This window comes from Lytechinus variegatus, chromosome 4 (genome assembly GCF_018143015.1).
Source record: "Lytechinus variegatus isolate NC3 chromosome 4, Lvar_3.0, whole genome shotgun sequence".
NCBI lineage: Eukaryota > Metazoa > Echinodermata > Echinoidea > Temnopleuroida > Toxopneustidae > Lytechinus > Lytechinus variegatus.
In genome coordinates, this window is record NC_054743.1 from 35,942,616 (window position 1) to 36,006,131 (window position 63,516).

General features: G+C 38.8%; 3 protein-coding genes across 3 annotated transcripts; 1 reads left to right on the plus strand and 2 right to left on the minus strand.

Moving 5' to 3' along the window:
- The first annotated feature begins 364 nt into the window (after positions 1-364).
- On the plus strand, positions 365-5,544 carry LOC121413941. Its single transcript, XM_041606960.1, has 2 exons — positions 365-672; positions 4,487-5,544. The coding sequence occupies exons 1-2, from the start codon at positions 458-460 to the stop codon at positions 4,878-4,880; spliced, it is 609 nt and encodes a 202-aa protein (XP_041462894.1). The 5' UTR covers positions 365-457; the 3' UTR covers positions 4,881-5,544.
- A 10,244-nt stretch (positions 5,545-15,788) lies between these two features.
- On the minus strand, positions 15,789-23,317 carry LOC121413943. Its single transcript, XM_041606961.1, has 2 exons — positions 23,002-23,317; positions 15,789-17,024 (listed from the first exon to the last, which is right to left on the minus strand). The coding sequence occupies exons 1-2, from the start codon at positions 23,223-23,225 to the stop codon at positions 16,631-16,633; spliced, it is 618 nt and encodes a 205-aa protein (XP_041462895.1). The 5' UTR covers positions 23,226-23,317; the 3' UTR covers positions 15,789-16,630.
- Positions 23,318-33,569: 10,252 nt separating this feature from the next.
- On the minus strand, positions 33,570-59,593 carry LOC121413944. The gene is made up of 5 exons (XM_041606962.1): positions 59,373-59,593; positions 39,314-39,473; positions 38,274-38,449; positions 34,451-37,160; positions 33,570-33,910 (listed from the first exon to the last, which is right to left on the minus strand). Exons 2-5 carry the CDS (start codon positions 39,454-39,456, stop codon positions 33,814-33,816), a joined length of 3,126 nt encoding a protein of 1,041 aa, XP_041462896.1. The 5' UTR covers positions 39,457-39,473; positions 59,373-59,593; the 3' UTR covers positions 33,570-33,813.
- Positions 59,594-63,516: the final 3,923 nt, after the last annotated feature.

Consider the following 63,516-nt stretch of genomic DNA (forward strand, 5'->3'; position numbering starts at 1 on the left):
TAGCACTCAATAAATGAAATGAATTAAAAGGTTTTTTTTTATTGTCTAGAAAATTAAAAGACATATTTCGACGCTAAATGTGGAGCAGAGTTCAAATGCATACGCCCCATTTATATGGGTTTAGAATACAGTTACGACCTTTCGGTAGAGACGAGGGTTACACCTTCACATAATTTTTGACCTTGGGGAGTTGATCTAGTGTGGGCTGACCTATTATTTTAATCAAACGTCTATATACACACAAAAAAAATCTAAAGAAATCGACCGTTCCTCCAAGGCCGGCGTCTGCATGGTCTGGCTAACAAAAGAACAGATGCTATTTAGGTTCAGGTAATTATGTCGAAGCCCTATACCTCTAATATTATATCTAATCATTTCGGACGGATTCCAGATCATTTTGCTTCGGATCAGTCTTGCGATCGACATCTTCATTCATCTCGCTGAGGCAGACAACAACATGACGTGGCAAGTAGCAATCGCTCTCCTGCTGGTGGGAGTTGGTGTCGTCTCTGCATCTCTCGGTGACCAAAACTTCCCTGGGTGTTGGCTGAAATGGACCAGCGATCGCCCCCGACCCGCCTGTGACTGCAGTAAAGCATCGGGTAGAGACTCGTGGGTTTATGGTGCAGATGGCTCCTTGACGTGCTGGGGTAACCCAGGAATGGTGTACAAGTAAGTGTTGTCTTTACACATTTTTGTCAACAAAATTCAACGCTATATGTAGAGTGCGTATCAATAAAAACTTGACGTTTTGGGGGGAAAGATGTCAAAATCATGCTCCTTAACATTAAATATATTTCCTATTTATTCATAATGTCCATTTCTCTGTTTTGTTTCTACTACTGCGTTCAAAATAATATAGGCCTACAATACATGATATCAAATGTGCTTAAATAATTATGTAATATACAAAATATTTATTCATATTGATAAATATTTATATTTATATATTGAATATTTATTTATTAAATAATCCTTTAAATATTTATTTATATTCATATTATTAATATAGTCATAATGAATACAACATATAACGATGTTAGCATAAACTTCACTTACTAATAACAAAAAAGACATATTAATTAAAGGGGAAGTACACCCTAACGAAAAGTGTGTTGTAAAAATAGAAGAAAAATAATATTACAAAAATATTCGTAAAGGTTTGAGGACAATCCAATAAAAGATTAAGGGAGTTATTAAAACTTCATTTTTTGATGTCATAAACGAGCATCTGCCCCATATGTCATAATGCATAGATTTCAGTGTTCAATGGTTCATGATGACCTTATGGATTTTTCTTTTCTTTTTGTGAATCGATTTGTGTATTAATATACTAAATGTATGATAAAAAACATTTTCAATTTTCTTTACCATACAATATGTAGGAAAGCTGCTCGCATTATGACGACACAAATCAAATGATTAAAATTCCAATAACTGTTTTGTTCTTTGATTTTTCCTCAAACCTTCGTCAATATTTGATATAATTTTTACAATAAGTTTTTGTCAGGGTGAGCCTCCTCTTTAATTAACACAGGAGACCATGAAAAACCTAAGAAAACTAATAGGGGGGACACAATATCAAATGCCCCCATGCCCCTACTATTTTGTTCACATCATTCACACTCGAAATAATACGTATACTTTGAACTGAATGACCTTACATGTTGGGTGATAACCTTTCTTTTTTTTTTTTTGCTTGTCCTTTTTATACCCACTATTTAATATAACCCCTGCTATAATGATAATAACAATTAAAACAATTATTGAAGGGCGCTTAATAAGGGTCATTTTAGCGCTCAGCTTTCTGTCTATCTACTATAAATTACAGGAAAAATAAAAATGTAGTCTTATCAAATTCATTTTTTAAAGAAACAAACGGAACAAAACTAAGATGTGCACCCCCGTATACACCAACCCACAACTGATATCTAGAGATAAAAAGAGGGCCTTAGCAAGGTCTTAAAGTAGTTTTGTCTTGTTCTGAGAGTTATCTTGTTTTTGTTTTTTTTTGTTTTTTTTATATATATATATATATATATATATATATATATATATATATATATATTCAGCAAGTCTCCGTAGGCAAATAGCAACCATTGCGTCTTCCCCCCCCCCCCCTCTCTCTCCTTCTTTTCCTTTAGGGAGATTCACATTATACAAGCTATGCTTTTTAGTGAATCTCCCATTTCCACAGATACCCTTTTTTCTATTTAAATTATAAATTATAATTTGTCTACCAAATGCACCATATATTTTTTGTATATATCTTTAAATGTTAATTATCATGGATGTTTTTGAATATGATTATAATGTTAATGATTTGTATCGTAAACATTTGTTATAAAGTATGAAAACAATTTGTATCGATTTCTGTTGGAAATAAATCTAAATCTGAATCTGAATCTGAAGTGATCCAGGGAGTTGGCATTATGGATGTAAGATTGGATTTGATCACCGTAACTATTTTGTTCGGAGTCCGAGAGTGAGCTGCAAGGTTGTTGAAGAACGAAGTGGTCTGAGTGAGCTAGGAGAGCGGAGAGAGTTGAGGTTAGAGAGATATTCAGGAGCTAGGCCACTAATGATTTGATACGTCATGAAAAGAACGTTTTAAATGATGCACTGATGTATTCGAAGCTAATAAAGATATTCCAGAATTGGTGTAATATAGGTGAAGATTTTCTTAAAAGAGTAACAAGACTTGCAGCGGTATTTTGAATGCTTTGTAGTGGGCGTAAATAAGGACTTTTCGCAAATGCCAAGGGAAAACTCCATGCAACGCGTCGATTCCATTGAAAATGTAAGTAAATTACAATGAGGAGCTGAGAGGCTTTTGTCGAAAGTTGGTGGACTGGGACAGCAGATCATCCGAAGATTTGCACCGGACGTACAATTGTAAATGTGTCGTTGCCCAGAGTCAAGAGATTTCGATGCGTTCCTGGTCCACCACTTTGGACAAAAGCCTCTCGCTCTCCATTGTGATTCACTTGCATTTTCAAAGGAATTGGTGCGTTGTAGAGATTGCCCCCAAAGTAAATGCGAAAAGTCCGAAATGTTGGAATGGGATTCCAGGAAGATCAGAATTGCAGTAATCAAGGGGGGGGGGGGTGCAAAAGCATGGCCAAGTTGTGGTAGTATGGTCGAGTAGCCTCCTCATTTTTCTAATCTTGAATGCAGACTTACATCACCCCAAGATCCCTTACCAACTTACTTCAGATCAAAGGCTTGATATTAGTGCTACTTGCTATAACTATAACATTTAAAGGATTTTTTTAGTTTTTTGAGTAAATATAGTAAAATAAAGTTTGTGAAGCTACAGTGTCACAACACTGGAAAGCAGTAGTGTTTTGGACGGACGAAATGTTCAATCTCTAGGTTGAGGTTGAAGTTGGAGTTATTATTATTGTTATTATGTTAAATTGGCTTATTACTAGTAACTTTTAGATTGCTATAACGTCACTACATTATTTTAATTTGAATCGTTTTTAGTTCAAATGGAAACTTGCAATAGACGCAAATCAGGATTTCAGTATTCATACCTGTTTGATGGTTGAGACTTTCATGGTTGTAACGTTTATATAAAATGCTTTTACATGTTTTCCCCCGAAAATCATTATGCGCCGGGCTTAAAAAAACGCACGATTCAGTGACAACCGGTTTTTGAAATAAGCGTCCATTGGGCCAGGACTAGGACCGGGGACTAGGACAAGGAATATTGTAATATTGAAAAGGCACTTATTCCGCAATGCGTTCTGTATCTGCCATTGCGAAACTCTTCATGGGAAAAGGTAGTGAACAATGGCTGCATTACTAACGTTCGTAAGGGGGGGGGGGGATAAGTGCTCCCTGACGGAGAAAAGAGTAAAAGCTGGAAAGAGGAAAATAAATAAGTATAGTACATATAACTATTCTTGCTTCTCTTCGTCCTTTTCTCCCATTCTCCCTTTTATTTCTCCCATTCTCCCTTTTAACTCTTCATGGGGAAAGGTAGTGAACAATGGCTGCATTACTAACGTCCGTAAGGGAGGGGATGAGTGCTCCCTGACGGAGAAAAGAGTAAAAGCTGGAAAGAGGAAAATAAGTATATTCTTGCTTCTCTTCGTCCTTTTCTCCCTTTTAACTCTTCATGGGGAAAGGTAGTGAACAATGGCTGCATTACTAACGTCCGTAAGGGAGGGAATGAGTGCTCCCTGATGGAGAAATGAGTAAAAGCTGGAAAGACCCAACAAAATAGAGTACATATAACTATTCTTGCTTCTCTTCGTCCTTTTCTCCCATTCTCCCTTTTAACTCTTCATGGGGAAAAGGTAGTGAACAATGGCTGCATTACTAACGTCCGTAAGGGAGGGGATGAGTGCTCCCTGGCCGAGAAATGAGTAAAAGCTGGAAAGAGCCAACAAAATATAGTACATTATAACTATTCTTGCTTCTCTCATTCTCCCTTTTATTCTCTCTATTTCTCTCATTTTCGTCACGACGTTTACAGATTCAACCCAGAGTTACAGACACGTTCTGAAGCCTCGAAGGGCTGCAACAACTGGGATGAAGCTGTGTGCGAGGGCGAATACTTGGGTGGAGTAGACCAAGGGCTATGGAGAACCGGTTTGCTGAACATCCAATTTGAAAACGAATTGGAAGGGGGTGTCATACCTGCCCTCGAGAAAGCCTGCATCACTCCAAAAACAAACGGGTACGTGTGGTTCTGGGTCCGCAGGATCGACTACGGCAAAGTGTCCTTCGTTGATGGGTCAAGTACCAAACAAAGCGGCGAATGCTTGGCTATCAGGGTCGGTAACGATGGTAGAATCTACGGCCGGTATTTCAGTTGCAGTGAGAAGCTACCATCCTTCATTAGGATCACACCAGTACAAAGTCACTAGAGGAACCTATCTGAAAATGAAAGGCGATTGCCTTGACCAACCATAGACACTCTTTCTCAATTCGAAGTAAAGTGTTATGCGAATGAATTCTCCAGGTCTTAGTTAGCACAGGGTCTTCCAAAAAGCAATATACAAGATTAACGTATATACATTCACCATGTCGGCCTCTGTTAATGTTACTGTCGTTTATCATGTTAAGGCTAAACTAATTACAGAAAAACTGATAAATGGGCATCACGAGTTCATCCAAAAAATGACGGGCAAACATTCATGACATTGGTCTATACGAAAGTCTGAATAAGAATCGATTTGACCTTTGCTATTTTGTACAGCCTGATTTTTGTGTGGCATCTAATTCCGGGAGTAATATATCATTTAATTAGGGACTGAGATTTAGTTCATTTCAAATACGAACATTGCATTCCCGAATAAAGAGCTGTTGAAAACATGACAAAAAAAATCCCCCCGTGTTATAAAATAGTACACGACACTAGTTTGACCGCCATTCATAACTATAGTAGAAATAAAGATATTTCATGTTATTTTTCATGTTTTCTTGTTGTATTTTGAATGTACAATAATTATAAACAATCAGATTTCACGGTTCATGTAACATACTGTTATGATCAGCCAACGAGAGAAGTAATAAAACGGTTGGACACATATAACTGTATCTTTAAACTTTGTTTCTGTACATGTCTGCTGGGTGTTCTGAATGAGTTTGTTTTGTATCTTAAAGGGGAATAAAACCTTTGGAACATGCAGACCTTTGTGGAAACAGAAAAATCAAAGAATAAGACAAAGAAATTTTGAGAAAAATCGGACAAATGATGAGAAAGTTGAAATTGAAAAGGTTTTATTCAAAATCATTGCACGTAGCAGCCAAAAGGCTGAATTGTGTACATCTTACAGGTATATACATGTATAAATAGATGATTTAAAAACATCAAAGCTTGAAATGATTAAGAGAATATAATGCAACTTAACAAAAGAACAAATAGAAGACTAAAAGGTGGTGGTGGTGGAAGAATGCTTATTGACAAACATCGCCACTCAAATTCAAACAATAAAAACATACATTTAAACATAAAGTTACGAGCATTTGAATATTGCGATCACAAATGCTATGGAGATCCTCCCGTTGTCAATGCGACAAAGATGTGTGATGTCACATGGCACTTTCCCGTTGGTGGACTATAAAATACCCCAACATTACTCTTTTTAGCTCTTTCTTATGGTGATACAAACTCTTTATCCGTAATGAATTTTTTGAAAATTTGTATAACATGCCCTCCTATAGAAATAATACATGATTTACTGTTAGATGTGATAAAAACAGGCAGTTTAAATGAAATATACTACAAAAGTACTGGGATAGTTGTTCACAAGTGACATCACACATCTTTGTCGCATTGCTAGTGGGAGGATATCCATAGCATTAGTGATCACAATATTCAAATGCTCATAAACTTCTCATTATTTGTCAATTTTTCAAGCTTTCGTTGATCTGTTTCTTTGATTTTTTATGTTTTCACACAAGCTTTCTTGTTCCAAAGGTTTTATTTTCCTTAAGGTTTGTTGTAAGGCCTGCTGTGTGAGTCTGCCCTGTTTATGAAGTCATATATGATGACTTGTCGTCAGAGACAATGGTTCACATTTTGACCTTCGAGCTTGGAGATGATTTTAATCACGCGGTTCACACGATTCTTCCTGTGACCAACATGAAAAAAAAAACAACAGACACTTGTGCCCAACGATCCTATTACCATGAAGGTGTTTCCCAAATATTATATGTATTCGTCTAGGGGCAACTCTCGATCATTTTGCTTCGAACAGTCTTCCGATCAAAATCTTTGTTCATCTCGCTGTGGTAGACAATGACATGACGTGGCGAGTAGCAATCGCTCTCCTGCTGGTGGGAGTTGGTGTCGTCTCTGTGCAAGACACTACAATCTATGATCCTGAAATGTACCAGCAATCACCGCCAACCCGCCTGTGACTGGAGTAAAGAATTCGGTAGGCTTTATGGCGAAGATGGCTTCTTGACGTGCAGGGGTAATACGGTCGCGCCCGGGGGGGGGGGCTACTCGAATTATAATGTAACATGATGCTATGTGCCACACATTATCCTATGTTCCATCTCAAGTAGATATGAAAGTGTTGAGACGATAAATTGATTTTTTTTTGTTTAAGGGTGGGGGGGGGGGATTTCGGCAGCGCCCTGAGTGAGATAGGCTCTAACCTCTTAGCACTACTACTATGAAGCTGATAGAGAAAAAAAACTCTTTCATCTCCAATTAGTTTTAAGGCAATTTAAGTGGCTTGCTTTGCAGCGGAAACAGCATTTTGCCTCAATGGGGGCTTCAAATTGGCAGATTTTTCCCTAAATAGGCAAAATATGAAAATGGGTAGGAAACTTTGGCAGGCTCCGGGGGGGGGGGGGGGGTGGCTCCAAACTCCTAGCGCTTCGTTATATGTAGCTGATAAAAAAGACTACTCTTTCATCTCCAAGTAGGGGGGTAGACTTCGATTCCTTTACACTAATTCATATGAAGCTAATAAAAATGGCAGATTTTCCCCAAAAAGGCAAAATACAAAAGAGGGTAGGCTCCAATTCCTATAGCACTTATTTATAGACAAAAAAATAATTGTTTTGTCTAAAAATAGTTATAAGACGATTTAGGTGGCTTGCTTTATTTATAGTGGATATAGGATTTTGCCTCAACGGGGGCACCAACATGTCAGATTTCCCCATAAATAGGCAAATTACTGGAAATGGCTGGGTGACTTAATGTGCTAGCACCTCTTTATATGCAAGACATAGACAAACAAAGGTTATTATTCTTTTGTCTCCAAGTCGTTTCAAATGAATTATAGTGGTTTTTCTTCATAGTAAAAACGTTTTTTGCCTCAATGGGGTATTCAGTATGGCAAATTTCCAAGAACTGAAATAGACAAAATTCGAAAAAGGGATGGGACGACAATTCAAAAAATGAAAAATAAGTGTTTGAAGAAAAAAAAGGAATATGGTTGGAATCATATCGTGTCGCCAGTAAACAAGAAATTGTAATTGATGAATGCAGTGTTGGATCTCAAACTAACGGCACATGATTATGAATAGTAGCCCATGTATTTTATGTTAGTTAAAACATATCTGAAATGTTTAGAAATATTGCCAAAATCTTCATTTTGTTATGAATAACTCCTGTTTAATCCCAGTGTGGTTTTTTGAAGCACCTTAATCTTTAACATCACAAAATCAATTTATCGTCTCATGTTTTCATATCTATCCGAGATGGAAGTCGATATTGGCCATGGGTGTATTACTATTTTGAAGGTTTGATATATATCAAATTCACTTTAATGGTACTGTAACGCTACAGCTATCACCCAGGTATATTTCGATACATCAACGGCGTATTTATGATATATTCAAGCAGAAAAATGGCAACTTACTTACTTTTCACCCTACCCTTAAAGGTTACTGATTTTCAGATGTTTTGCTATTTTATATCGTTCTTTAAAGTCGTCTGTAGAAAAAAAGTGATACCGTAATTTGAGACTACTACCTACCTAGCAGTGATCTAGAGGCAGGGGCGGATCCATGATTTTTGCGAGGGGGCACATTTTCCTGAGGAAGGGAGCACTTTTTTCCCAAAGAAAAAATTGACAAGCCTAAAAAAGTTTTTAACCCTTAAAATGAGGATATATTTCGTCCACGAAAAAATTTGACAAGCAAAAAAAAAGGTCTTCATTTTCAAAAGGGAGCACACTTAAGTTTTAAGGGCATATTTGACATTGCAATTTGATTGTGCACGCCTGATGGGGCAGGCCTGTCTGAGTGCAAGGGGATACTAACTACCTATGGTGTTCAATTTTTCTGTGGTGTGGGTTGTGCGAACTCCTTAAAAAGAGCCCCTATAATATTTTGCTCCCGGTCTGTAGAGGCTTTGACCATTCCATTTTTAGTTATATTTGGGATGGAGGAAGCACACGGGCGTGGAAGTATTGTTTTTGTTGAAAGAAAATTGTCCATGTAAGCGGGGGTTTGTATGCTATAACAGTTACCTAATCATATCAAATGTAAGCAAAGTCAAACTTTCTTTAAGCTTTTATATATGTATATATACTTACTTTTTTGTTGAGTTTATATATATATATACATATATATTAAAGGAAGAGGGCCCTTTGCACAACGTGTAGTGCAGCGCGTCATGTTCTACGTATAGGCGTAAATAATTCAAGCATTGACGCTAGACGCAGAGCTTCCAAGTATCTCTTTTATTGCTAGCTTTCGGCCAGTAGGGCCTTTATCAGGCCTATAATGCATTGAAACAAACAAATTAGAACAAAACCATGCAAATAAAATCGTAATAACAACAAAGTAAATAAAGGGTAACAAAGGGTACATAACAGAAGGATTACACTAAGATAACAAAAAATAACAACAGAGGGAGTTCAGTGAGTACAGAACATTGAACATTGAAATTCCTTGTCCTTCCACACACCTATGTTTCCCAATCTTTTCTATTGTATTCCACCATCTCGTTTAAGTCCCCCTCTGTTGTTATTTTTTGTTATCTTACTGTAATAAAATGGGTGAAGAGACCAATGGTAGGCGTAGCTTAAATTGGTGATGCCGAAAAATGTCTCTGCCGGGAAAGGAACCCGGGCTCCCAGCTTTTTTCGGCATCACCAATTTTTCCAAAGGGTAGATAGCTCTGGGGAACCTTGATTTAAGCTACGCCTACTATTGTTGTCTTCATCCATTTCTTTCACACAATATTTAAAACAAAAAAGAGTTGCCAAAGCTGTAGTACATGTATAACTTCACACATCTGTATACTTTCTCCCATACGTGTACTGTATCAAAGCAATAGCTTTGATCCAGCTGAGGCATGGCGGCTTGTCGTTCAAAAGCCACCTTCACCCGACAAAGGAAATAATAATTGGTATGGTGTCAAAAATCTGTCTATCTGACGGTCAATCGGATCGGGGTCGCCCTAGCCACTAACCCGTCTCTGTGGTCTAGTGGTTAAGGCACCGGCGTTCAAAGCTGGGGGCCCGGGTTCGATTCCCGGTAGAGACATTTTTTTCGGCATCACCAATTTTTCCAAAGGGTAGATAGCTTTGGGGAACCTTGATTTAAGCTATGCCTACCATTGTTCTCTTCATCCATTTCTTTCACAAAATATTTAAAACAAAAAAGAGTTGCCAAATTGTAGTACATGTATAACTTCACACATTTATAACTCAACAAAAAAAGTAAGTTCCCTTTAATCAAAATGCTGTAACTTTCGAACGCGATATTTTTTTATATAATATTTCGCAGGTGGATTTCTTCGCTCATTGAGCAATTCCTCTAAAAAAAATGATTGGTTTAGTCATGCATGAGTAATCAAAGATTGAATTAAAAATGACAATTTCTTATAAAGTCTTTTTCCGGATCGTGCATAAGTACAGATTTTGGCTAAGATTGTTTGTTGCTGTTGTTGTTAATTTGATTGTGCATCTGCTGTTTTTCTATCCATCATTTAACCACTCCACACTTTTGCTAACGTGTGCTCATGGCCATGTGAGCACAATTTCTTGTGACCTGTCATCATAGGGGTTTACTAAAAATAACTCGACCAATATTAAATTTTATTCAAAAGGATGCCAATTTTAGGAAGGGCAAAATCCGTTTAAAAGATTTAAACTTTGCCTCCGTGCAATTGTAATTTGGCAACAAGATAATTCGAGCCGCGTTTTTTACCGGTGGCGCGAAATTCAAATCAAGTGTCACGCCCGAATTCAATAGGCTATCCAAAAAAAAAAAATGTGCGAACTGGTAATATTGGATATTCAGACCTAAAAGTAACATTTTAAGGACTTTTTTTGTATGAATTCATAAAGAGAATACGTGTTTCACCAATTAAAAATTGGAATGCGAAGAGTGTCCTATATATTTTTATTTTTAAGTGCGGGAAAGCACGTTTAGCAAAAAAAGATGTGTTTGTTACTATATAAAAAGCTCGAAGTGCGAGGAAACATATTTAATGAATATTGACTTATAAAGGAATGTTTTCAAGAAGAATACAATACAATTCAACCTTTCTATTATAAATTTGAAACCAAAATAAATGAACACTCATTGCATTTCTCATTTTCCCTTTTTCATCTTTGATTCTCTTTCTTTCTCCCTCTTTCCATTTTCCCTCTGATTTTTTTTATCAGCCGACGGGGGGGGGGGGGGGGCGGCACTTGTCCCCGTAGTTATACCACTGCCCCCCATCTTTAGGCCAGTGGGCATGATTGTGTATAGCTTTTCCTCGAGAAGAGGGTCCACAATAATAATGTTACACACGCATTAATAAAAAATACTGACCAGCAACCAATCAGTGCTGTTCTTTTCTATTTGCAATTCATCGCAAACCTTTGTGTTACGGAGCCCTGGATGGTATTTCATAAAGCTCTTCGTAATTTTCGAGCGTCTTACCGAGCGACTGGTTACCATTTCATACCACCACAAGATCAAGAAATGGTTACCAGTCTTTCGTAAAATCGCTTGTATCTTTAAGCCCCCATCACACTTCGGAATCAGCAGGAATCAAGCAGAAACTGGAACGAAAAAATATTCAAAAAATCTATAAATTTTTGGAGGAACTTATGAATTCACCAAACTGGAGTTGAATTTCAGTAAATTGACCAGGTGAATCATCATACACTAGTCAAAATGAACAGCAATAGAGTCGGATTGATAATTCGTGCTACATTCTTGGACATTCTAGGCGCATTCTACATTATTCTGACTGCTTTCTGCGTACATTTGAAATATTTTTGTCATTTATTTTGGCCGTCCCGAAGGTTTTGGTCATGTTCAAAACATTCGAGGGTATTTTCGAACGGTGTTCGAAGTAGATTTAATTGACCAACTGGTGGTCGAACAATCATGACAATAGTCCTTTCATTCCGGCCAATTCTGCTTGATTCGGAATAAGTATGATGTGGTCTTTACGAACAGCTTAATGAAATACCCAACAGGACCTACGATCTTCAAGGACAAGTCCACTCCAACAAGAAAAAAAAATCAAACCAGCATAACACTGAAAATGTCATCAATATCGGATATAACATAAGAAAGTTGTTATAGTTACAGTTATATGCATCCTGGTCAGTATGCAAATGAAAAAAAAAGACTGATGATGTCATCCACTCACTATTTATGTTGTATTTTATCATTTTCTCCTCATTGTCATGTAGAATTAGCATTTTTAATACTATATGGTTCAGTCAATGTGGTCCTTACTGTCAAATCTGTAAAAATGAAATACTGTATATTCAAACAATGAGAAACAGAAGAAATGTTGAGTAAGTGACATCATCGATTGTCTAATTTCCATGTCACTGAGTAGTTTTGTGAAAAAATAAGCAAAATTTTAAAATGTCATAACTTTCTCATTTTACATCCGATTTTGATGAAATTTTTAGCAATATGCTAGTTTGGCTTTTCTCTTCATTATTAAAATCAACATTTTTAAGGGCTGGACTTGACCTTTAGAAATTTCTCCAATTACCAAGTAAGAAAAATCAATCACTCTTTCTTTCATCAGCATGAAAAACAAGAGAAGCTTTCACCCCACAACCTGTTACGTACATGCACAATTTAGGCCAACCTATTCCGGATTCTGGATCCTCGCTCTTCAGAGTCTGAATCAGTTCACTTCGAATCACTTTTCCGATCAACATCTCTTGTTCATTTCGTTGTGGTAGAGAATCACTGGCGGATGGCCTGAAACGTGCATAGTATGGAAGCTTAAAAGTGCCACCCAGATGTTCAGATAATCATCTTGTCATGTCTACATCCTGTGGGAGAGATGATCAGATGATAAGATCTTGGATCTTGCCATGTCTACGCATTGGCGGCGGAAGCCAGAAAATTTAGGGGGTGTCCAACTTTAATTTTTTGGATGGACACAGGTAAAAAATTTTACAAGCGCACCCAAAAACCTAAATTTTATGAGTTGCGAACCCAAATTTTTTTGACAAGCAAAAAAAAAAAAAAAAAAAGGGTCATCAACGTAAATTTTAGGGGGGGGAAACACGTTTCAGGGGGGTCCACGTGATTTTAGGGGGGACGCAGGAAAAAAAAAAAAAGACCGTCCCCCAACTAAAATTTAGGGGGGGGACACGTCCCCCCGCTTCCGCCGCCTATGTGTCTACGTCATGTAGTAGAGCTGATCAGATGATAAGATCTTGGATCCGAGATCTTGTCATCTGATCATCTCTCCCACAGGATCTAGACATGACGAGATTCGAGATCTTGTCATCTGATCATCTCTCCCACAGGATCTAGACATGACGAGATTCGAGATCTTGTCATCTGATCATCTCTCCCACAGGATGTGGAAAAGACAAGATGATTATTAACTAGTAAATATCTGGTGGAACTTTTAAGCTTCCATACAAAGAAAAATTATTCATTTAATTGGGAATCGGACCGACTAAATTCAGAACGCTGCTTTCATCGTGTCAATTCTTTCAATACTTCTCCAGGGGCCCGTTGCATAAAACTTTTTACCTGAGAAAACTCGGGTTGTTTTTACCGGAGTTTTTGCCCTGTGCTAAAGTCAAGGCGGAAATCAGACTAACCTTACTTTTCAGTTTTTACCAGAGTTTTCTCAGGTAAAAAGTTTTATGCAACAGGCTTCAGGTAGTTTCTGATACCAGTATTTGGCCAAGCATGAAAAGAAAATCGGTGTGATCGGATTGGGAAGGCGCGAGACCATCTACACTGTGAAAAAATTGGGCAATATTTTACCCAATATTTTGCCCAACGTTGGGCCGATAGTCAACCCTACCAACTACTGGGCAATATTTTACCCAACGTTGTTGGGGCATTAATGTGCCCAACTGTTGGGTAATATTTTGAACTACATTTTGGGGGACATTAATTTGCCCAACTTTTTAATAAAGTTATTAACCCAACATCTGGGCAAGGCCTTTAATAATCACCAAGAAAAATGGCATAATTTTACTAAGTTGTTGAGTTATTATGATCCCTCCCTGCAATCAATAATACTATTTGTTGGGCATTTTTCATTTGCTTTACACAACAAATGGTCATTACTAACTATTACTTGACTGGGGTTTTGATGTCGATCCGGAGACCTTATCCGAAAGTGCTTTGCATGCACAATAACGCTGCATACAAGTGCAAGTGCATATCTCAAGTGAGTGAAGCAAAAACAAAACAGCGTCAGATATATGTCATGTATGTAGGCCTATTCTGACAAATTCCTTACAAATTATGCTTAACGTAAAGTCCAAAATAAAAAAATTAAAAAAACGTTTAAGCAACTCATCTATGAAAGATTCAGCGAGGCTCCCCAGCCCCCAGTCATCTAGAAGCTCCTCCATATCTTATCGACCGTGTGTAGCATGCTGCAAGCGCAACTCGTGATCGTAAAGTTTCGCAACATTTACCACTCAGCAGGGCAATTACTAGCCCAACAATTGGACATCTGTATTTTGGCAGCGGCAGAGTAAAAATTTGCCTAAGTATTGGGCACATAATGCCCAACAAAACAATAACCAACGTATATATTACCCAACAAAAAAATGACCAACGTAAATTTACTCTTTTTTTTCACAGTGTATAAAATAAATATATTTCACATCGAGGAACGTGAGTTTGGCAGCTTTCCCCTAGAACTTCAAGATTTGATTGATTCGCTCTTTATATGGTTTGCTTTTGTTGAAAAAGGTGTGGAACAACACTAATCTATACACCATATCCCGTGGGGGGGGGGGTTACTTACGTGTAGTATAAATGTATGACGCGTATGTGCCGCGGTCTACACCCCAATTTTCAGCCGAAAATTTTCGTTCCAGAATATCACCAATTTAGAAGAACATATCAATTCATCTTGTTCTCCGTTCCAGAGACTCTCAAATTTGGGTTTCTCTTACCAGTGCGCTACCATGCTGGGTTCTGGAGACCCCCATTTCTTATGTCGTCAGGTCCAAAGCGTTACATTTTTAACAATCGTTGATCCCATAGCCGTTCCGGAGACTACCGTTTTAAGACCAAGTTTAGTTCCAGAGTCCCCTATTTTCAACTTCGATGTGGCACGTAGGATCATGTTATGTTATAATTCGAGTAGCCCCCCTCCTATTTGCAATGCGACAAAGATGTGTGATGATACATGTAAACAACTATCCCAGTACTTTTGTACATATTTCACTTAAACCAAGGAGATATCATATCTCCTTGCTTAAACTGTCTGTTTTTATCACACATATCGGTTAATCTTGTATTCTTTCTATAGGAGGGCATGTAATACAATTTTTTTTTCAAAACATATACATTATAGATAAAGAGTTTATACCACCATAAGAAAGAGCTAAAACAGACATTTGGGTTTTTTTTATAGTCCACCAACGGGAAAGTGCCAAGTGACATCACATATCTTTGTCGCACTGCAAATGAAGGGATCTCCATAGCATTTGTGATCGCAATATTCAAATGCTCGCAACTTTCTTATTATTTGTCCGATTTTTCTCAAATTGTCTTTGTTCTTATTCTTTGATTTTTCTGTTTCCACACAAAGTCTGCATGTTCCAAAGGTTTAAATCCCCTTTAAAATACAAAACAAACTCATGCAGGACAACCAACATACATGTACAGAAACAAAGTTTGAAGATACAGTTATATGTGTCCAACCGTTTTATTACTTCTCTCGTTGACTGTTCATAACAGCAAGTTACATGAACCTTGAAATCTGATTGTTTATAGTTATTATACATTCAAAATATAACAAGAAAACATGAAAACAACATGATTCTGCTATGTCTTGTGACGTCATAATTTCGTTTGCCTCGAGGGGATTGGTGTGTTTTGATATTTCAGCATTTTTCATGACCCAATTGTAGACAGCGCATGCTGACAAGCCTAAAAAAGTCACATCTGAAATCAGACGTTGGTTCACTTTGACCTGATCAATGTCCACCTAAAAGCTAAATGAAATTACTTAAGTACCACCATCGAACTCTGTGCAGTTTTGCCTGGTTAATAACTGTTCGCAGTCAAGTCAAAGTTTGAAATGGACCAATTTTCACTGATTTCATTGACGCTTAGTACAAATTATATGGCCACATCTTGGGCTCTATGAACCGAATCCATCCACATTTGGGTTATGGATGGTATTTATCATGCATGCTCAATCAAGAAATTGTTCCCAAAATGCTGAAATAAAAAAAATACAAAGAAACATTTGACGTCATCGCTTCAATGCTTATTTGCACAAATCTTCACCATTTGGTGTTGATTAAAATAATACTGAGTATGGCAAAATTGCTTTCGGGAAATGCAATGTTCACATTTTTTAAATGAATTCAATCTCAATCTCCAATTAAATGAAATATTACAACCCAGAATTAGATTCTACAGGAAAATCAAGCTGTCCAAAATAGCAAAGTTCGTATCGATTTTTATTCAGGGTTTCGAAAAGACCAATGCTTACCAGTAATTTTAACTCGTTATGTCTATTTATCAGTGTATTATTAATTAGTTTGGCCTAAACGCGATAAACGATAACCACAGAGGTCGACATGGTGAATGTATACTTTAATCTTATATAATGCTTTTTGGAAGACCCTGTGCTAACTAAAAACCCAGAGGAATCATTCGCACAACGCTTAACGTCGAATTGAGAAAGAAAATCTACGGTTGGTGAAGGCAATCGCCTTTCATTTTTAGATCGGTTCCTCTAGTGACTGAGTACTGGTGTGATCCTAATGAAGGATGGTAGCTTCTGACCGCAACTAAAGTACCTGCCGTAGATTCTACCATCGTTACCGACCCTGATAGCCAAGCATTCGCCGCTTTGTTTGGTACTTGACCCATCAACGTAGGACACTTTGCCGTAGTCGATCCTGCTGACCCAGAACCACACGTACCCGTTTGTTCGTGGAGCGATGCAGGCTTTGTCGAGGGCAGGTATGACACCCCCTTCCAGTTCATCTTCAAATTGGATGTTCAGCAAACCGGTTCTCCATAGCCGTCGGTCTACTCCACCCGAGTATTCGCCCTCACACACTGCTTCATCCCAATTGTTGCAGCCCTTTGAGGCTTCAGAATGTGTCTGTAACTCTGGGTTAAATCTGTAAACGTCGTGACGAAAATGAGAGAGATAGAGAGAATAAAAGGGAGAATGAGTGAAGAAAGAATAGTTATTATGTACTATAATTATTTTCATCTTTCCATATTTTACTCTTTTCTTCGTCATGGAGTAATTATCCCCTCCCTTACGAACGTTAGCAATACAGCCATTGTTCACTACCTTCTCCCATGAAGAGTTTCGCAATGACAGATACAACCCGCATTGCGGGATAATTAAGTGCCTTTTCAATATTGCCTACTTGTCCTAGTCCCCGGTCCTAGTCCTGGCCCATTGGACGCTTATTTCAATAACCGGTTGTCACTGAATCGTGCGCCTGTTTAAGCCCGGCGCACACTTCAACCTGTTGTCATAATGATTTTCGGGGGAAAACATGTAAAAGCATTTCATATAAACGTTACAACCATGAAAGTCTCAACTATCAAACGGGTATAAATACTGAGATCGTGCTTTGCATCTGTTGCGAGTCTCTGCGTGAATAAAAGCGATTCAAATTAAAAACCGTAGTGACGTCATTGCAATCTAAAAGTTACTAGTATTAAGCCACTTTGACACAACTCCAACCTCTACCTAAAGATTGTACATTTCGTCCGTCCATAACACTACTTATTTCCAATTTTGTGACCCTTTAGCCTCATAAACTTTATTTATAACTCAAATTGTTGGTCTGTTCCTTATAAAATGCAAGTTATATGCAAGTAGCACTAACAATTATCCCTTGATCTGTAGTAAGTTGGTATATTTTTGGGTGAAGTAAGTCTGCATTCAAGATTGGAAAAGTGAGGAAGCTACTGGACCATACCACAAATGCTAAAGTTACCCATGATTTTGCACCTCCCTTGATTACTGTTATTCTGTTTTTTTCTGGGATCCCATTCTCACATTCCGAACTTTTCGCATTTACTTCTGAGACACTCTGCAACGCACCAATTCCTTTGAAAATGCAAGTTAAAGTGATTGGTTAACATTGGTTTGACTTTAAAAAATCTGAGCTAGAAGGTCACACTTGTCACCTGTGTCTGTGATGTTACAAAAATGAAGCCCAGAAAAAAATGCGTTCGAAAATAATTATTTAGTGCTTCAAAAATTGAAATATAAAGTGACCGGAAACACCATCTTAATTTCATCACATACACTTATGAGTACTATTAAGGTGTCTATAGGACGCCTATTTACAAAATCTGGGTTTACCTTGTAGTTTTAGCTTTTCATTCTCGATAATGGTTGTTTTCAGGGTTAATTAGTTCTAATACATGTACTTGTACACATGTTTCATCTTGGTTTGAGAATTTTTTAAATCGGCTGCTCACAAAATTAAATACCTTTATTCAAAATGGAGGGCGAGAGGCTTTTGTCGAAAGCGGTGGACCGGGACAGCATCGGAATCTCTTGACTCTGGACAACGACATATTTGCAATTGTACGTCCGGTGCAAATCTTCGGATGATCTGCTGCCCCAGTCCACCAACTTTCGACAAAAGCCTCTCAGCTCTCCATTGTTTTTTCAATTGCATTTTCAAAAGAATCATTGCGTTGTAGGGAGTTTCCAATTAGTAAATGCATCCACTCCAAAACTTTCCAAATACAGCTGCAAGACTTGTTACTCTTTTAAGAAAATCTTAATATATTTTCCTGTTTTTCTTAAATTCTTGATTCGTTACCACTGAAAGGTTTTCTTCACGTTCTTTTTCTAACATCTTCTCTTTAACTACATTGGGACTTGGCGGTCTCGTTTTAGTTCTGCGGATTAAGTACCAACTTAATGAAAATAATAGTGTGATTGATTATCCGTTCTTTCCCAACATACATGACGTAAGAATGCTTAACACCCAATTAATGTGTACATCAACCCAACTTACATTTTTATTTGATACAAATTGAATAAGCTACCGTAATCTCTCCATAAGTCTCCCGTCCTTAACATGTAAAATCAGACGCTTTCCCCACAAAACGAACAGTTTAAGGAATTTTTAGAATAAATGTTAATATTTCCTCGTGTATATTAATTCATGAAGCAGTTTAAATTGAAACTTCCTAACATTACTGCTCGGACTACATTTTCTGGGGGTACATATAGCATGAATACCCTTTTCGGGGTTATTGTATTTTTTCTCTATATTATTAAAAAAACCTATTTTTCAAATTTAATTCTTAAAAGGGCCATGCATATTTTCTTGGATTCGGTCTCCTCAAAAACCCACATTGGTACTGATAAAAGTGAAGACACAGTTTATTTTAGAAAGTGCAAAAGTTTTCAGAAGTTTTATTTTGCCAATCAGTGTAAGATCCCTTTGCTTCACCATATCATTTTTTTTAACTAAAATCTCTTTCCTGAATTTAGACATCCGGCAGTGAAAATATTATTCCCAATATTTTGATAGCCTCCGCTAATTTGCCAAAGGAAGCTGCGACATTTTTTTTAGAAAGAGGACATAACGCTAATATAAAGGTTTCAACGTTATTTATCTTTAAGCCTTTAATCTTTTCAAAATCTACGAACATTTTTCCGACTTGATCAATAGATTGGGAGTCCCTTACAAAAGTGTGATATCATACATGTAGAGCGTTTGAGTTCTACATTACAAAAACGAATTCCATGGATGGATTCGTCTTTGAGTAAGGTATTAGCAAGGACCTCGATACAAAGTATGAATAGGGAAAGATGGGATACCTCTGTTTGTCACCTCTTTCAACATTAAAATATCATGTCGGTAAATCGCGGTAACACGATTTAATAAAACTATATTCGTCTATGAGAAGTTAATCACAATTTTATTTTAAAGCTAAGATATACTACTCTGCATTAAAAGCCTTGAACTTTCATTTCAATTTTCCTGCTTTCACAGAATTGCAGCAGAAATGAACACTATGTAGTCAATTTTCAGACTCGGTAATACCGTTTTATTGGCGATTTTTTTTTTGCTGGCGATAAGCGACAAAATTCGAATCAAATGAAGACCAGTATTCTAAAAAAAGGTATTCTTTGCCAAATTTTCTAATTTCTAATAAATGTGGCTTCAGGAAAAAACTACTCAACACACCCCAAATGTATGATAAAATTACAAACGCCAATGCTAACAAAGAACATGTAATTGGTATATTTTGTCTCCTCAGGAAGGCATTCGAAGCACTTTATCATTTCCAAAACTTGATTATAATAGTGTACGAAGCCAATCCCTCTTTTGGTTTCTGGATTATTTAAGAAATCGAAGACATTACGTCATATTTATTGGTTATGACTCTGATTTACTTTCAGTTCATTGTGTTTTCCCTTAAGGCTCTATTTTAGGCCCACTATTATTTCTACTATATGTCAATGACATTATTAATAAATCATACATTTTATCTTTTATATCATTCACTGACGACACAATTATTTATTCTCATGAAAAATCTCACTTCCTTAAACAACATATTAAATCATTAAATGAACAAAGAATCACAGTGGTTTAAAGCAAACAAACTATCTGTGGAAACACAAAAGATCCATTATGTATTCAAACATCATTCTCATATAACCGATAATCCAATTTACTTAATACAGATTTACGGCACGCCATTAGAACCGAAATCTCACTCTTTATTTTTAGGGATTATCATCGATGAAGCTGTATCGTGGATTGAGTATCTGCATCATATCATAATGTGTATATCGAAAAGTATTGGATTAATTTTTCAAGTTAAATTTTATTTAACCTCATTAAACACTATTCGTATTGCATAATTCATAAGTACTCTCATTAATAACATCCTGTAACGTTGTTTAGGCAAATAGTGGTTCTACAAAGCTGACTTCTATTTTAAAATTACAAAAGTGAGTTATTCGCATTTGTGCGGGGTCGCATTTCTTGACAAATAGAGATTTCTTTTATTTCTTAAACAAAAAACACTACAAATTGCCGACTTGTATACTATATAAGTAGCGAACATAATGTTTAAGTATATCAATAATTCACTCCCTTCGTCTTTTGATGACATGTTTAAGTTTTTGAATAATCTTGCAGACAATATTTAATCTTGTTTCACCTTATAATCCTTAAAAGCCACTCTTAAAAGGAATATCATTAAATCTTACTCATCCCATGCTTCAGACTTATTCAGTCTTATTCATCCCAAAGAAGTATCAGTCATATCTTATTCATCCCATTCTCAAAATTAACATAACCACGTATCCACATTCGCCACTTAACACTTTTTGTGTTACTCTAATATTATCTACTTATCACCCGTTCCTGAACCAGCATTGTACCCCTGTTATCAGTAAATATCAATATCAGTCATGAACCTTTTTATGAGGCCGAAATCAATTTCAAGTTTCAAACAGCTCACGATGGCGGTCTCCTGCGTTTATCAAAGAGGAAGTTCACCCTAACTAACCTCAAACCTTCACGAATATTTTTCTCGTTAGGACAGTGGCGTACAATGAGTCACAGCATTGGGGGGGGGGGGGGGGGTGCCAGCAAAAAAATTGAGTCACTTAGTAAGCGCGCGAGGCGCACTCAATTGCCAGGGACCTAATAGAGACATTTTAAGGACTGTGCCATTAAATGGATACGTATCTCAGTGATCAAATAATGCGAACGCAAAGCACGAGCTGAAATTCTTTTGTATTCAGACCTAAAAAGGGACATTATAAGCATTTTTTGTAATTATGATTATGTACCTGTCTCGCTAAACAAACAATGCGAGCACGAAGCATGAGCTATTTTTTTTGTATATAATTGACCCCAAACAGAGACATTTTAATGACTATTTTTAGGGAATACATTAAGAGTATACATATCTCACCAAAGTCATCTAATATGTCTGATGCGAATACAAAGCACTTGCTGATTTTGTTAGAATGAATTCTAAAAAAAGGAAGCACTTTTTGTAGTCATTGTAATCATGATTAACATACGCTCACACAAATCAAATATTGCGAGCGCGAGGCGAGAGCTGAAAATTTCAGAATTTCAGACCTGAAGAGGAAGTTCCAGCTGAAATTTGGGAAATTCAGACCTAAAGAGGGGTATTCTAAGCCTTGTTTGTAATAATTCACTAAGACAATGTGCATTTAATTAACCAATTGATGCGAAGCGTGAGCTGATTTTTTTATATTGATATCAGAAAAAGGGACAGTTAAAGGACTAATTTTAAGAATTCATAACGAGCAGACATATCTTACTAATCCACTAATGCGAAAAGCACGGACTGAAATGTATCGTGTTCAGACCTTAAAAGATTGCAATAATTATAAGTAGTCATGAAAAATAAACATATATCACTAGATAAAACAATAACTCGAAGTGCGAGGAAATATATTTGGTGTATTTTGACTTGAAAACGGGATGTTTTGATATAACACGATTATCTCGTCAAGCAGACAATGCGAGCACCAGGAACGATGAAAACATAGGCCCTGAGCAAATTATGTTTCCTAAAATTAGGAAAAAAACATTTATTGTGTTATATAACATAATATATGTAATGTAATAGAACATAATATCATGCACAGTAATTTTTACTTTCCCTCTACGTTTCTCTTTATTTCGCCCTCTTTTTCTCATTTCCCCCCGTAGTTCCGCCATTGCGTTAGCGTGTATTTTCCCTTTAATTGTTATTAAAGTATTTTTTAAATTACATTTTGTTATTACTAAGTGAAGTTTATGCTGACATCGTTATATATTGTATTCGTTATGACTGTGTTTATATACATATATATATCTATATATATATAAATTATTTTATTACATAATCATGTAATCACGATTGATATCATGAATTGTAGGCCTATATCATTTTGAATGCAGTAGTCATTGTAATAAAAAACAAAACAAATAGATAATATGAAGAAATATGTTCAATATAAAGAAGCATGATTTTGACAGCTTTCCCCAAGAAAACGTCAAGTTTTGATTGATACGCACTGTACATATAGCGTTGAATTTTGTTGACAAAATGTTTGAAAACAACACGCACCTGTACACCATTCCTGGTGCCGCTGAGTTACCCCAGCACGTCAGGAAGCCACCTTCACCATAAACCCAAGCGTCTGCACTCGATGCTTTACTGCAGTCACAGGCGGGTCGAGCACGATCGCCGGTCCATTTCGGCCAACACCCAGGAAAGTTTGGCTCACCGAGAGATGCAGAGACGACACCAACTCCCACCAGCAGGAGAGCGATTGCTACTTGCCACGTCATGTTGTTGTCTGCCTCAGCGAGAAGAACAAAGATGTCGATCGCAAGACTGATCCGAAGCAAAATGATCTGGAATCCGCCCGAAATGATTAGATATAATATTAGAGATAGGCCTTCGAGATAATCACCTGACGCTAAATAGCATCTGTTCTTTTTGTTATCCTTATGCTAGCCTTGGAGGAATGATCGATTTCGTAAAATTTGTGTGTCTGTGTATTAATTTTTTTTAGACGTGTGGTGAAATAATTGGTCAGCACACACACTAGATCAACTCCCCAAGGTCCAAAATTCTGTGAACGTGTAACCCTCGTCTCTACCGAAAGGTCGTAACTGTATTCTAAACCCACAGAATTGGAGCGTATGCATTTGAGCTCTGCTCCACATTTAGCGTCGAAGTATGCATTTTCTAGACAATTTTTGTATCTACTTTATTTAATTTATTCAGTGTTGTGAGAGAGCACTAAGTATTTCAAGCAGAATTACCCAGACATAGGAAGATGACGGCTCCCTACACGAATATTCTCTCGAGTGACTGCGGGGGTCATTGCCATTGGACGGTGGACAGCATCGGCGACAAACAAAAAGGAAAACGGGTCTGTTTTCAAGAGTATATCGGCGCGAACGCCTAAATTGGAAAAAAAAATATCACGATGGCCTGAAATCCAAATAGAGTATGGTATTTGCACCGAATTCGACAGTAAGCCCATCTATCCCCCAAACTGTACCAACGACAGCAAAATATCAACACACATCATACATTTAGTGCTTGCAGCAGTTGGCCCCATGCAGTCGTCACTCCCAAGTCAAGTCATTTAATGGGAGTGAGACCCCCGTGCACATAAATCACTTGATATCCAATGAAGATGTTGACTTCGCTGAAGGCTAAAAAACCGTTAGATTCTGTACGATAATTCAATTTCTAATTTGTTTTATGAATAAAATGAAGATTTTCGGGTTTTATATTTGTATTTTTGCATGTAAATATAAACTTCTTTCCTAACAGAAGTCAGATATTCATGTAAAGGTGTTCATTGTTTTAGACTTGGTCAGTCCAAGCATAAAAATTCTAGAGGACGACCTGCATGGTGAGCAATGAAAGTTCAAGAAAAAGTCGTTATGAAACCATTCGCTAAAATTGTTTACCACATCCCATGAAACAAAAACGCGTTCCAAGGTTTCATCTTTATTTCTACAAAGAAGCAAAAAGAGCATCATTAATTTTATTTATACGGCCCAAACATTATTTAACTGGTAGGAGGTTATGATTGATTTTGAAGACATTCAAAGTCTTGAAGAACTCAACAACGTTGTCATTATAAAAACCATACGGATCACTGAGGCGGCTAAAAAAACAGATGAAAAAGATGGACTGTTAATTTGCATAAACATGGCCTATAGTCAGACACATATAGAACTGTAAAGGACCAGGAGCAAAGGCCAGTGAAAAATGAGTTCGTACAACTCACACAACAGAAAAGGTTTGACACCGTAGGTAGTTAGTATACACCCTCTAGACACTGGTGGATCCAGGGAAGGGGGGGGGGGGCAAAGCTAGATCACTGCTAGGTAGGTGGCAGTCTCAAGTTGTGTTATCACTTTTTTATACGGTCGAATTAAAAGGACAAGTCCACCCCAACGAAAAAATGATTTGAATAAAAAGAGAAAAATTCAACAAGCATAACACTGAAAATTTCATTAAAATCGGATGTAAAATAAGAAAGTTATGACATTTTAAAGTTTCGCTTCATTTCACAAAACAGTTATATGCACAGCTCGGTCGGTATGCAAATGAGGGAACTGATGACATTACTCACTATTTCTTTTGTATTTATTATATGAAATATTTTGATTTCTCGTCATTGTCATGTGAAATGAAGTTTCATTCCTCCCTGAACACGTGGAATTCCATTATTTTAACATTTTGTGCTTCAGGCAGGGAGGTCCTAATCATCAAATTCGTAAAAATTAAAATATTGTATAATTCAAACAATAAAAAACCAAAAAGAAATAGTGAGTGAGTGACATCATCGGCTCTCTCATTTGGATGTAACTGGCTCGTTCAAGTAACTATTTTGTTAAAAATAAGCGAAACTTTGAAATGTCATAACTTTCTTATTTTACATCCGAATTTGATGGAATTTTCAGCATTGTGCTTGCCTGATTTTTCTTTATTGATTCAAATCAACATTTTTCTGAGGTGGACTTGACTTTTAAAGAGCAATGTAAAAATTAATAGGAAAATAATGAAAAAAAAAAAATCACTAACCTTCAAATGGGAACGTGAAATGTAAGTTGCCATATCTCAGTTTGCATATGCCACAAATACGTAATTGATGAATCAACATGTTGCTGCGTGACAGCTCTAACGTAACAGCAACATTTAAAAGTGAAATTTAGATATCGAATCTTCAAAATAGAAATGCATTAATGACCAGTATCCATTTCCATCTAAAGTAGATATGAAAATATTGAGACGATGAAATGTTTTTTTTTCTGTGTTTGAATATGTGGCGATCTCTAAACTATAGTTGGAATAAATAAGCGTTTTCATAACAAAATAAGATTTTTAAACATTTTCAGATGTGTTTTAACAACCCTGTGGACTGCTACTTTCAATATTGTAGTACTGTTAGTTTGGGATCCATATGCTTGATTCCGTATGCATAATAAGCAAGCAAATGTTATTGCTAATAAAGCTCAAGCAATTGCTAACTGCCTAGTAGTATTTGCTCGACGATTAAAGCTATTGCTAAAATCGTATGTATTAAACGAACATTTTGCTTGTGCATTAAAAGCATTTGCTTGGGTTTTTTTCAAACTCCGTCAGAGCAGCTTGAGCGTTTGCTTGACCAGGGTTTATTATCACGCTTATGCACTCGAGAGAGGACCCAAAGGTGTGCAGTATAGCCTGTACATTAACACGTTTTCTCCCTAGTTAAATGTATAGCGGTAAAACCGAATGCAAACTATACAAATTTATTAATCCGAAACAAGTTAAAGTAATAGTTTTACACCACGTCCTAGGAATGAATAGATGAGAGAAGCGGTATTTTGCACTGCCACACCTTTGCAAGAAAAGGGGTAAAGCACAAGCAAAACGTTATGCGTGCGAAATAAAGCAATTGGTAATCCATGATCTTTTGCTTGGTTTGCAATTGCTTGTGCTTGAAGCAATTGCTTTCCAGCAATTTATAGTCAAGCAAAGCCAAACGTTGTTTAAATTATACCTGTCTCCATTTACAAAGCCTATGGCGGCCATTTTGAATGTCAAAGGACAACATTGTTCACCTGCATGGCCAATATGTAATATATTAAGATAGAAATCATGTTTTCAGTTAATATTTTGCTCATACATCACATTTACATGCATTTTTGGTCCTAACTCTTGTGAAAATTAGTTTACCCCTTCGCATGTCAAACAATAATTTAGTTAGGCTTGTGGCAGCCATTTTGAATTTCAAAATACAGTATCTATCCCCTATATGGCAGAAGAAATGCTGCATGTCATAAAAATCATGTTTACAGATAATATTTCACTCATTCAACACAATTATATAGTCAAGCAAACCCAGATTCTGTCAATTTCATCTGTCCCATTTTACATGATACATAATAGGGCCCATGGCGGCCGTTTTGAATGTCAAAATACAGCATTTATCTCATGCATTACACACAAAAAAAAATTTCAGACAATATTTTACTCGTAGATCACATCAGAATTACATGCATTTTACGGTTCTTACTCTTTGGCAATTCCATAAAAAAGGTACATACGACCCCCTCTATGTGGGACCTTCTCTGATTTCTTGTTCTTTTGACAGTCTGTAATGCTTTCAAATGACCATGACTTGGTCAGTTTATGAAGTGAAGTCAAACTTGAGAAAAATAGGGGTCGGGCATACAAAAAAATATTTTATGGAATTGCCCTCTCGTGAAAATTAGTCTCCCGATTGGCATTGTACATACTACAGATGGGGCATATGGTGGCCATTTTGAATTACGAAATACAGCCTTTAATTACCTACATGGCAAAGGAAATCATGTTGTCAGACGGTGTTTCAATAATATATCACAACTATAGACATTTATCATATGTGTTTACTAACCTATGTTGAATTATAATATAATTGGAAATAGAGTATCTATCTTAAGTGTAACTTTTATTTGAAATAAAGTAACATTGTACTTAGAAAAACTCGATTACTAAATACCATTTTGTAAGATTTAAAAGTAGAATAATAATCCAGTCAAAATCGATTTTTTTTTCACTCTTTGGTGATAGCCAAATGTACCAAGAGCTGGAAATTAAAGTCGGAGTTAAAGCTTTGGTAAAAATTTATCTCTACATAGACGGTCTTTAAAAAAAAATCAGTAGTAGTGCTGCGGTCATCATCATCATCATCACTATACCGTCAATATTATTATTATCATCATCATCATTATCATTAGTAGTAGTAGTAGTACTACTACTACTACTAGTAGAAGTAGTAGTAGTATACGAATTGTTGTGGCTAGAATATCTGCAAGCTATAGACTATCATTGGTCAAAATAATGGTTCTAAGTTCCCAGCATCCTGGATGGTGTTCCTGCGGTAGTTCTGGAAATCTAGTGGGGCGTGTTAGGCTGCATCTTACAGATATACGGGAGCTTCCAATCACAGGGTACGACTCGCATGGTGCCGTCTTTTGTTTTCATGGCCACGCATTCCTCCCCTTCTTCAAGATGATCGGGTAGTCCGGCAGCACTGGAGAAAGTGTGCCTGCTGGTGGATCTTCCGTCTGAGTAATAAAGTCTATCCTCCTCAATCCGTTCCACACCAATCCAAATGAGATCGCCTAACGGGACGCAGGGATCGTCACAGCTTTCCAGCAGAGCTTCTTCTAACTCTCCGCGTGAGATGTAAGAGCCGAGGTGAGATAGGATGATGGAGGCTACGTCATCTCCCTTGCAGATGGCTTCGGCCCATCCCTGGCAACGTTCCTCGGCTTCGTCCTTGGTGAGTCTCTCGAGGGAACATAAATATTGCATATTGTTCCAGTAGTGCCATCCTACCACCGGCTCTCGGAGGCAGTCTGGCTTCGGATTAAAGACAGGGTAGCAAGGCTTGGGTGTGGGTGGCTCATCTATGACAAGGAGATTTGCATCACACGACGCAACAAGAGTTGCTGCCAAAAGCAGGAACACTTCGAGACGCATTCTCGATCAGGAAGCAAAGCAACGATGGAAACACGGAATTATCAGAGATGCTGCACTCGAAAGAAGAATATCAGTCTGTCGACTGCTGGTTATATTAGAAATGGCATTTTTTATGTGTTTTCAGTCATACTTATATTGTTCAAAACCACCAGAATGCATTCCTCCGTTTCAGGGGGAAAATATTCCCACGAAAACTTGTTCACAAGAAAGAATTATGCCATAATAATGGCGACAATGTATTGAACGGCGGGGCAATGGCTAGCCAAGGACCGTGGCTATTTGGCGCCTCTTTAGTGTTTACCATTCTAAACGTGAGCTTAGCTAATGGCCCATTGCTCCTTGGCGCCAGTACGACCGTTTGTTATACTGCGACACTTTCTTTGTTTATAGTAACAACAATATCCCTTTAATAATAATATCCTCACAAATCATATTTTCCTCGTGACCCCCCCCCCCCCCGATGAAATATGGCATGATTCACAAAAAGCATCCGTATTCTACTATATTGAACTCATGGTCTATGATTATTAAACACTTTAAACAATAATCATACAGACTATAAATTTCACAAAGATCACATGATTTAATATCTGACCTTTGCCACATTTTGTCCCAAAATGTCCATCCGCCGTCCACCTCAAAGCTTAGTTTAGCCAAGGAACTGAGGTAAAGGACTTGACTCAAACAACCTTAAGGTTTCCTCTTTCACTGAACTCTCTTTTTTAATTGAACATTCTCATCGAACTGTACCCTTTAAAAAATGCTCACGAGTTGTGACAGTACCAGAGATATAGTTTGGAACAACTGACTTTACCATTGATACCTCTAGCCAAAATTTGTTATCGCAATGAATTAACTTTTGTTTAACGCTGCAAATAATAATGATATAAACTCTTAATCTGAAAGTTATACTCTGGCTTAAAGGATAACGCTTTAATCCTCGCCCTTAATATTGTCGAGTGTGTTTGAAAATGAATAAAGCTGTTCTAAATATAAAAGATGATTTCGTATGTCATTATTAATGTCAGTGGATTTGAAAACCGTCTCTGTCCCAATGACCTTTACTGCTCATGCGCGTGAGCTAATTGTGAGCTGATTCGGTAATCTTACGAAAGAGATATTTTACGGAGTATAGTTTATCAGAAGGCAGACCTGTATACAAACGTGAATGGACACAGAGTGATTGAGAGAGCGAGGGAAAGATAAATGGAAGAAGAGAAAAAAAGAATGGAAATGGATTAAAAAAATGTGTTGAAGGAAAGGGGCGAGGGACCATTCCTTTTGTATTGCTAATCACGAGATAAAACCAATTTGAATTTGAATAAAACCCCAATGCATGTCCTGTTCTACCTATGATTTTTCCTAACATAATTATTTAGATTATGCAATAAAGATAATAGAAAAGAAATTTGTTACCGAAATTGCCAGAAGTGCACATATGCCTGATGCTGGGATCTGTTCACATTTGATAAATTGCACATTTTGATAAATTACCTAAATATGCAAATTACCAACCATTCGTTCAATAGCCAGTTTGGCCGAAAAATCACTTAGTCCAATTGCAGTTTGGTCTAATGTCATTTTGCCCAACATCCATTTGGTCTAATTTGGTCCCACTTGGTCCTATTGACAGTTGGTCCATTACTCACATGGTAAAACTGACAGCTGGTCCGATTCCCACTTGGTCTAATATCCATTTGGTCCAATTCCCACTCGGTCCAATGCCAATTTGGTCTAATGTGTATGGATCTATGCAACCGCATGGTAATGACATGTGTGAACGCCTCTGGGCTCTTGCCTCTCATACACCCCCTTCACACACACGCACACCCTAACATACACACCCATTTACCCCTTGGGTGAACGCTAATGACTTTCCCAACATCACATATGCAACATGCAATATTTTTTCTCTTCAGATCTCAAAATTGAAAACTTTTTTTTTTGTTTTAATAAAATTGTTTCTTGCTTGCCATTTGTAACAACTGCAAACAAAAAGCCCCCCTCTCTCAAAACACACACACACCAGGGATCCGTTGCATAATATTTTCATTAAAAAGACTCTGGCAAACAAAATTATGCCATTGATTATTGCACATCAAGAGGCAGTCTGGCAAAAAAAAATTTTTTTTAAGGCAAAAGTTTTATGCAACGGGTCCCAGGAACAAAAATGATTTGAAATCCATGGATTGCAAACACATGAATACTAGTAATACCATGTCCAGAATTACTAGTAACTGACGCGTTGTGGAAGAGATACACGAGAGGACGAAATAGCTATTGGACGAAGTGGATTTTGACCAAACTGGCTATTGGACGAAATGGCTACTGAGCAAAATGATACTGGACCAACGGCATTAGACGACATTGTCACTGGATGATATGGAATTGAACGTAGAGGCAAATCAAACACACACACCATCACCCTCACACACCATCACCCTCACACACCATCACCCTCACACACATACGCACACACACCCTCACACCAAGACAAATACTTCTGACGAATCGAGGCTTCATTCTCACTTTTGTAACATATCTGATATATATATATATGAAAACAACCCTCAAAGGCTAAAAGAAGTATACCCAGTCGCCGCCCCTGGCAAAATTATTTTACATTACATCCCATCTTGAATATCAAAGAATAAATGATTGTCAATTGGTGATCACATGATGATTTTTTTGTCTGTTTTTCGTTTTTATTCCCTGACCAGAATTACGCATGCTCAATGAAATATTGAGCATGCGCATTATTGCCCAGGAAAGCATCAATAATTGGGTCAACTATTCGAAGCTTCAGCTGTCGCGGAGTCTCGGACATGCCGAAAAGACGGTTGTCTTAAAACAGCAATTTTGGTGAGTTAAAGCACAGACACCGATCAGGTCAGATTTCTCGGAAGGCAGTGGCTGAACGAATTTGGTCCAGGGCCCCATTGCATAAAAGTTACTATTATTTCTTTCAGATTTCGTTCAGATTCAGATTTTATTTCCAGCAGAATGTAAAGAAAAATACAAATTATTTTCATACATTTATAACAAACATCAACAATACGAATCATTGTCATTTGAATTATATTCAATAACATCAATGATAATTAACACAGGTATTTACATAACATGGCATTGCGGGGGACGCAATAGTTGATATTTGCCCTGGGTATTTGCCTACGGTTACTTGAACAAGATAACAAACACAACAAGACAAAATTAAATAAGAATTAAACTAAAACCCGAGACGACAATGAGGAGAAATAAACATGTGTAGAAAAAGGACGAATTAAGACCGAAAGAGAGTTTAAATCAAAATATCGATGAAGATAAATAAAAATAAGTTGTGCTCTCAGGGGAAACTGAGGTGGGAAAATTAATTTTGAAGATCTCTGTAGGATTTGAGTAAAATTGTTTTCAGTTTTCTTTTAAAATAATAGAGAAGGGCTGGTTTTATGTTATTGTCGAGGAAGCTCCAAAATCTATGACCATGGAATATAAATGTACTTTTTGCCAAGAAAGTTCTAAAATGGGGCACCTTGCCTTCCAGTGATGACTACCATTGCATCATGACCCAATTACATCAGCCAATCAAGATCAAGGCTTTCATGGAAGATAACTCTTATGTAACAGGGCCCCGAATGGAACCTACGCCGACCAACAGGACATGCATGGACCCTGCTGAGCAGGATCTATATGGGCAAGAATGGCCAGAACTATTATCCAAACATGAAGAAGGAATATAAGACAAAAACAAGATATATTTGAATATGAATAATAAATGAGGCGCAGTCGCCTATACACAGAGGCACCGGAACGTTCTTGGCAGAAGGCTTCTTTATTCTTTATGGGGGGGGGGGGCGAATCATTATTAATGTCACTACCTCTCCTTTCCAAAACCTTAACGCAACCACCTTGATTTCAGTTACTAATGGGGCGTTGCAAAAAACCTGCGACCAACTGTAAATATATTTTCGGTCCCTAAATAAATGATATGTCTTGCAATTGATAAAGAATTTGCACTACTTGTTTTTCATCTACGATCATAGATCTACACTTTCAAGATGGCGATCGCCAGTAAATTTTCCTGCAAATACTGTAAGTCACACACATAATTGGTTATAGATAAGTAGAGGGACAATCACGAGGGACATCGCCCTCCTGATAAGTGAGTCGTTTTAAGTCGCGATATTTTACCTAATAAAGGGTTCACATTAGGTTTTTTTTTGGTCAGATTCACCCCGTACAAGCAAACAATCACAAGATCACAAGAATTACATCACTCCTTCCTAATAAAAAGTATTTATGCGATAGTCCAGAATGTCCTCTTGATTGGATTTAACAAACCGTAGGCCTATGCATCGATGAGTAAATGAAGTGATACTCATCAGTGTTCCATTTTCAAAAAAAAATTTCTTCTGTGAAAATGACTCGTTTTTCATAATTTCGTCACCTTGTTAAAAAGTCCAAATTTGTCTGGACGAAAATATTGCTCTCGGTAAACCTAGAAAGCAATTCAAGATGGGGAAGAGACCGGCACAATCTAGAAAATTGATAATGGATTTAGATTGAGACTGCCCAGGGATAGAATAGGATGGGATGGGGGAAGGGAGGTGGAGTATACGGTCTCCCAAAATGTAATAAAAAAGGTTTAGAGTATTTAGAATTCGTGAGAAGTGACAAAAAGAATTTCGTTTCCATAGCCCGCGTTTCAGCCTTTTAAAACGCAGGCTGTGTCAGTCTGCTCATAACTGGCATGTGTAAGAACTGAAATGTATATGTCGGCCGACTAGCTACCAGACTCTCTTCTTATGGCTGGTCTCAGGTTCCCATCTAACCCCCGATGGAGCGTTGTAACCTAGTGGATTGGTCTTGAAACATAGGATCGCGTGTTCGAATCCCAGCCATGTCGTAATCTCCTTCCACGGTGCTGCTCTTGATACAGGTTAGTTGAATACCTGGGGCCCGTCTTACAAAGAGTTGCGATTGATCCGATCAATCGCAACTATGGAAAACCAGCAAAGTCAACTTATGAAATGCATGTTCGTTCCAAAAAAATTCTAGACATGAATGTATATCCATAAATTTATGGGGAATTCATGATTATTTGGTGTGTTCTCCTTTGTTTACAAAGGACATTTTGCAAATTTCCTGTAGAAAAAAATTATGGCACTGATGGTATTCCATAGAGTTATTGATTGGATCAATCGTGACTCTTTGTAAGACGGGGCTCAGGTATGATAAAGTCCCATAATGCAACGAGTGCCACTGCTATAAATAGTGGTTGCTCGAGCTAAAGCAAGGGTTATAATAGTTGCTTTTTGTATTTCATGGCGAAAGGCGCTGTATAAATCCAGCTTGTACTGAAATGTCACTGAGTCATCGTGTTGGCAATCCATCTCAACATTCAACAACCATATCCTTTCCTCTGTTCACCTCGTCACGAAGAAGTCTCAACTCTGTCAAATCTTCTCCCGGTCTGAAACATGCGTTAAGACTGTAGAAAGTGGAAGAAACCAGATAGAGTGGGGTAGAAATGTCAGCGATATTTGTCTGTAGCATTTGAGAAAAACTTCGATTTAGTTCAGGGAATTTCACATGAAGGCACGGGTATACGGGCATTTTACATCCCTTCCAGATATGAAATAATGTTGTATTCAAACTAAAAACAAATGGTTCATAGGCCTTAAATCAAAATATGCCCAGGGGCTGTCTGACAATTCCTTCTGAGTGAAGAATTCGTTAGTTTTGTGTATTTGTAACCTTAATTTCCGTCATTTTTGTGAATAATACGGGGGTTGGGGTTTTGTGTTTCACATCCCGTTGTTGTATCCGATCTATTAAGGGTTGCCGTTAAAGTTATTTCCTCATAACCAGGGTAATGATGTAAAGTAAATTGTTATCCTGGGGCAGGTTTTCGGCCTAAAACATTAAGAAAGTTTTCCCGTTATGTACTCCTCATGATTTGTTTAAACATATCCTGTGAGAGATATTTAGAGAGAGAGAGAGAGAAAGTCATTAGATTTGTTAAACTCACGCAACGATTCGGACAGAGCCACCTCTGCATGTTCGAATGATGTCCATTCCGCGGTTCGTGGTCATCTTAATCCCGGTGATGATTAGTCTGTTCAAAATATTGCACATCTTTAGGGCATCGCAAATCGCTACCAACGTGTCGTCATTCGCTGTGAAGTCGCAGCCGAGACCCACAGATACATGCATGGTATTCAAGCTTGGCAGACAGGTCATGATTCGAGGGATCACCTTTAACGTCTCCTCAACGTCTTCATGCCGAGAAGACGATGGGGAATTGATTTCCATGTGGCAAAGTCTAGGGCATTTCTTCAAGAATGTCTCCAAGTGGAACTCTTTCCAATTCTCCATGTGCAAGACAACTTTTCTCACAGCCAGTAGCTCACCGACCCGGCTAAAGAAGTCAGGATGGAAGCTACAGTTGACAAGGGACAGAGTCTTCAGCTTCGCAGAGTGTGCAAGTGTTTTGGCAAATCGCAGAGATCCGTGAAGACCCAGAGAGCTCAACTTCAAAGATATCTTCCGAAGATCCTTCGGAGTATGTCCCTGCATAGTATTTTCATCTATGTGCTTGGCGCTGTCGGAGCCCACATCTTGTATAGTGAGAAAGGCCTTCTGGAGTACAGGAAATTTGTCTGACCAGAACACCGCCTCGAATACTGTATCAGCACTTGCGGTGCAAATTGGTAGTTTGAGGCTTTCAAGGCTTTTGAAACATCCCTCTGGCAGGCGACTTATGTTCTGGATGAATGATGGCCCTATTGTTGATCCAGGCATCTCTAATTCAGTTAGTGAGGGAAGATTTCCGAGTGCATAGATCAGTGCTGACGTTTTGGTTTCTTCAAGGTCACACCAGGACAAACTAACGGTAGAAATGCTTCTGCAATGCTCAATGTCAAGGGCTTCCACGAAGCTCTGCAAGCTACTCAAGGGAGGAGCTGATATCAACAACTTCCTGATCACAGAATCACCAGTACTTCTTCTCTTAAGGAAATATTTAAGAGCAGAGAATGAATCGCGCCCTGGGCTGTTCAGTGCAACATAGTACTTTTCTTTGAATATTCGAGCCATTTCCTCATCCACTGATTCTTCTTCAGGACTTTCAAAATAGCATTTCAGCAGTAGGTCGTGTGACGCTGAAACAGAAGAAAGGTGTTGTAGAATTTCCCTTGCCACATTAGCATCTTCACCGCAAGATAGCAGCAACAATCCTTCAAATGCTTGAGCGATGAACTTGTCCTTAATGAGCTTCAGTATCTCAGCGAATTTGGCATGGTTTCTCTTAAAGAGAGACGCTAGATATATAGCTGCACATTTCACCATCACCCCCTTGTGTGAAAATCGCACGCCTTTCAGGTTTTCATTCTGGAAACCTCTAGGTAGTGCAAAGCCCGTGCTTTCCCCTCGAGTTTGAGATAGAATCCCTACTGCTAAACCAATCTCTGTAAACTCGCGACAAAAAGCAACGTCTTTCTGTTCCAACTCCCCTTCAGGGTTCCTTGATACTAACTTCTCCAGAGCAACCTTGCCGAGCCGGGACATCGTTGATTTAAGCGAATGCCTTGGGAGACCAGACTTGTCAAGTCCCGTTTTGATCGACCGTTTTCTAACACTCCTCATCCTTCGACAGAGAAGAGACAATCTTGTTCCATGCGTTGCCTCTGAATCATGTCTTGTCCGATCTAAGTCACTACAAAAATCTTCATCCTTGTTCTTAGCCTCGAGATGCGCCCATAAGCTGCGAATGATGTAATTTGTCGTCTGGCTGGTAGTTCCAAGATGATTTCTTCCTGTGTCTTTGGAAAAACCGTCTTCCCAAAGATGGCATAAGATAGAACAAAATAGAGGATATGGACATAGAGTCTCCATGATGTTCGGTGAGGCTTCAATGTGGCGGATCAAACCCTGTGCCATCGTTTCGTCATCCTCAAAGTAAGTTAAGATATAGGAGAATGTATCTTCTACCTTAAAACCTTCCATTTCCAGAAGGGTGTATTCTCGAATGACTGACTCTTTCATCTGTGCTACTTTCCAGAACTGCGATGTCACAAGAACCTTGCATTCTGTGAGACGTTTGTTCTCAATAATCTTCATCAGATTCCCGACCTTGTCACCTTTTGCCTCGCCCTTCTGCATTCCACCAAATCCATCAAGGACAAGCACAGCTTCTCCTGGATTTGCTTTCACGTATGCGTCTATTGCTTCAGCTGTAAACGCCGTGTCCTCTGGAAGCAAATGTTCCCGAACCGCATCGCCGAAATTGGACATTTCATTCAGCTTATGTAAAGGGAGCACAAACAAAAGCGGGAGGTCTTTGAGGGGTGATTTCGGATGACGTGACATCCAGTCGAGGGCCATTTTCGCAACAACCGTCGATTTCCCTGATCCTGCGTTTCCTTGAAGAAGAATCCGGTTGGTTGGCAAGTTCCTCGCCGCGCTGATGGTGAAGATATTGTGGCGATGACGTTCCAAAGGAATCTTAGTGTGTTGCCTCACTGAGGTATCTTCAAGATTGATACCAATGTCCGTAAAATAACGATCCACGGCTACCCTTGATCTCGCATCCCAAGGCAACAATCTCATGGTGCAAAGGTGAGAGTGGTACTTCATCTCGAGTTCCCTCCGGAGTTTCCGGACGTCGAAGTTATCTCCCTTCAACAGGGTCGTGTTGAGGACACCACCACCGCCAGCGCAGTCCATGCCATATGTAGATCCTGAAAGGAAAGGCGTAGGTAGATAACTTCAGGGGTTAGAAGTTTCATACAGAGATACAAGTACGGTAACCTTGCCATTATGGCAGTTACCATGGTAACTAGGCTTAGCAACCAATCATAATCACGATTTCCATAGGAGTTACAATAATTATTATGTCAACATGCAACGGGCCCCTGATCTTTGTCGAGTACAAAATTAATTCTCGACGTTTTACATGTTAACTTTTAAAACGTATCTTCAAATTAAAAAAAGTTAACCCCCGCCAGTGGTGCGGTAACCATGTACTGGCATGTGCACACTTGTCCCTTACACTTGTCCCTTACCCGGCCATAATCTAAATAGTCTTTATTCAACCGAATACCATTTTCTACCACTTCAAGATTAAATATTATATCTATTTTCTAACCAAATACAAACAAATAATAAGTTTTTAAAGTAAGACATTGGTATCCCCAAAACCACCCAACCTTTGAATTGCATAATAAACTTAGATACCTTTATATTATTAGAAAAGGATGCAAATTTAATAATCTACAAACACTTATGGAAATAAAATGAATCTCTAAATCAATGTTTTAGGAGTCTGGATCTCAAAGATATAAACTATACTGTTAAAAAAATGAAATTATTATTGTGCCACTAAGGGTAGGCGAGGACGCCTTTATGATTTTAAGGTAATAAAAAAAATAGGAGGAGAAATGGAAAAAAGAGATGGTTGGATCGTTCAACATCTTGATCTTTAATTTGAAATTGTTTATGTTCAAATGCCTGGTGTGGCATTTCCGTACAGTTTGGCGGCATCGCATTGGGTCGTAAGCCTATTTTAATTAATCTAAATCTGTGCATTATATTTACTATAATAATCGTGGAGGTGTCATGGCTGGGTGGTCTAAGGCGCCAGACTAGGCTAACATGAGTGTCCGGGTTCGATCCCCGACCACAGCACTTTATATGCAGGTGAGCAAGGCAACAGTGCGCTTTTATACATTAAATATGATGATGCCCCTAATATTCAATTGTACACTTGTTTAAATAAAAATAAAGAAAAATTCTCAGGAAAATGGCTTTGTCCCTTTTGTAAAAGTTCACGTTGTGCCGCTTATTATACTCGCCTCTGATTAGTTGGCGTGCAGCTGCACCCAACTTGGCATTTATCAGTGCGTTCTGAAGACCAGTAAGAGCCATGTCAGCATCAATCTGGTCCCGACGCCACTTGATTAGCATCTGGTACGTGCATTCAGCAAAGTTGGAGCGGTTGTCCCTCTCAATGTGGGCTAATTCAAGCTCCCTAGGTGGAAAAAAAACTTTGCTAAAAATAACATCAATGAAAAAACCCCACCATTATCATAATTATGACAACGTGATTGGTAAAGCGATGTTTTCTGTCTGTGTGAGAGAATGATAATCCAACCAAGAGTTAGCTGCAACACCAGCAGCGAAAAAAAGCTTAGTAAAACGATTGTGTAACTCGATTCAATGATTATCTTTGTATCCATCAGGGCATTTCAACTGTCAGACTACGGACGATAAATATTGTTCATTAAGTTGTTCGTAAGTTAAGAGCGTCTTTAAGAACGACTGGTGATCCTCTTTTGTGGTAAATGGACTTTTCATTGGCGATGATTTAGCGCGCAAGAAAGGACCACCAGTCGTTCTTAACTTATGAACAGCTTTATGAAAAGGCTCCCGGGAAGAGGAATATAATGTGCCCGTGTCCTTGTCATATTTTTTTATTTTGTCATGAGGAAACAAGAAATTTCAAGGCACGTTCAAAACTACAATTATTGATTGGTAGGGGGAGGGGCATTTTAATGTCTCTAAAACATAAGGTGCGGGCTCGATCTAATTTAATGATACGGGAGATTGAGAAACCTCAAACCTCAGCGGGTTGGGATAAGAATGCCTTTCCAGTTTATAGTCATAATCATCAATAACTTCTCTATTTAAACATACAAACAAAAGCAAAAATTCTGAGAATCTGCATAATTTGCCCTATTCTGCCCAACATACTCCTGGGTACGGGCTGCATGGTATTATTAATACAAGATACATGTAGTAAATGATGATGATGTTGTTGTTGCTTTATCGTATACGGCGCGCATCAATCAGCAGTGAACATTTGCTTCGATGTTAATGCTAAACTTATACTTGCCTCAATCCCAGCTCCAGTCCTAAGAGACGCCATGATTCGGGCCCTATCTGCTGGGCGATAGTCATGAGCTGAAGATCGGTTATGGCGTCCTCAACGTTGACCTTAACTACAGGGTTAGCATCAGGAACTCCAAGAGTGGCCATTATGATGCCACCTTTTCCTGAAAAGATTAAAACACACACGCGCGCGCTGTATTATTTCATAGCAATTAATTAACACCGATCTTAACAAGAAGGTGGTATTCTAATTTACCAACATGATTGCGATTAGGGGAAATCAATGGACCTATCTGTGCCAATTGAAGTCGTGGGGACAGGGGCGGATCCAGGATTTTAAAAGGGGGGGGGAGGATTTTCCCGAGGAAAATTTGACAAGCCCCCCAAAAAAGTTTTCACCAAAAATGAAAGACCTTTCGTCCAAGGAAAATTTGACAAGCAGAAAAAAATGTCTTCACTTGTGTATGAACAAGATATTCACGGTTATGGTTATGACTCTCAAAGGGGGAGGAGCACGAGCCAAGCCCCCCCCCCTCTGGATTCGCCACAGGTGGGGGATCATACATGGGGCATCCTCACACTTTATTACCACTCGCTAGGCCTATATGGACAGTACCATCCTATATGGACAGAACCATCAGGAACTCAGGATCTAGGGGGTGGGGCGGACGGTGAAGGCGACCCAGTATAACCAAAGCATGTGGAAGGCCTTAGGCAGTCTCGTCTACATTACGCGATTTAATATAGCAGTAGTGCGGATAAGCCCGTCAGTCATAAGGACCATAAGTCAATACTAACTGGTCATAAGGACCGCTAGTCATAACGTGTAAAATCCTATACCCAAAAGCTCGCTAGTCATAATAGGCAAAAGGGGTCGCTTCATAAGGTCATAAGGACCATGGGTCATAAGGTCCGATTTTCATAATGCAAGATAAGGGTTGCTATTCATAATGGACCATAAGGGTAATTGATCATAAGGATCGCCAGTCATAATCAACAATGAGGGTCGGAATTCATAATACTAGATGAGGGTCGCTAGTCATAAAAAGGAAGAGGCTACATTGATCATAAGGGTCGCCAGTCATAATAGGGGATGAGGGTCGCCAGTCATAATGGTAGAAGGGGTTCGCCAGTCATAATAATGGATGAGGGTCGCCAGTCATAATAATGGATGAGGGTCGCCAGTCATAATAGGAGAAGGGGTTCGCCAGTCATAATGATAGATGAGGGTCGCCAGTCATAATAGTAGAAGGGGTTCGCCAGTCATAATGGTAGATAAGGGTCGCTATTCATAATAGTAGAAAGGGTTCGCCAGTCATAATGATAGATGAGGTCGCCAGTCATAATAGTGGATGAGGGTCGCTATTCATAATAGTAAAAGGGGTTCGCCAGTCATAATAATGGATGAGGGTCGCTAGTCATAATAATAGATGAGGTTCGCCAGTCATAATAGTGGATGAGGGTCGCTATTCATAATAGTAGCAGGGGTTCGCCAGTCATAATGATAGATGAGGGTCGCCAGTCATAATAGTAGAAGGGGTTCGCCAGTCATAATGGTAGATGAGGGTCCCTATTCATAATAGTAGAAAGGGTTCGCCAGTCATAATGATAGATGAGGGTCGCCAGTCATAATAGTGGATGAGGGTCGCTATTCATAATAGTAGAAGGGGTTCGCCAGTCATAATAATGGATGAGGGTCGCTAGTCATAATAATAGATGAGGTTCGCCAGTCATAATAGTGGATGAGGGTCGCTATTCATAATAGTAGCAGGGGTTCCCCAGTCATAATGATAGATGAGGGTCGCCAGTCATAATAGTAGAAGGGGTTCGCCAGTCATAATGGTAGATGAGGGTCCCTATTCATAATAGTAGAAAGGGTTCGCCAGTCATAATGATAGATGAGGGTCGCCAGTCATAATAGTAGAAGGGGTTCGCCAGTCATAATAATGGATGGGGTTCGCCAGTCATAATACTGGATGAGGGTCGCCAGTCATAATAGTAGAAGGGGTTCGCCAGTCATAATAATGGGTGAGGGTCGCTATTCATAATAATGGATGAGGGTCGCCAGTCATAATAGTGGAAGAGGGTCGCCAGTCATAATAGTAGAAGGGGTTCGCCAGTCATAATAATGGATGAGGGTCGTCAGTCATAATAATGGATGAGGGTCGCCAGTCATAACAATGGATGAGGGTCGCCAGTCATAATGGTAGAAGGGGTTCGCCAGTCATAATAGTGGATGAAGGTCGCTATTCATAATAGAACAAAGGGTTCGCCAGTCATAATAATGGATGAGGGTCGCCAGTCATAATAGTAGAAGGGTTCGCCAGTCATAATGGTAGATAAGGGTCGCTATTCATAATAGTAGAAAGGGTTCGCCAGTCATAATGATAGATGAGGGTCGCCAGTCATAATAGCAGAAGGGGTTCGCCAGTCATAATGGTAGATGAGGGTCGCTATTCATAATAGTAGAAAGGGTTCGCCAGTCATAATATGGATGAGGGTCGCCAGTCATAATAGTAGAAGGGGTTCGCCAGTCATAATAATGGATGAGGGTCGCTAGTCATAATAATAGATGAGGATCGCCAGTCATAATAGTGGATGAGGGTCGCTATTCATAATAGTAGCAGGGGTTCGCCAGTCATTATGATAGATGAGGGTCGCCAGTCATAATAGTAGAAGGGGTTCGCAAGTCATAATGGTAGATGAGGGTCGCTTTTCATAATAGTAGAAAGGGTTCGCCAGTCATAATAATGGATGAGGGTCGCCAGTCATAATAGTAGAAGGGGTTCGCCAGTCATAATAATGGATGAGGGTCGCTAGTCATAATAGTTGATGGGGTTCGCCAGTCATAATAGTGGATGAGGGTCGCTAGTCATAATAATGGATAAAGTTCGCCAGTCATAATAGTGGATGAGGGTCGCTAGTCATAATAGTAGATAGGGTTCGCCAGCCATAATAATGGATGAGGGTCGCTATTCATAATGATGGATGAGGGTCGCCAGTCATAATAGTGGAAGGGTCGCCAGTCATAATAGTAGAAGGGGTTCGCCAGTCATAATGATAGATGAGGGTCGCCAGTCATAATAGTGGGTGAGGGTCGCTATTCATAATAGTAGAAGGGGTTCGCCAGTCATAACAATGGATGAGGGTCGCTAGTCATAATAATAGATGAGGTTCGCCAGTCATAATAGTGGATGAGGGTCGCTATTCATAATAGTAGCAGGGGTTCGCCAGTCATAATGATAGATGAGGGTCGCCAGTCATAATAGTAGAAGGGGTTCGCCAGTCATAATGGTAGATGAGGGTCCCTATTCATAATAGTAGAAAGGGTTCGCCAGTCATAATGATACATGTAGATGAGGGTCGCCAGTCATAATAGTAGAAGGGTTCGCCAGTCATAATAATGGATGAGGGTCGCCAGTCATAATAGTAGATGGGGTTCGCCAGTCATAATACTGGATGAGGGTCGCCAGTCATAATAGTAGAAGGGGTTCGCCAGTCATAATAATGGGTGAGGGTCGCTATTCATAATAATGGATGAGGGTCGCCAGTCATAATAGTGGAAGAGGGTCGCCAGTCATAATAGTAGAAGGGGTTCGCCAGTCATAATGGTAGATGAGGGTCGCTATTCATAATAGTAGAAAGGGTTCGCCAGTCATAATATGGATGAGGGTCGCCAGTCATAATAGTAGAAGGGGTTCGCCAGTCATAATAATGGATGAGGGTCGCTAGTCATAATAATAGATGAGGATCGCCAGTCATAATAGTGGATGAGGGTCGCTATTCATAATAGTAGCAGGGGTTCGCCAGTCATTATGATAGATGAGGGTCGCCAGTCATAATAGTAGAAGGGGTTCGCAAGTCATAATGGTAGATGAGGGTCGCTTTTCATAATAGTAGAAAGGGTTCGCCAGTCATAATAATGGATGAGGGTCGCCAGTCATAATAGTAGAAGGGGTTCGCCAGTCATAATAATGGATGAGGGTCGCTAGTCATAATAGTTGATGGGGTTCGCCAGTCATAATAGTGGATGAGGGTCGCTAGTCATAATAATGGATAAAGTTCGCCAGTCATAATAGTGGATGAGGGTCGCTAGTCATAATAGTAGATAGGGTTCGCCAGCCATAATAATGGATGAGGGTCGCTATTCATAATGATGGATGAGGGTCGCCAGTCATAATAGTGGAAGAGGGTCGCCAGTCATAATAGTAGAAGGGGTTCGCCAGTCATAATGATAGATGAGGGTCGCCAGTCATAATAGTGGGTGAGGGTCGCTATTCATAATAGTAGAAGGGGTTCGCCAGTCATAACAATGGATGAGGGTCGCTAGTCATAATAATAGATGAGGTTCGCCAGTCATAATAGTGGATGAGGGTCGCTATTCATAATAGTAGCAGGGGTTCGCCAGTCATAATGATAGATGAGGGTCGCCAGTCATAATAGTAGAAGGGGTTCGCCAGTCATAATGGTAGATGAGGGTCCCTATTCATAATAGTAGAAAGGGTTCGCCAGTCATAATGATACATGTAGATGAGGGTCGCCAGTCATAATAGTAGAAGGGGTTCGCCAGTCATAATAATGGATGAGGGTCGCCAGTCATAATAGTAGATGGGGTTCGCCAGTCATAATACTGGATGAGGGTCGCCAGTCATAATAGTAGAAGGGGTTCGCCAGTCATAATAATGGGTGAGGGTCGCTATTCATAATAATGGATGAGGGTCGCCAGTCATAATAGTGGAAGAGGGTCGCCAGTCATAATAGTAGAACGGGTTCGCCAGTCATAATAATGGATGAGGGTCGTCAGTCATAATAATGGATGAGGGTCGCCAGTCATAACAATGGATGAGGGTCGCCAGTCATAATAGTAGAAGGGGTTCGCCAGTCATAATAGTGGATGAAGGTCGCTATTCATAATAGAACAAAGGGTTCGCCAGTCATAATAATGGATGAGGGTCGCCAGTCATAATAGTAGAAGGGGTTCGCCAGTCATAATGGTAGATAAGGGTCGCTATTCATAATGGTAGAAAGGGTTCGCCAGTCATAATGATAGATGAGGGTCGCCAGTCATAATAGCAGAAGGGGTTCGCCAGTCATAATGGTAGATGAGGGTCGCTATTCATAATAGTAGAAAGGGTTCGCCAGTCATAATATGGATGAGGGTCGCCAGTCATAATAGTAGAAGGGGTTCGCCAGTCATAATAATGGATGAGGGTCGCTAGTCATAATAATAGATGAGGTTCGCCAGTCATAATAGTGGATGAGGGTCGCTATTCATAATAGTAGCAGGGGTTCGCCAGTCATAATGATAGATGAGGGTCGCCAGTCATAATAGTAGAAGGGGTTCGCCAGTCATAATGGTAGATGAGGGTCGCTTTTCATAATAGTAGAAAGGGTTCGCCAGTCATAATAATGGATGAGGGTCGCCAGTCATAATAGTAGAAGGGGTTCGCCAGTCATAATAATGGATGAGGGTCGCTAGTCATAATAGTTGATGGGGTTCGCCAGTCATAATAGTGGATGAGGGTCGCTAGTCATAATAATGGATAAAGTTCGCCAGTCATAATAGTGGATGAGGGTCGCTAGTCATAATAGTAGATAGGGTTCGCCAGCCATAATAATGGATGAGGGTCGCTATTCATAATGATGGATGAGGGTCGCCAGTCATAATAGTGGAAGAGGGTCGCCAGTCATAATAGTAGAAGGGGTTCGCCAGTCATAATAATGGATGAGGGTCGCCAGTCATAATAATGGATGAGGGTCGCCAGTCATAATAGTAGAAGGGGTTCGCCAGTCATAATAGTGGATGAGGGTCGCCATTCATAATAGAAGAAAGGGTTCGCCAGTCATAATAATGGATGGGGGTCTCCATTCATAATAGTAGCAGGGGTTCGCCAGTCATAATGATAGATGAGGGTCGCCAGTCATAATAGTAGAAGGGTTCGCCAGTCATAATACTGGATGAGGGTCGCTATTCATAATAATGGATGGGGATCGCCAGTCATAATAGTGGATGAGGGTCGCCAGTCATAATAGTAGAAGGGGTTCGCCAGTCATAATAATGGATGAGGGTCGCTATTCATAATAGTAGAAGGGGTTCGCCAGTCATAATAGTGGATGAGGGTCGCCAGTCATAATAGTAGAAGGGGTTCGCCAGTCATAATGGTAGATGAGGGTCGCCAGTCATAATAGTAGAAGGGGTTCGCCAGTGGAAATAGTGGATGGGGTCGCCAGTCATAATAATGGATGAGGGTCGCCAGTCATAGTAGAAGGGGTTCGCCAGTCATAATGGGAGATGAGGGTCGCTATTCATAATAATAGATGGGGTTCGCCAGTCATAATAGTGGATGAGGATCGCTATTCATAATAATGGATGTAATAATGGATGAGGGTCGCCGGTCATAATAGTAGAAGGGGTTCGCCAGTCATAAAAGTGGATGAGGGTCGCTATTCATAATAGTAGAAAGGGTTCGCCAGTCATAAAAGTGGATGAGGGTCGCTATTCATAATAGTAGAAAGGGTTCGCCAGTCATAATAGTTGATGAGGGTCGCCAGTCATAACAGTAGAAGGGGTTCGCCAGTCATAATAATGGATGAGGGTCGCCAGTCATAATAGTAGAAGGGGTTCGCCAGTCATAATGGTAGAAGGGGTTCGCCAGTCATAATGGTAGATGAGGTCGCTATTCATAATAGTAGAAGGGGTTCGCCAGTCATAATAGTTGATGAGGGTCGCCAGTCATAATAGTAGAAGGGGTTCGCCAGTCATAATGGTAGATGAGGGTCGCTAGTCATAATAGTAGATGGGGTTCGCCAGTCATAATACTGGATGAGAGTCGCCAGTCATAATAATAGATGAGCGTCGCAAGTCATAATAATGGATGAGGGTCACCAGCCATAATAGTAGAAGGGGTTTGCCAGTCATAATAATGGATGAGGGTCGCCAGTCATAATAGTAGAAGGGGTTCGCCAGTCATAATAATGGATGAGGGTCGCCAGTCATAATAATGTATGAGGGTCGCTATTCATAATAATGGATGAGGGTCGCCAGTCATAATAATGGATGAGGGTCGCCAGTCATAATAGTAGAAGGGGTTCGCCAGTCATAATAATGGATGAGGGTCGCCAGTCATAATAGTGGATGAGGGTCGCCAGTCATAATAATGGATGCGGTTCGCCAGTCATAATAGTGGATGAGGGTCGCTATTCATAATATAAAAAGGGTTCACCAGTCATAATAATGGATGAGGGTCGCCAGATATAATAGGATTTATTTATTGGAAACATTTCTTAATAACTTTGGCGCAATCTATCAAAATGTATCACTGCAAGGAAAAGACTCCCTGCAGATTATTCAAATCAAAACGTTAACATATATATATCTCAATTAATTATGATATCAAATTATTTGGGATAAGATTAGATAGGCCTATCCAGCCATAATGATTATGCATTCTCCTTTGGCGACTTGCTGTTTTGAAATTGACTGCGGTATGGTTTCGAATTGGGAGGGGGGGGACTCGGGTTAGGTAAGTTCGAAATGTTTGTGTGTGTTTGTGGGGGGGGGGGGGGGGGTTAACATTGTACTGGTTTATTGAAAAGGACGGCAAGGGGAGGGATTGAGCCTCTCATGGTCCCGGTTTCCTGGGCCAGTCAGAATATCAAGGAAAAGTAATATTACATTTCAAGATATTGAAGGTCAAGTCGCAAGAAAAATGTTGACTTAACGTTAAAAATTTCTTATAGATTTATTTATTTAATCATTTATTAAAACATCTTTATACAGGATAAAATGTTCAAATAAAACACTGTTTTTCAACACGGTCCTGTTATATCAAGAATATGAAATAACAATAAAAATGCATACAAACTTAATTAAGTTAAAATACTGAATATGCTTAATTTAAAATAAAAGTTGCAAAAAATAGAGAGAGCAGGAAGAGAAATAGTGTGCTTTAGTATATGGCAGAAGTAGAGAGAGAGAGAGAAAGAGAGAGAGAGAGGGGAAAGAAAGGAGTACAACAGCATAATACAGAATTAACTAGACAGTTAAGTATACAATAAAATATGGATAAAAGGTCAGTCTACTGTTAATTTAAAAATACTTGTTTTTGTACGACCTCTTGAAATGTAGGAGGTTAGAAATATTCTGGAGTTCATTTGACAAGGAGTTCCATGTCTTTATTGCACTAAATTTAAAGGATTGCTTGAAACTTTCAATATTTGGCTTATAGGTAATACAGCATTCAGTGAATCAGCATTACGTGTATCCATGTCTATCAGTAAATAGTTCAATATCATTACAGAGTCTAATAGGGGCAAGTCCATATATACATTGGTAGAAGCTAAAATACATTAAAAAATCCCTCCTTGTATCAAAAGATTGTCATAATTTCAGTTAAATCTGTACAACTAATAGAAAATCATATTCTTTCATTACAATACGTGCCGCTCGCCTTTGCAGTCTATTAAGTTCCCTGTTTTTCAATGAACAATTACCCCAAACGGAACGAGCATGATATATACATGACTGATTATTTTTTTCAATAAAGTATTATGTAAGTCTGGTTTAAGAGTTTTACTTAAATGTCGTAAAGCATTTAACTTATTGATCTACATAGATGTTTGACATGAACATTTCATATGAGATTATTATTAACTTCAACACCTAAATATCTTACAGAATTAACTTGTTTGAGTTGCCATTAAGCTTTATATAAAATTTTCCTTTGTTTTTTGAATAACGAGTTGAAATAAGCATAATACTTATTCTAGTAACATTGATCTTTAAACAATTGTTTATATACCACTTATCAATTTCATGTAAACATACCTGTAAATCGCATTGAATTGTTATGTAGTATTTTATGTAGTATGTATTTAAGTTCCTGTTATCCTTTCAGTCATTCACATTCACTTGTTTACAAACTCCCCCAATGTCATCTAAGAATCCAAAAACCCCAATGCCATTTAAATCCTAAACCTTGACCATTAATGACCAACCTCCAGTGATGTCAGCTAACTTCAAGGAAGAAGTAGGACTCACACTTCCAGCCCGAGTCACTTGCACAGAGCATCACCACACCCCTTATACCAGAGAAAGTTTGATAGACAGTTACCTATAGACCAATCAGAACAAGTTAACATCCCCCACCTTGAATTGTTACACCCCAAAACTAATGATATAAATAAGACTGCTTGATTATTGAAGAATAGAATACAGAAGAATACTAGACCCACGCTCATCCAGATAGAGAATCGGAAATGTACACAATTACATAATCAGCAAAAATATTACAAACATGCAGCAGCACTGGCGTAAATCCCGGGGGATGGGGATATACCCCCCCTTCAAGGAGGGGGAGATGGCCCGAACAAACACCCCCCACACACACACACACATACACACACTTTCTACGAAAGAAATGAAAAAAGTATCACAAGAGATAATTGTTCTATTGGTGAAAATTCTTCCTAAAATACCGCTAAACAAATAAAACAATATTATTTAATCATAAAATGCAAATAAAGAGCCAGTTCACCATTTCCAAACGAAATACTTATGTCATTGAAGAGAAACCCCGGTTTCTTCAAATTCATCAATGTTGGGTCTTTGGGAAGGGATTAAGATGGAATGTCAAAAAAATTGAAACATATAATAAATCCATTAAACCATCATCATGATGGGATAAAAAAAGATAATATTGGAGGGGGTTGCCATATGACACACAGTGGCGTAACTAAGGGGGGCATGGGGGGCAGCCCCCCCCCCCCTCCAATCAGCTGAACAAAAAAACAAACGGGGAAAAAGAGAAAAGAGGGAGAATGGAAGAGAAACGTAGCGGGAAGAGAAAATATTATTCATTATAATGTTATATTATATGATAATTGTTACATTACATAAGAAACATTGTAATCATACCTTTATGAAACATAATTTGCCCATGGCCTACGTCTTCATTGTTCCTGGTGCTCGCATTGTCTGTTTCACGAGATATATAATCCTGTTGTACTAAAACATCCCGTTTTCAAGTCAATATAAACCAAATATGTTTCCTAGCACTTGAGTTATCACTGTTTTATTTAGTGACATAGCTTCTTTTTCATGACTCAAAAAGTGATTGTCCCATGTTAAGGTCTTCGTATCTATGAAACATTTCCTTCCATTATTACGTTCGCTTTAGTGGATTGGTGAGATATGACAGCTCTTCATGAATTTCTAAAATCTGTCTTTAAAATATCCCTTCTTCTAATCTGAATAACAAAAAAATTTCAGCTCTCGCTCGCATGATTTGGTTAATGAAATACGTATATGGTCCTAGTTAATTCCTACAAAGAAACCTTAGAATGCCCCACTATAGGTCTATATTATTTAAATTTTCAGCTCGCGCTTTGCGCTCGCAATATTTGTCAGATGCGTTTGATAATCAAAATTGCAATGACTGCAAAAAGTGTTTCATGTGTTCAGATGTAATTCTAATAAAATCAGCAAGCGCTTAGCACTTGCATAAGATGACTATGGTGAGATATGCATACTCTAAGTGGATTCCTAAAATATATTTCTTAAAATCTCGCTGTTTGTGGTCTAATTGTGGTCAGTATAACCATGATAACTGGCAATCACTCAGTGATTCAAATATTTCCTGGCGCCCCCCCCCCCCCATGCCGTGACCCACGGTACGCCACTTTGAAAGTTATCAAACCATTGTCCTCATCCACTATTATGACTGGCGACCCTCATCCATTATTATGACTGGCGAACCCTTTCTACTATTATAACTGGCGACCCTCATCCATTATTATGACTGGCGAACCCCTTCTACTATTATGACTGGCGACCCTCATCCATTACTATGAATAGCGACCCTCATCCATTATTATGAATAGCGACCCTCATCTATTATTATGACTGGCGAACCCTTCTACTATTATGACTGGCGACCCTCATCCATTATTATGACTGGCGAACCCCTTCTACTATTATGACTGGCGACCCTCATCCACTATTATGACTGGCGATCCCCATCCATTATTATGAATAGCGACCCTCATCCATTATTATGACTGGCGACCCTCATCCATTATTATGAATAGCGACCCTCATCCATTATTATGACTGGCGACCCTCATCCATTATTATGACTGGCGAACCCCTTCTACTATTATGACTGGCGACCCTCATCCATTATTATGACTGGCGAACCCCTTCTACTATTATGACTGGCGACCCTCATCCACTATTATGACTGGCGATCCCCATCCATTATTATGAATAGTGACCCTCATCCATTATTATGACTGGAGACCCTCATCCATTATTATGACTGGCGAACCCTTCTACTATTTATGACTGGCGACCCTCATCCATTACTATGAATAGCGACCCTCATCCATTATTATGAATAGCGACCCTCATCTATTATTATGACTGGCGAACCCCATCTACTATTATGACTGGCGACCCTCATCCATTATTATGACTGGCGAACCCCTTCTACTATTATGACTGGCGACCCTCATCCACTATTATGACTGGCGATCCCCATCCATTATTATGAATAGCGACCCTCATCCATTATTATGACTGGCGACCCTCATCCATTATTATGAATAGCGACCCTCATCCATTATTATGACTGGCGACCCTCATCCATTATTATGACTGGCGAACCCCTTCTACTATTATGACTGGCGACCCTCATCCATTATTATGACTGGCGAACCCCTTCTACTATTATGACTGGCGACCCTCATCCACTATTATGACTGGCGATCCCCATCCATTATTATGAATAGTGACCCTCATCCATTATTATGACTGGAGACCCTCATCCATTATTATGACTGGCGAACCCTTCTACTATTTATGACTGGCGATCCTCATCCATTATTATGACTGGCGAACCCCTTCTACTTTTATGACTGGCGACCCTCATCCATTATTATGACTGGCGAACCCCTTCTACTATTATGACTGGCGACCCTCATCCACTATTATGACTGGCGATCCCCATCCATTATTATGAATAGCGACCCTCATCCATTATTATGACTGGCGACCCTCATCCATTATTATGAATAGCGACCCTCATCCATTATTATGACTGGCGAACCCCTTCTACTATTATGACTGGCGACCCTCATCCACTATTATGACTGGCGATCCCCATCCATTATTATGAATAGCGACCCTCATCCATTATTATGACTGGAGACCCTCATCCATTATTATGACTGGCGAACCCTTCTACTATTTATGACTGGCGATCCTCATCCATTATTATGACTGGCGAACCCCTTCTACTTTTATGACTGGCGACCCTCATCCATTATTATGACTGGCGAACCCCTTCTACTATTATGACTGGCGACCCTCATCCACTATTATGACTGGCGATCCCCATCCATTATTATGAATAGCGACCCTCATCCATTATTATGACTGGCGACCCTCATCCATTATTATGAATAGCGACCCTCATCCATTATTATGACTGGCGAACCCCTTCTACTATTATGACTGGCGACCCTCATCCACTATTATGACTGGCGATCCCCATCCATTATTATGAATAGCGACCCTCATCCATTATTATATGACTGGAGACCCTCATCCATTATTATGACTGGCGAACCCTTCTACTATTTATGACTGGCGATCCTCATCCATTATTATGACTGGCGAACCCCTTCTACTTTTATGACTGGCGACCCTCATCCATTATTATGACTGGCGAACCCCTTCTACTATTATGACTGGCGACCCTCATCCACTATTATGACTGGCGATACCCCCATCCTACTTATTATGAATAGCGACCCACATCCATTATTATGACTGGCGACCCTCATCCAATTTATTATGAATAGCGACCCTCATCCATTATTATGACTGGCGAACCCCTTCTACTATTATGACTGGCGACCCTCATCCACTATTATGACTGGCGATCCCTATCCATTATTATGAATAGCGACCCTCATCCATTATTATGACTGGCGACCCTCATCCATTATTATGAATAGCGACCCTCATCCATTATTATAACAGGCGAACCCCTTCTACTTTTATGACTGGCGACCCTCATCCATTATTATGACTGGCGAACCCCTTCTACTATTATGACTGGCGACCCTCATCCACTATTATGACTGGCGATCCCCATCCATTATTATGAATAGCGACCCTCATCCATTATTATGACTGGCGACCCTCGTCCATTATTATGAATAGCGACCCTCATCCATTATTATGACTGGCGACCCTCATCCATTATTATGACTGGCGAACCCCTTCTACTATTATGACTGGCGACCCTCATCCATTATTATGACTGGCGAACCCCTTCTACTATTATGACTGGCGACCCTCATCCACTATTATGACTGGCGATCCCCATCCATTATTATGAATAGCGACACTCATCCATTATTATGACTGGCGAACCTCATCCATTATTATGAATAGCGACCCTCATCCATTATTATGACTGGCGAACCCCTTCTACTATTATGACTGGCGACCCTCATCCATTACTATGAATAGCGACCCTCATCCATTATTATGACTGGCGAACCCCTTCTACTATTATGACTGGCGACCCTCATCCATTATTATGACTGGCGAACCCCTTCTACTATTATGACTGGCGACCCTCATCCATTATTATGACTGGCGACCCTCATCCATTATTATGACTGGCGAACCCCTTCTACTATTATGACTGGCGACCCTCATCCATTATTATGACTGGCGAACCCCTTCTACTATTATGACTGGCGACCCTCATCCATTATTATGACTGGCGAACCCCTTCTACTATTATGACTGGCGACCCTCATCCACTATTATGAATGGCGACCCTTATGATCAACGAACCTTTTCCTCCTTATGACTGGCGACCCTCTTCCTTTATTATGACTAGCGACCCTCATGTTTGATTATGAATGGCGACCCCCATCGTTGATTATGACTAGCGACCTCTATGAACAAAGCCCCTTATGAATAGCGACCCTTATGACTATTATGACTAGCGGTCCTTATAACTAGCGGGTATTATGACCAGTGGTCCTTATGACTGGCGGGTGGACCCCAGTAGTGCTGCATGGCCTGGAAAATAACTATAAGATGAATACACTTATTCACACAACTACTATAAGTGCATTCACCCTCAATGACCTTTGACCTTTATCATGTGACCTGAAACTCATGCAAGACAATCAGTGACACTTGATTACCCTTAAAATATATCTAGATTTCATGAACTAGATCCATAAACGTTCGCTATGTTATGATGACATTTCTAAAAATACCCCAACATGGTCAAAGTTTATTGACCCTAAATGACATTTTCATACAGGGCAATCAATGATTAATTACCCTGATGTTCAAAGTGCGCTAAAAGCATGAACCATTTTAATTTGACGGCCATTTTGATTTTTCTCCTAAATGATTATTCTAAATCAATTTGAAAAGCGAAAGTTGTATACGAAATTCCCTCCGTTTTCAGAATGAAAAAAGGAATGTTTACTTCTTCTGTAAAAATAAAATCAGAAACGCCTCTACTACAGTTGCATACCAGCAGATTTTGTTCAAATAGTCTGAAATTTGACCTCTTCATGATTTCCATGCTTAGCAGATGACGGCATAATGCATATCCGGTTCCGGGACAGTATTATTTTTTTCCTTCACAAAACCATGATAAATCGACATCCATTATCCAGTTGTATCGTTCAGTGTAATGTTGCGCTATGACATGGACGATAAGTAGCATAATGAACATCCCCGGCCCATGCAGGCATATTTCCTGAGAAGCTAATGAATGAACATACCATGGCATACCACAAGTCATTAGACATGTTAGATTAAGTAACAAACAAGCAATTGGCTAATGATCAATATCGGGGGAGGGAGGAATAGGCCTACATTTTTATTTTAGATGATCGTGTCTTTAAAAAAGGTTTCGATTTTTTCTGTTTACTTGTGTCAGCGTGGGGATTGGGGAGGGGTGGATAAAAAAAGGAGTGTTCACAACAAAAACTGGGGTGTTAACCGGTGTACATATAGGGGACCACACCAGTCATTTCACACCGGTGTTACATTGACAGTGCTAGTTTAACACCTATAGGTGTTATTACAACACCTTTGGTTGACTCTTTGGTGTTATGTTCAATCTCTAGGGTGTAATTTTAACACATCAGGGTGCGGTCCTCTATCAACACCAACTGGTGTCAGTTTTAACACCACAGTTTTTTTACAGTGTAGCTCGATGCAGACTAATAATTATTGAAAGGACATTTCCCCTTTTCCTCAGCAGATGGAGTTGGGGCTGTCATGTGGATGATACTTTCTACCATTTTATTACCACGTTCACTCAATTTAAAAGATATCAGGGAGACCATGGGGACCGAAGTCACTGTGATTTATTTTACATAGCCCCCCCCCCTCGTCGTTGATCATTTCTCGGAAGCTTTTCTCGAATATAACGAACACAACCGCAAAACCATGGACCTATTACCTGTCCATGGACTCATTATAGGTCCATGGTAAAAATAAAGTTCAAATTAAAATCATAATGCACTCAACATGCTCAAAACATACGTTTGGCTTTTCAATCTCAGTTCCATACAGTCTTTGGCAAACAGGAGTCCTTTTTCATTTCTGGTAAATCATTGTCGGGTTTAATTCAAAACAGCGTCAATCAACAGAAGCGGCTTCCAATTCTGTTTACTTGTGACTCTCAAATCCAACAATGATTCATGTTCAACAAACTATACTTCCTCTGTTGTTCGTGAAATGTTGTATCCTGTATTTAAATTCCAGTTTTATTTCGCTTTTGCTTCATTTTTACTTGAGGCACGTTCAGGGGCCGCGGGCGGTTTTAAACCATGAAAAAAATATCATGAGGTGGTCATCTTTACGATTTTGTACACAATTTGGGGGAAAAAGTGGGGGGGGGGGCTGAAGCCAGACGATCATTAGAACTTTGATAGTACTTGAGCACAGCTCATTTCAGTTTCGTACTGAAAGATAATAATAGTGATAATAAAAATAATTTAATAAAGAGCAAGCGGTATCTATCACGATTCTGTAAATTTCTTACACGCGTTACACATGAGGGATTCCAAGAAGCATAATATAGTCTGAAAAAGAAATTCAAAGTGAAAGAAAAAATGAGTGAAATGGAGTTAAAATAAAACTCAAGTATTAAAGAGACTCCAATTTTCCAAACAGAGTTCATGGTCACGAATGTATACCTTGTCTTAATATCTATGCTTTTCCTGCCTTGTTTGATAGTTTATTCATGAGCCATTGATGGGTCTTGTCATTCAGTTGGATGAAACAATTAATTATAAAGGGATCGATAGCATGGGCGGGCGTATGCAACGGCGGGGGTGGGGGGATCCTCCCCTGAAATCTCGAAAAAATATATTTTAATACAGAAAATGTTTACAATGTAAACAAATCTTTCAATTTCACTTTAGAATTGCAAAGCGTCCCCTTGACAAGCTCGGTCCCTTCGATTCCTTCACTCTCAAAAAGGTTGGGTAAAAAGGCCCAATTTTTAACCATCACTTGGCATCATACTGTTCACACATAGAATCTGTAAAACTTTGGAAATAACTGCTCAAAATATACCAACATACATTACCTAACACATGCAGTGGACAGTATGTTGCCCAACATTTTAAGTGTGTTCCTATCGAGTTTTTTTTTAAAGATGTTTAAATGTGCAGGCCAATGATGTGTGCCACTCCATACCCAGGACAAATATGCTTATACCTTATACACTGCAAAAAAAACCTCCGGTGTTGATTTAACACCAGCCCGGAATCTATATCTGTCCACACCAGAGAAGTATTGAAATAACACCAGTTTGGAATCAAATCGATGCTGTTTTAATACTAATTGGTGTTGTAAAAACACATATCTGGTGCCCGGGGGGGGGGGGGGCACTTCCATTCACGAGTGGATACCATGCGCGACCATGGGGTCTCGAAAAGCACCCTAAACACGTAATTTCCATATTCTGAAAATGCACCCCTTAACAAGTATTGGCGTGTGAAACCCTACCCTTAACAAGTATTGGAAACAAAACGATACTCTTGGCAAATATTCCCTGAAATGAACCCCTAAACAAGTACAGGAATGTTTTATTGTTACGGGTCCTTCGGTCGTCGGCTTTACCTTATTTGGTTTAGTACGACCCCACCTTCTACACCTCGCGCAAATCGGACTCTAAACACGAAGTGTTGGGGCAAAAAGGACATCCTTTATAAAACATTTTAATTTTGATTTATCATCCCCGCAAATTCGACCCTAAACACGTAATTTTCCTAGCGAAATAGATACCCTTTTTTCATTATTTTTGTGTTTTTGACACCCTTATCACGTTACGTACGTAACGTGCCCTATCGTGAAAAGGACATCCCTTTTACGTGTTTTTTTGGTCGCGCATGGTATCCACTCGTCAATGTAAGTGGCCCCCCCCCCCCCGGATCTGGTGTTAGACCAAAACCAAACTGAAGATGTGAAACACTTCCCCGGTGTGAACAGATATAGATTCCGGGCTGGTGTTAAATCAACACCGGAGTTTTTGCAGTATACGGTGATGAACGATCGTAATTATTACTCCATCCATCGTGATAAAGTGCATATCCTAGTATTTCGGGTAAGGGTTTAATAAAATTCGTCTTATGCCAATTTGTCCAATTGCCAAATAGTCTATATCATTCGGCGAACCATCAAATCGTCCACTATCCACATGGTCTAATTGCCAATTCGTCCACTCACCATTTCATCTAATAACCAGTTGGTACAATATGGCCATTTAGTTCATATACAATTTGGTCTAATTGGACCAGGTGTTAATAATTGTGCAAAATGAATGAAATTGAAATGGATATTAGACCAACTGGTTGTGAGACGAAATGGTGATTAGACGAAGTGATGATTAAACCAAATGGTTATTGGACAAAATGTTGATGGACAGAATGGCATTAGACTAAATGAATAGATAGATAAATATATAGATAGATAGCTAGATAGATAAACGGTTTATTTTGATAAAATAATCATACATCATGGCAGCCAAGCCGAATTGTGATGCATTTACATATAAATTAAAATGAGTCAATACATGAACAAGTGGAATGCCTCTGGCGGTCTCACCTGCATCACACGATTCAATATAGCAGCGGTGCTGACTTTGAAAACTACTCTAACTTGTGAAAGATGTTCAGTGATACTTGGTTACTCTTATTTCCACGTTTCATGAACTAGACCAATACATTTACAGAGATATGATGGTAATTCAACAAATACCCCCGACGTGGCCAAAGTTCATTGACCTCACATGACCTTTGACCTTCATCATGTGACCTGAAACTCGCACAGGATGTTCAGTGATACTTGATTACTATTATGTTTAAGGGTTTGGTGACCATACCCCCAACATTTTAACGACGTTTTATAAGAAAAGAAAAGAAAGGGAAAAGGTAAGAGAAATGGAAAAATGTAAATGTGACATCATTCTCTTAAAGGGGAAGTTCACCCTGAAGAAAACTTTGTTGTAAAAATAGCAGAAAAAATAGTAAAAAATATTGGTGAAGATTTGAGGAAAATCCGTTAAAGAGTAAGAAAGTTATTAGAGTTCAAAGTTTTGGATTTGTGACGTCATAAACGAGCAGCTGCCCCATGTGTTATGTAATATAAAATGCAAGAATTTCCAATTTTATATGGTTCCTGATGACTTAATTTTGTTTTCCATTCATGATCGGGTGTGAAATGATTGGTCTATTGATATAAAAAAGGAACAGTGAAAACAATTTTCAATTTTTTGAGAAAATGACATTTCATTGATTTTTTACCATTCGCTATGTAGTAATGCTGCTCGCATATGACGTCACAAATCAAATAATTGAAATTCTAATAACTTTTTAATTATTTGATGAATTTTTTTTCTAAAACCTTCGACAATATTTTTTATTATATTTTCTGCTATTTTTACAATAAATTTTTTGTCAGGGTGAACTTCCCCTTTAATATGATGTCAGAATCACAAAGTTTGATATTTGTTATTAAAATGGTCAAATTCTTGCTTCATCGCTTCGACCGCTAGCAGCTTTTGGGTAATTTTTCCCCAAATGCCAAGTCTGGCGGCCTCAACCTTCATGCAGGAAAGACCAATATCCTGAATGACATTAGGTAAAGAATATATTAACATGAATATAAAGGTCATGCAGAAATACGTAAAAATTGAAGATGACTATGACTTTCATGTAGTATAACAACAAAAGAAAAGGCCGGGAAGTGAAAAGAAAGAAAGAAAGGAAGGAAGAAAGAAAGAAAGAAAGAAAGAAAGAAAAAAAGAAAGGAAAGAAAGGAAAGAAAGAAAGAAAGAAAAGAAAGAAAGGAAAGAAAGGAAAGAAAGAAATAAAAAAAGGAAAGAAAGGAAAAAAAGAAAGAAAGAAAGGAAGGAAGGAATGAAGAAAGAAATAAACAAAGAAAGAAAAAGAAGGAACTTAAGAAACAAAGAAATAAAGATATAGAGAGATAATGGACTACATACTGCAACACTACAATACCCCTATACTTCAAATGGGGAAAAAAGGACGTCATAACTTAGGCCGTCTACCCCCCCCCCCCCCCCCACGACCCATGAAAATATCCCGATGCTGCCCTGGGTACATGTAAGTACCTTCTATGTATGTTTTTTTTTTTTTTTTTTACACATAATCAATTTTTTATTGGAATAAATGATCACAAATCACAAGATAATAACGAAGGATTAAATTATACGTTGACACCGAAAAGCCAGACAAAGATTGGCCCGAGTATCAGTGCTTCGTAAAAATATTGAGCTATGATCATAACGTGATTATTAATATCTATTTAACCACAGGGCTCTATTCGCCAAAAGAATATAGCTTTATACATCACAGAACATGCATGACTAGTATAGATTTCACATTATTCTGAATCAACTCTACAAATGATCATAGAGGCCTACCCGGCCTGATATAATAACACTTTCAAACTTATTATTTTCTCTTGATTATAACCTTACCACTTTGCAGGCCGGGTCGATAACTTTATATTCCTAGAGGTGTATATACTCCATTTCTGTTAAGATCGGTTCCTAAAAAGGGCGTTTACAACGATTCCTATGTAGACCCATGTATATACACACAAGAAAGCACTGCAATATATATAGACACTGAATAGAAACGACTCTGTAGTTAGTGCGCTGGTGATTTTGTCACTTCCTGTAAGCCCATACTAAATAGCACTCTTGTGGGTGACTTCATTATTGTCCATGATAAAATGAACTTTTCGAAAGGTGCATGGAAGCGGAAAGTATGTTAAAGGAAGGAGGGTAAAGGGGGGGATGATCACGAGCGAGGAATAAGATAAGGGGGGTATCCCATTGAATTTATACTAGAGTATTAATGGGCCCCTGAAATAATAGATAGCTACGTAAGCATGATAATAAAACGATTGGCTAACTCTTAGAAAAACAGTACATGATACTCAGGCTTTCATTCTCTTTGAGTTGATATTAAGTTTACATTGTTGTTGGTTTTTTTTACACATCTTCATAAGTTTTTGGTGTTTGTGTCATCAATGTTACGTACATTTTAAAGGGGAAGTTCACCCTGAAGAAAATTTGTTGTAAAAATAGCAAAAAAGTAATACAAATATTGATGAGGGTTTCAGGGAAATCTGTTTAAAATTCAGAAAGTTAATATAATGTTAAGGTTTGGATTTGTGCAGTCATAAACGACCAGCTGCCCCATATGAGATATAAAAATGCATTAATTTAATTGTTTTAATGTTTCCTGGTGACTTCATTTTTGCTTTCTTTTTTCATTATCGGGTGTGAAAACATTTGTCTATTGATATACAAAAATACAGTTAAACCATTTTAAATTTTCTGAGAAAATGACATTTCACTGATTTTTTTACCATACGATAATGTAGGAAGGCTGCTCGCATATGACGTCATAAATCAAATAATTAGATATCTTCCATGACCTAATATATATATATTTTTGCGGGTTTTAAGCACGTACTTGATAAAAAAGGGATAGAAATTATGTACATCAATAAACAACTATTGCAAGTGCGAAGCGAGAGCTAATTTTTTTTCTTCAGATATTCTGTGCACATTTATAATTGAAAATGATTTTATACATAAATGATACGAGCGCAAAGCGCGAGATTAATTTTTTTTATAGGTCAATCAGAAAACTGGACATCAAGCACGTTTTTTATATAATAACATGAATAAATTATGAAGAGCGAGGGTGTATGTTAATTGATGAGAGCGCGAAGCGGGAGCTTCAGCTTTAAATTTTCGCCTTTTTAAAACAAAACAAAAGTTAATGATAAAAACTCGATTCGCGAGCAGTATAACTGAATTTAATCGACTTTAAGACACTTTTTAAGCCTCCTGTTTTCCTTTTGAGCACGTTTTTTTTCAATATAGCGATTTTTAAAACTTACTTTCCAGTTATTCCTCTCCCCTTGTTTCACTTTTCTCCCTCTTTCTTTCTTTCTTTCTTTCTTCCTTCCTTTCTTTCTTTCTTTTTTTCTTTCTCACTCCCCATCTCTTTCCTAGATTTTCTACGTTCTACGAAGCGTGTGCGTAGTAGTTGTGAAAATCCCTTATTGTCCCGTTGGAGAGATCAGTGGGTAACAACATGCACCCAGCTTCCAACGCTCCACCTTCCATGAGGGGGCGCTTGACTACCACAATGCCCAACTTTGGCAAAGGAAGCAAGTGACGTATCAGTCAAATTTGAGTTATTGTTTCTGAAACACCCTTTGTATGTTGCACGTTCAGGCAAAATTTTGGGAAGAAATTATCGTTCTGTGGTCAAGATATTGAAGAAAATATGTTGTTAAATTGCATTGACGCCTACGTAAATGACAAACGCACATTGCTCATTTACAACAATTTACTATATATTTCTGCAACTTGCTTCCTTTTGCCGAAGTGCGCAGCATAACACGAGAGTTCGGCCAAACCCAGTTTCATTTGGTTAAAAACATGACGCATAATGCTTTGTTTGGTAAGTCCAATGCAAAAGAAATTGTCCCCTGTTCGTAAAAGAAACCCATTGAAACCGCGGATAGGCTGAACACTATTTCGCTCTTCAGCCACCATGCCCATGACATGAATTTTCCCATTTTCAGATCAAATACTTTCGCCCTCTATGTTAAAACAAACTCACAGACCGTCACGTCATTCGTATCCATCAAATCAGTCCACCAGAGTAAGGTAACAGTCTCTTTTATACTGAACATTTCACACATACATCTAAATTCTTCTGGCATTTTTTTGAATTTTATTCCTCTTTTCTTTTGCATTTCTTTCTAAAAAAAACAAACCCAAACATGATTTTCAATTACCATCTCACTCGACTCCTCTTTCATTCCCTCCCAATCCCTCTCCTTCTCAACACCTCCTTTGATTTCTGTCTCACAAACCATCATTTTTAATTCCTCATCATATTCCTTTCTAAATCACCATCTTCTTACCCGTTCTTCTTTTGCATAAAAACACAATATGCTCAATATTTTCTCCTCTTTAATTCCTATCGTTCTCCGCTCCTCTACAACTCCAAATTTATCTTCGTCAACCAATATTTCTTCCGCATCACCCTTCTTTTCAATCTCCAACAACCATCTCATCCGAATTCCCATACACCTTTTCCCCCAACCACCATGTCTTCAACCATCCCTCCTTCCTTCCCAAACCAACTCAAACCCAAGCCCTAACTCAATACCCCTCCTCTCTGACCACACCCTTCTAATGGCGATCAAGAAGGGGGTTTGACAGTTGATTTGACCCCAGAACGATGAACTGCGACGTAGTAATGCGTCCTACCCCCCCTAGATCTGGCATTGTTCTGCTTGTGTGTCTCTCGAAACCAGAGAAGGGGTGTTGGAATTTGATCCTACACTCCTTTATTATTTTCAGGGAGACAGAGGTGGGGGGGGGGGGTTAAACCCCTAATCCGCCTAAGATCCACCACTACCTTCTCCTCTTCAACCACATCTCCACCTCAACCATCCCTTTTCTCTTCCCCAACCACAAACTCCTCCAACTCTCCCTCCTCCTTCTTCGATTAATACTCCTCAACCTCTTAATTCATCAAATGAATAGATAAGCAGATGACCGAACAAAATAACTTAACTTCAAAAAGAAAGAAAAGAAAAAAAAGAAGTCAAAACTTTATAACATAAACAGAGGTATAAATAAATATTTTGCAAGATTAACTTTTATAATTAAATAAATATAATTGTATTCTGTTACAGCATCAATAGATAACATGGATTCTCCATAACAATGAGTGAAATATAGTTGCACAGTCATACTATGAAAATAAAGTTTACAAAAATAAATTATTTGTGTAGAAAAAGGGGTTGTTTTAGAAAAGAACAACAGTAGATCTGGACACAAATCAAATTGTGTAAGGTTTTAGCAAATGACGTAGTTGGCCCGGGGGGGGGGGGGGGGGATTGGGGGAGGTAAAATGTATTGCTCTACACATGCGTGACCAAATTATTTCAAAACACCCCCTAAACGTGTTTTTCTGTGTGCAAATAACCCCCTAAACAAGCTTTTCATGGGCTTCATTTACACATTTTGGCCCCTAAACAAGCTGTCGCGACCCTTAACAAGTTTTGTCTGGGGGGCCCAAACACTTTTCAGAACGAGGAGGGAAAAGCTTGAGAAGAATACATACCCTAAATACATTTGACCCCGCGACTGACCATTGACCAGTCTTTCAAAAACTACCCTTTACAAAAAAAATTGGTGTTTTTGATACCCTAAAGAGTGCACGCGTGGCCCGCGTCCAAAACTGAAAAACCCTGAAAAACTGAAAAAACATGTTTTTTGGTCACACATGTGTACAGGAATATTTTTGACTGCCCCCCAGTAGTTGGTAACTTTGACTCCTTGTCAGACAAGCTATGATGATTCAATGCATGAAGATCTGAAAAAGTTAGAGCAATTTTGGATTAAAAAGGAATATTTTATTTTATCATAAGGGGCATTATCATCAAAGGTCACACTCATGAGCACGAGTTCTTGCAAGTTTTTCAAAAAGGCAACAAATAATCAAGGTTCCCCTACACTATGTCTGCAAGGATCTGACAGGCAGGCAACGTGGGTTGCCTAGCATAGCAGCATACAATGC

Excerpts from the sequence above, each read along its gene's own strand:
- LOC121413941 (XM_041606960.1), top strand. The coding sequence starts at position 458 with ATGACGTGGCAAGTAGCAATCGCTCTCCTGCTGGTGGGAGTTGGTGTC. Across the intron at positions 673-4,486 it reads AACCCAGGAATGGTGTACAA|ATTCAACCCAGAGTTACAGA; the intron begins GTAAGTGTTGTC and ends CGACGTTTACAG.
- LOC121413944 (XM_041606962.1), bottom strand. The coding sequence starts at position 39,456 with ATGGCCACTCTTGGAGTTCCTGATGCTAACCCTGTAGTTAAGGTCAAC. Across the intron at positions 38,450-39,313 it reads GGACTGGAGCTGGGATTGAG|GGAGCTTGAATTAGCCCACA; the intron begins GCAAGTATAAGT and ends TTTTCCACCTAG. Across the intron at positions 33,911-34,450 it reads GGCTCTGTCCGAATCGTTGC|TCTTAACGCATGTTTCAGAC; the intron begins GTGAGTTTAACA and ends CACTTTCTACAG.
- LOC121413943 (XM_041606961.1), bottom strand. The coding sequence starts at position 23,225 with ATGACGTGGCAAGTAGCAATCGCTCTCCTGCTGGTGGGAGTTGGTGTC. Across the intron at positions 17,025-23,001 it reads GCACCAGGAATGGTGTACAG|ATTTAACCCAGAGTTACAGA; the intron begins GTGCGTGTTGTT and ends CGACGTTTACAG.